The following is a 70695-nucleotide window of genomic DNA, read 5'->3' on the forward strand; positions in this document are numbered from 1 at the left end:
GTATGCTTGCCTAAAATACTATTTTATGGAGAAATCACATATGGCAAGCACTCACGTGGTGATCAGAAGAAGTGATACAAGGACACAGTCTCTCAAGAACTTTGGAATTGTGTCTGAATACAGATTGAAGCATACTTTTTTTTTACTTTATTTTTCTTGATTTTTTTTGTCTTTGTTTTCTTTTATAACATGACGATTATGGATATGTTTTGCATGACTACCCATTTACAGCCTATATTGAATTGCTTGCCTTCTCATTGGGAGAGTGGGAGTGGGGAGGGAGGAAGAGAATTTGGAACTCAAAATTTTAAAAACAAATGTTAAAAATTGTTTTTACCTATAACTGGGGGAAAATAAAATACTAAATAAATGCAAAAAAATCAAAAAGTGAAAAAAAAAAGAACTTTGGAATTGATTGTGTGACATGGGAGACACTGGCACAGGACCGCCAAGCCTGGCATGCCCTCGTCAGAGAAGGTGCTGTGCTCTATGAGCAAAGCAGAATTGAAGTAGCTCAATAGAAACATGAGATGTGCAAATTTAGAAAATCCACCCCAAAATGTTCACACGGACAAAAGTGCCCAACCTGTGGTAGAGCCTCCCGAGCTCATATTGGTCTGATCAGCCACAGTCGGACATGCTGTAACTTGACTCTAACATAGTGATGTCACTTTGGTCCTCTTTGAGAATGAAGGACAACAACCATACATCATGCAATAGTAAAACATTTTAATCAGTATCAAAACTTTGATTATGCCAGGGATGATACATGCCTGTTGCAGCCGACAGCATGGGTCAGTAAGTTCTTCACTGAGTGCTTTAGAATAGTTGAAAATCAAACCCATGTTAGGTATTGTGTCAGACTGTGGGGTTCAGATTTAAATCATCAGCTCTCTTATCATATAGTTGAGCAAAACCCTAAAGAGCCCCACAAGTCAATCTCCCAGATATCACCTACACATTTTCAGAGCTTGAGTAGAGCTCTTCCCTTAGTCCTTCTGAACCTTAGGGTGACCCCTTTTGGGAAGTTTTCCTTTTTACCCCATGGTGATTCCCTCATCACCAAGATTTCCTGTCTGTCTACTGCCAGGGACTCACTCAGACCTTTTGAGACCTTAACCATCTTGTTTCTCAGTCATTTTCTAGTGACCCAGCTCCAGACCAGTCTACTTTGCAGCTAGAACCTGGAAACTTGATCTATTTGAAAAGACACTTGTGCAAGGATGCCCTGCAGCCCATGGAGAAAGGACCCTACCAAGTCCTGCTAACCAATCTGTTGACAGCTAGATACATCTGTTTCATCTGAAGAGGGCCCCAACTCCCGAGTGGACAGCCCAGCCCACTACTAGTGATTTCAAGCTCCATCTGACCGGAAGGCAGTCAACTGCAACAGGAGATGCTCTCAGAAACCAGACAGTTATATGAGAAGTCTGAACTCTAAGATATGATGGGCTGATTAAATGGACAGTAGGAGTGGGTTACCCTTCCCTTTCTCTTCTTTCCCATGTGCTATTGTTCTTTGCAAGGCCTGCTTGCCCCAGTAGCTCCTATCAATGTGCAAGTCAATCTCTTTTCCTCTTCCCCTCACACTATTCCCATCATGGTGAGCCTCATAGTTAAAAATCCTTGCTAATCCCACCACATTGGTGGACATTTTCTCATTGGCTTACTTCCAGCCTTGCGAATGTCTACCCTCTTTTTCAGGGACTACTGGCTCTCCTCATCTGTACCTTACTCCTTTTTAGAGGCAGGGAAGTGTTGCCCATACTTGCCTTCTCATATTGGGGTCCGTGTTACTGATACTGTCATGCTACAGCAGCTCATAGAACTGCTTAATGCCTCCCTTGGTAATTGACAGAATTAGTCCTGACCAAGAAGGGGGAATGTTGAATAGATATGACTATGAACTGACCTTGACTGATCCCAGAGCTTTAAATTGCCTGAGGGCAATCAAAACCAGTTAAAAAAAAAAAAGGAACCCCTGTTACCACTCCCCAGACTCCCCCAGCTTTCTCTATGGATTTTCTGTTGTTATGTAAAACAACAGCTTCCCAAGGCCGTGGTCCCATGAGACCCTCCCTCCCTGTTGAAATGTATTTAACCCTGTCGCTCCTCTGGCCCTCTTGGGCATTCCAGTAATCTGGTGCTGTGTGGTGGCCCTGAATTGCAATTTCCTCACCTCTGTTAAAGATCCTAGCTTTTTGCTACTTTGGTAGCATTCTTTATTTCAGGTTGACAAGTGACTTTCCATTTCCTTCTGTAGCTCATTTTACAGATGAGGAAACTGAGGCAAACAGGGTTACATGACTTGCCCAGAGCCACACAGCTAGTTGGGCCAGATTGGAACTCAGGAAGATGAATCTTCCTAACTGTAGGCTCAGCGCTCTATGCACTGTGTTACCACCTACAAGCCTGCACCACAGAGTAGTTTGGTCTTTTATCTGTGGCCCACCGTGAGCAGTAAGCAGTGGTCCCATATCTTATTTGACCTTCTTCCTTCCTCCAGTACAGCTAAAAGTACAGGCATTCTTTCAGAATCCTCAGCATTCCTTGACATTAGTTCATTCTGAGCTTTAGCATCCCTTTAGGACACCTCAACACTTCCTGGCTCTTTCCAAACTCTGCTGCCTTCAAGCTAGCCTAATCTCCTCCCCCTTTCCTCCTCTCCAACTCTAGTTTCCCTTTATGTATTGCCTTGCCTTATTAGATTATAAGCTCCTTGAGGACAAGCACTGTCTTGCTTGTTTGTATTTGCTGTCCTCTGTGTTTAGCACAGTGACAAGTACATAGTAAATGATTAATAGATGTCTTTTTCATTTGTTCATCCATTCAAGAACTCAGAGGAGTCGCAGGAGCACACACAGTTCTGCTGAGTGGCCTGAGAAAGAATAAGAATGTGAGATTGTGTGTTGGGCACATCGCCACTGCCACTGCCCAGGGGTGAGACTCTGGGAAAAGACCATAACTGAGCCTACCAGCTCGGGGAACTCCACCTGAACTGTAACATTGATACATATAGCTTCCCCAAAACAGAGAAGAGACCAAGTGCCTCTATGAAGTCTAGATTCTAAACCATTCTAAAGAGAATGAGCCAACAATTTTTCTGGGGGGAGGAGGCTTGGTAAGTGAGTGGGAGTCAACCAGATCTAAGCAAGCATCCTCAGGCAATTTTCCTTCCATCATCTCTTCTGAGGCAGATTTAATGAAGTCCATTCCCAGAGGAAGCCCGTACAGTTGTTGACCAAGGAGAAAAGTCTAGTCCACTGGGAAGGACCAGGAAAGAGTGGCTCCACTCAAGTGAGGGTGAGGAGGAGAGAGGGGATGGGGGGGAGAAGAAAGAAGAGAGAGAGGAGAGAGAGGCTGCTCCCCGTTCTCAGTCAAACACCTCCAACCCCCTACAAGAATCAGAAATTCAGGCCAGAAGCAAACTTTTGTTCTTTGTAGGAGCTCTTAACCATAGTTTCTTAGAAGTCCTACTAAGGCCATGAAGAGCAGGCTCTTACCTCTATAAGAACAAGTCCAAAGTTGGACACAGAATCACCCAATTCCTCTCCCCATTTCTCTTTCTCCCTCCTTTTTCCTTTGTCCTAAAAATAGATTTTAGAGCAGAGGCAACAGATAACATCTTGTTTTTCCTCCAGTAATCACCCTGGAGGCCCTGAAGAGCTGGAGAGCATTCCTAACACAAATCACAGATGGGACTTTTCCCTTTGCAAATGAAGGGTCGAAAGCCATCTTTGGAGCTAGTCCATCGTGTTTCCAATCTGAATGCAGACTTGGAAGACCAATACATCCTTCCCATATCTGGTGAGTTGTAAAAAAATAAAAATAAATAAATTTCATTTGGACACACATGCCTTAGGCATGGCTTTTCTCCTTTACCCCTCCCTAGTAGACATTGGTTTATCACATAATCACTCAGAGAGGCCTTTGCTACCAAATATAAAAACTGAAAAAGGTAGGAGAAACTGATTGAGTTTCTTCATTTTCAACTCCTTCAACTCACACAAATAAACCGCATTCAAATTGCTACAGTGATACAACAAGGCAAATCAAAAGAACAAAATATGCAAAATAAGATATACAAAGAGTGTTGCAAAATTACAAAGAACTCGTTTGGGTTCCCAAAAGGATCATGTGAGAAAAAACTTCCCACTCTTTTGCAGTAATGGGGGTCAATGGGTGTGGAACATTGCATTTAATGTTGCGATTTGTTTTTTTTCCAATATGTTGACCAACTTTGCTGTGTTTTTTTATCCTCTTCTTTTTCCTTTTAAAAATTCTTTGTTAAAAGAGATATCTCACAAGTTCACTAGGAACCCTGCCTACTTCTATTGGCGTTACAATAAACCTTGTCATTTGACTAGGAAAAAAAAAAAGAAGAGATATCTCTCTAAGAGAGAAGAGGAAGGGATACGGGGAAAATTTAAGAGATGTAAAAAGTAAAAGATTAATAAAAATGTATTATTAAAATGTTGTAGCAAATGGCTCTAATTTAGGTGCTAGTTCCCTGTTAGTTGATTTCACTGTCTTTTCTAGTCCAAAGGCCATTGTCCTTGACAGAAGAGAAGTAAAATAAGATTTGAACAGTTCTGTCTTCTGTCTGTGGTGCACCCTGAGCAGTGGGCAATGGTTCTAGACCTACCCCTTTCCTCCAAGATAATGCAGAGAACCTTTTTTGTCCTTAGCATCCTTTGCCAGCGTCAGCTCATTCTTAGCCTTAACGCTGCTGACGCTGTTCTGAAATAACCGGGGTATGCTTCTGTCTTCATGCTCTATTACCAAACCCTGATTCTGTCTTCTATGCTTCGGGAGAAAAAAATTAGGTTGGTTGATGAGTTACCTGTAAGTCTGTACTGGTCTATTTCAACAACTCAACCACTTTGCTTCAAGAAGTTAGCAATAATGTTTCTCTTTTCATTCTCAGAATTTCCTTCCTCAAAGTTCCCTATTCCTCCTGGACTGAATTCTCTATTTCATGCTCTCTTAATTTACTTATGGTATCACTTTTTATGTGTAAATCATGTACCCACTTTGATTTTATCTTGGCATACAGTGTGAGATATACCTAGTTTCTGCCATACTGTTTTCTATGTGGCCATTTCTAGTTTTCCCAGCAGTTTTTGTCAAATAATGAGTATTTGTTTCAAAAGCTTGGATCTCTGGGTTTATTATATACTAGATTATGATGGGTCATTTACTATAAGGTAATTTATACCTAATCTATTCCACTGATACACCACTCAATTTCTTGGCTAGTTTTGATAATTACCACATTATAATATAGTTTGAGATCTGGTACTGCTAGACCACCTTCTTTCATATTTTTTTCATCGATTCCATTGATATCCTTGAGCTTCTGTTCTCCAGATGAATTTTGTTATTATTTTTTCTAGCTCTATAAAATATTTTCGATAGTTTGATTGATATGGCACTGAATAAATAAATTAATTAGGTAGAATTGCCATTTTTATTATAATGGCTCACCCTACCCATGAGCAATTGATATTTTTGTTTAGATCTGACTTTATTTGTATGCAAAGCGTTTTGTAATTGTGTTCATATAGTTTCTGGGTTTGTCTTGGCAGGTAGACTCCCAAGTATTTCATATAGTCTACACTTACTCTGAATGGAATTTTTCTTTCTATTTCTTGCTGCTGGACTTTGTTGGTAACTTACAGAAATGCTGATGATATATGTGGGTTTATTTTGTATCCTGCAACTTTGCTAAAGATGCTAATAATTTCAAACAGTTTTTTAGTTGATTCTCTAGGATTCTCTAAGTATACCATCATATCATCTGCAAAGAGTAATAGTTTTGTTTCCTCATCACCTACTCTAATTCCTTCAATGTCTTTTTCTTCTCTTATTTCTGTAGCTGACATTTCTAATACAATATTGCATAATAGTCGTGATAATGGGAATCCTTGTTTCACCTCTGATCTCATGGGGAATGCTTCTAGATTGTCTCCATTACAGATGATGCTTCCAGATGATTTTAGATAGATAGTACTTATCATTTTAAGGTAAGCTCCATTTATCCTGAGGTTCTCTAGTGTTTTTAATAGGAATAGCCCTGTATTTTTTCAGAGGCTTTTTCTGCATCTATTGAGATAATCATATAATTTCTATTGGTTTTGTTATTGACATGGTCAATCATGCTGATAGTTTTCCTCATATTGAACCAGCCCTACATTCCTGGTATAAATCCCACCTAGTCATAGTATATGATCCTTGTGATATATTGTTGTAATCTCTTTGCTATTATTTTATTTTTAAAAATTTGCATCAATATTAAGTAGGGAAATTGGTCTGTAATTTTCTTACTCTGTTTTGACTCTTCCTGGTTTAGGTATTAGGTTTAGGTAACATATTTGTGTTGTAAAAGGAATTTGGTAGGACCCCTTCACCTATTTTTTTCAGATAATTTATATAGTATTAGGATTAAGTGTTCTTTAAATGTTTGGCATAATTCTCTTGTGAATCCATCTGGTCCAGGGGATTTTTTCTTCGGAATTTCACTGATGGCTTGTTTAGTTTCTTTTTATAAGATTGGGCTATTTAAGTATTTTATTTCTCCTTCTGTCAATCTGGGTAATTTATATTTTTGTAGATATTCATCCATTTCATTTAATTGTCAAATTTATTGGCATATAATTAGGCAAAATAGCTCTTAACAATTGTCTTAATTTCCTCTTCACTGGTGGTGAATTTACTCCTTTCATTTTTGATACTAGTAACTGGTTTTCTTCTTTCTTTTTTGCAATCAAATTAACCCATGGTTTGTCTATTTTATTGTTGTTGTTTTCATAAAACCAGCTTCTAGTTTTTTTTCTTAGTTCAATGGTTTTCTTACTTTCAATTCTATTAATCTCTTCATTGATTTTCAGGATTTCCAATTTGGTGTTTAATTGGGGATTTTTAATTTGTTCTTTTTCTAGTTTTTTTTTTTAGTTATATACCCAATTCATTGATCTGCTTTTTCTATATTTTCCTGATGTAAGCAATTAGAGATACAAATTTTCCCCTAACTACTGTTTTGGCTGCATCCTATAATTTCAGTATGTTTTCTTGTTGTTGTCATTTTCTTTAATGAAATTATCAATTGTTTCTATGATTTGTTCTTTGACTTACTTATTTTTTAGGATTGTATTATTTAATTTCCAATTAATTTTTAATCTCTCTTTCTATTGTTCATTATTTAATGTAATATTTATTGCATTATGATATGAGAAGGATGCATTTACTGTTTCTGCTTTTCTGCATTTGGTTGTGAGGTTTTTATGTCCCAATATATGGTCAGTTTTTGTGTAGGAGCCATGTACTTACTGCTGAGAAAAAAAGGTATGTTCCTTTCTATTCCCATTCAATTTTCTCCAAAGATCAATCATACCTAACTTTTCCAGAATTTTATTCACCACCTTATCTTCTTTCTTGTTTATTTTTTGGTTAGATTTATCTAACTCTGAGAGAGGAACATTGAGGTCCCCCACTAGTATAGTTTTATTATCTATTTCCTCTTGTTAACTCATTCAACTTTTCCTTCAAAAATTTAGATGCTCTCCCATTTGGTGCATATATGTTTAGTATTGATACGATTTCATTGTCATGGTACCTTTCACCAAGATATAATTTCCTTTCTTATCTCTTTTACTTAGATCTATTTTTGCTTTTCCTTTGTCTGAGATCACAATTGCTACCCCTGCTTTCTTTGCTTCAGTCTTGTGTAACCTAGGTCCCTTTATCTCATCAATCTTCTTATTCCTTACTCTTTAACCTTGTACTCTTCGATGCAATGACACCAGTCTCCTCTCTATTCTATGAAGCAGACATTCCAGACCTCAGCTCCAGGCATTTTCTCCGGCTGTCCTTCATGCCTGAAATGCTCTCCTTCCTACCCTCCACCTACTGACCTCTCTGGCTAAGTCCCAAGGAAAACCTCATTATTTTATAGGAAGCCTTCCTCAACTCCATATAGCTTGCTTTGTATGTATTTGTTTACATGTTCTCTCCCCCATTAGATTGAAAGTTCCTTGAGGGCAGGGGCTGACTTTTGCCTCTTTTTGTATCCCTAGTGCCTACCACAGTGCCTGGCACCTAGTAGACCCTTAACAAACTTATTTATTGACTGATTCTCACAAGACTATGTCTTCTTAGTGTACAATCCTACTTATTATCCCCTTCTAACTAGTCTATTCTTTTCAAAGAAAATAAACCTTTTTAGAGCTGTATTCCATTCAGGGGTCCCATCCCAAATCTTAGAAAACCCAGTGAGATCCAATTTGCTTCCTTGTACAAGGATTTTCTAGTTCAGAGCTGTCAAACAGGAAATCCTCAGGTCCCCAACATCTCCCAGTGCCCCCTAGTGCTCAGGAACTAGATTAAAATGTAACCAGGAAATATTTAACAAAACTAAATGAAATACAATAAAACATAAATAATGTTATATTTTTAAATTAAGTCACTATGTAGCCCACAGGAATGCTCATGTACAGATAAGTTGTTTTAGTTTTAGTTCACCTCCTTATTACTCAGACTTAGTGCATTTAGTATAAATAGCTGAGGCCATGGGTTTTATTGCAGACTCCTTGAATATTGTCTTCTGTGGATTTTAGGGTGTCTCTACTTTATTCTTACATTGTGGCTAGTGACTTTCTATGGTAACTAGCTTGGTGGACACATGTAAGCAGTTTTTTCCTCTTCCTCTTCTTTTTCAGTTTAAAGTAAGACTCCAGGAAAACACATCTTTACTAGCTCTTGTTGGGTGTTCTCCATTCCTGGCCAAAAACTTATTATTCTTATTTTCCTTTCAGCCATGCTCAGGAGATCCCAGTCCTCTTCTCAGACACCTTTTGCTTCACTGGATCTTCCCTTTCCAATTTTGCCCTTTTCTTTTTAACTCCTAGATTTAAATCACTAGCAGTGATTAAAATACAGATTGCCAAATTCTTTCAGAAGACAATTTTCTTTCCTCTTTTTTGGTGTCTCTTTTACCAAGCTATTAATTGTCTCTTTTATAATTTTCTTGCACTGCTTTCACTTCTTTTCCCAATTTTTCTTCTACCACTGTTATTTGATTTTTTAAAATCTTTTTTACCCCCTCTTTCTTTAACTTCTTTTAGGAATTCTTGCTGGGCTTGTTCCAATTTGGATTTTTCTTTGAGACTTTGCTTGTAGATGTTTTCACATCATTGTCCTCTTCTGAATTTGTGTCTTGTTCTTCCCTGTTACCATAGTGCCTTTTTATGGTGAAGTACTTTTTTTGTTGTTATTTGCTCATTTTTACAATCTATTTCTTGATTTTGAACTTCATGTTAAAGTTGAGCTCTGCTCACCCTGGGGGTGGGGGTGGGGGTGGGGGATTGGGACACTGATCTAAGCTTCAGACTTTCTCCATCTCTTTCTCCCTTCTCTCCCTTCCCCATGCTGTTTTCACATCTAGTTCTGGGAATCTGTAAGTTTTTGGTATTTTCAAGGTGGTGTGATCTGGGAAGAGGTGTGTTACTGCTGTCCTGGTCTGTACTCTGGTCTTTACCTAAGAAAGGACTCTGATCCCTTGAGGCCAAAAAATGCTATGGCTCCTCAGGGCCCCTGCTCCCTTGTGACTGTAAGCATTCCTTTCCACCCTGCAACTGCATACAGGTAATGTGACCAAACAGCATCTGACCCTGTGCCAGTGCTAGTATGAGGATCCCCTGTAATCTCTTTCTGACCTGCTGTCCAGTCCCCTTGCTTTCTCTGGGCTGAGAGCTCTGGAAGCTGCTGCTGCTGCTGCCACAGCTGCCCCCAAGGCTTATAGCTAATGTTGCTGCCATGTATGCTCCTGGCCAGCCCCCAGTGTCACAGACCTCTCCTTTTGACCTCCTAAACTGTCTTGGATTGGAAAAAGGTTTCAACCCAACCTTTTGCTAGCTGTGCCAGAATTTGATTTGAGATGATATTTTAAAGTTATTTGGAGGGGAATGTTGGGAGAGCTCTGCTATAAAGCTTCCTCTTCTCTGCTGTTTTGGTTCCAACAAGTTTCTTTTCTAAGACTTCTTAATCCTTGGCAATAATTTCTGAATTCCTTCCCCATGTATGATATTCCCTCTCCTACCTCCATGCTTTTACAAAGTAGTCCCCCTTATCTAGAATTCACTACCTCCATTCACCTCTGTCTCACTGTGTTGCTAGCTTCCTTCAATAAATAGTACAGGGCCAAAGTCCTGTAAGATGCTTTTCCTCTTTTTTTTAAATTAAATTTTATTTTATCTTCTGGTACAAATTCTCTCCCACTTCCCCCTGTCACCAATTCAGAAAGCAAGAAAAAGCATGTATAGTCAAGCAAAACAAATTCCTGAGTTGGTCATGTTAAGCCTTAAAAACATTTGTCTCAATCTGCACTCTGAGTCCATGATCTCCCTGTCAGGAGGTAGACAGTGTAAGTATAATTCTCCTCCCCACCCCTAGTAAAATGCAAGTTCTTTGAGGGCAGGGAGAGTTTCCTTTTTGATTTTGTATCTAGCACGGTGTAGGCACTTAATAAATGTTTGCTAAATTAAATCCAATTCAGGCAGTATTATTTGTGTCCCCATGAATCACCAAAAGTGGGTAGTAGTCATCTAGTCTATGAAGTCTTCCTGGGAAGTTCTCTGTTCTGCCCCAGGAAAATGGCAGATCTCTCTCTCCCATTCACATCAGGTGCATTCTGCATTCTAAGATCCCTTCTGTCTCAGACATGTTCTGTTCCATATCCTTCGGTTCCAACAGACTGAGGTTGAAAGGTTTCAAAATCCATGTGTGTAAAGCCCCAAAGTGGGAGGGATGGATGGAGCGGGGATGACAGATGAGTTCTACAGATTCTGGAACTCAGACAGGATCCGATGGTAGGACAATGATCCTGGCATCCTGGTTCCTCCAGAAGGATCCGGCATGGGAGCAGAACCAGGCCACTGGAGGATCAGAGAAGTCCCTAGGAAGGTGAGACTCTCCCTCAGGGTAGATGTTGGGTCCCACCTGGCCTAGGAAGGAGCATGCCTCTCATTCTCAGCTACTTCTGGGGGCTGCCAAGGACAGAGTCCTGGGCTGAGCAGTAGCGGACAGACTCAGGAGCCATTTCTGACTTCAATTTAAGGCTAAACTTTAGCTTAAGTCTTTTGATTGCTGGATTCCCTCCCCATTTGGCACTAAATTACTTGATTGTGCTAATCCAGCCTATGGAGCTTCCTGATCGTACCCCACCCTCCAGTGAAGTCCTTGCCCTTTATATACTAGTCTTTCTAGCTACGCCCATCTCTGAAATCATAGATCCTACCCACTCTTCAAAGTCTCATCTCCTTCCCTCAACAAAATCTCAACCACCTTCCCTCAGCAACTCAGCCCTCATTAGCTAACAATAATAGCAAATACTTAAATTATACTTACTTTGTGCCAAGCGCTGAGCTGAGTGCTTTACAATTAGCACCTCATTTGATCCTCATAGCTACTCTAGGAGATAGGTGCTATTATATCCCCATTTTACAGATGAGGAAACTGAGACAAAGTTTTTGTGATTTGCCCAGGGTCACACAATTGGTAAGTGTCTGAGATCAAATTTGAACTCAGGTGTTCTTCACTCCAGTCCTGTTGCTCTCTCCACTGTACTACCTAGCTATCAGAATTCTCCCTGCTCAGCTCCTCTAGCCCAATCTGACTCAATGACCCTGCACAGACCACAACTGGCCTTGGGACAGCTTTTGCTCTCCAACTGTTTTTCAACCAAACTGGCAAGGGCAAGGTTTCTTCTCCTATATCTCCCATGGAGACTTCTCCATGGTTAATAGCCGATCACAGAACTCATCAATTCCAACCCTCTGATCTTATGGATGAAGAAAGGGAGGCCCAAAGAAGTTAAGTGCTTTGTCCAGAGTAGCTACTACATGTCCAAGGCAGGGTTGGAACACAGGTATCCTGATTCCAGGTCAGGTACTCTATCCAATCCTTTCACCAGCTCTGCTCCCAGCCTGGACCCTTGTGGAAAACTAGGATGCTAGGGACACACAATCTAGGATACACAGGGATGTACTGATATGCAAGGATCAGCACACAGATACTTGAAGAGACAGACAAGGACACACACACAGACATACTGAAATACTGACACCTGGAAACACAACATGGTCTTAGAAGATTCTATGTTCTAAGTCATTCTTCCAGCTTAAATGTTCTCAGTTCTATGTCCCTTCAGGTGCAGCTGAAGGTGATGACCTTAGCACCTTATTTGATACTCATAGCAACCCTAGGAGATAGGTGCTATTATCATCCTCATTTTACAGATGAGGAAACTGAGACCTCCAGACTGAGGTGATGACAATAATGATAATAAAAACAGTTGGCATTTATATAGCTCTTAATGTTTACAAAGGCTTCCCATGCATGATCTCATTTGATTCTCATGACAACCCTGTGAGATAGGTGTTTTTATTATCCCCACTTTACAGATGATAAAACTGAGGTTGAGAGTGACTCAGTGACTTGCCCGTGGTCATACAACTAATAAGTGTCTGAGGCCAGAGTAGAACTCAGGTCTTCCTGACTCCAACTCTAACATCTTATCCACTCCAGTTCAGACTATATAGTTTATATGTAAAACTCTTAAAAGGAAGGGGTAGGTAGAGCAGGGATTTGTCTTCTAAATAATGGCTCTTGTGGTAGAAGTCCATGTGTATCTCCCTCAGTGTCTGAGAGTGTCTCTCTTGGAGTGTCCATATGTATATTTGTGTATGACCATGCATTCCTGTGTGTGCCCTTGAGCATGACTCCATTTTGCACCAGGAGAGTGACCTTGGCATCCTTGCCTTAAGAAAGGTTCTAACAGAAGCAGACCACTGAGCACAGGAGAGGCAGGGACAACAACTATCCTTTGATTTGACTTTATGAAACTCTTGAAATTCAGGAAATTGGGGTAAAAGACAGGCTTTTATCAGGGTCTCTATTACACTCCCCACCCCTATAATCAGGCTCCAACCTATTCCCTGAAGCAATTCTCAGATCTAAGGTAATTTCCATCTGATGTGGGCAAGCTCCTACTCCAGCAGGATTTGGGTCTGAGGGGCCCAGAAGATCAAGAGAGGTTGTGGTTGAGATCTGAGGAGTGGGGGGTGGCGGAGACAGGGGTGAGGGTAGCGGGGGAAGATTGGGAGGAAGAGTCTGTTGGATATTTGATATTCTATGGGAAGCTGCTGAGATCAGGTGTCAGGAAAGAACCCAGCTACCCAGCCAGCCTCAGGCAGAGAGGGGAAAAGGAATGAACCAAAAGGGAGGGATATTTAGAATATCAGACATCTTGAATGTCTCCAGTTTTTTCCTTCCTCTGTACTCACATCTGCTGGTCCCTGTGAAGACCAGAATACCTAGCTTCCACTTCTGACACTCCCACTGACCTGGGGGAGGCCACTTGCCCTTTTTGCACCTCAGTTTTCTCATTACTAGGTGGCCCCTCCCATCTCCAACATTTTACGTTCTAAGATACATCCCAGCTCTGACATTGTGTTGCCTATGTTCTGAGTTTCCTTCTAGCTCTGACTATATTTTAAGGTCCAATCATGGTCAAGTTTCACCCCCTCAGTTCCATGGTACCCAAGCTTCTCTCCCTTTCTAATTTCCAAAGTCGTCTCTGGACCAGTCATATCTTATCTTCACCACACCATCTAGGAGGGAAGAAGGAGGAGCAGGAATGATTATTTCCATATATTATTATGATAATAAGCAGGGGCATTAGTTTTAATGCCCCAAACATAACAAGCATATTGCTCCTCAGTTGATTCATTATTAATAGGTTAGAGCTGAGTCATGGTCCTAACTCTGCTCACTGAGTGACCTTTAGCAAATTCCTATGATTTTCTGTTGCATTAAGAGAGGAATCATGCCCAGGACTGGAGCAGGAGAATGAAGGCTAGATGTGGAGTCAGAGGTCCTGGATTTGGATCCCAGCCTTGCCACTCATTGCCTGTGTTACCTTGGGCAAGTCATATGATTTTTCTGGACTTCATTTTCCTAGCCTGTAAAATGAGAAAGTAGGATTAAATGATCCCTAAGGGCTCTTCCAGCTCAGAATCTATGATCCTAAAATAGGTGGGAGAAGGGCAGTATTCTCTCATATCTGGACGTTAGGGTTCAATTCTGGGCACTGCATTTTAGGAAGGACATTCAAAAGCTGGAATCCCAGAGGATGCCAACCAGGCTAGTGAAAGGCCATGTAAGACATATGAACATCAGCTGAGGAACTGGGGAATAGTCTGGAGAAGACTTAGAAGGAACATAATAGCTGCCTTCAAGTATTCCAAGGTCAGTCTCATTGAAGAGGTTGCATTTGCACCCACAAAATAACACTAAGAACGACTAACAACATTGCAAGTTGAAGAGAGGAAGATTCAAGATGGAAGGGGAGGGGGCAAAGGATATAGCATTTATTTAGCACCTGCTATACAAGTATTATCTTATTTGATCCTCAAAATATCCCTGAGAGATGCTATTATCATCCCTGTTTTACAGATGAGGAAACTGAGACAGATGGAGGTGTAGTGACTTGCCCAGGATCACACAGCTAGCGGCTGGATCAGAACGCAGCTAGTGTTGCTAAGGCTGAGAGGTTGTTCAGTTCAGGAAGCAGTGTGTTTCCCCTACTTTAGGGCTTCAAATAGGGGCAGAGCAAGTTGGGAATACTGTAAAAAATGGAATCTTGATCAATTACTGGTTAGACTGGATGATCTGAGATTCCTTCCAGCCCTGAGAGATTCGACTTTGACTTCTGACTCTCAGGTTCTCTTTCCCTTGGTAAGCACAGGGTCGTGGACGTGGGACGTGGAGATCCTATTCGATTTGCGCAGCGTAGTTTCAGGTTTTAAAAAATACAATCTCTGCTAGGGGTATTGAGTTAGGGATCAAGTTCTTAACAAATGCTTATAGATTGGTTGATTGTAAGACCAGAAACAACACGATTACGGAGGTAATTCATTTATTTCCAGGGTCCTTATCGAACTGGCCTTTCTTTTCCTAATTATTTTCCCTCCCAGAAATAATCTCCCATCTCTAGTCCCCACCCTCGCCCGGAGCTTCGGCCCCACACTCCTTTCTAGGTCAGTCACCATTCCTAAAGAGAGAGGGAGAGGTTTAAAGATGCCAGGTTCAACTGCACTAGGTTAACAATTTAAGCGCCTACTGGGATCCCCGCGTCCTGCTGGTGCTAGGAGTACAAAGATATAGTGTGAGTGTCCTGCGTGGGGTGGTGGGGGTGCGTTGCACAAAGCCAGTGCTTGTTGGAGAGCGTTTAATAAATACATGGCTGTAGAGTGAATGCATTTGTTTGTTTCTGTGTCTCGGCGCGTTTCCACGTTCTTCGTAGCGGCGATCTGTCTGCTCCAGGGTCTTCTGAGGCTGACCCTGTCTCCTCCTGTCCTTGGGCGTCCGTCCACGCATCCCTTCGAGTACGTGAGAAGCTGTGCTTTCCAGAGGGCGACCTCTGGGGAGGAGGGAGAGGGGAGGAAGGGGGGAGAGAAAGGACTAGAAGGAGGAGGAGGGGAGGGGGAGAGAGAGGACAGAGAGGGGGGAACGGGAGAAGGAGGGGAGGTAGGGGAAAGGGGAGAGGGACGAAGGGGAGGGTGGAGAGAGCGGTGAGAAGCCGAGTGCGGTCTGCACCGCTGATGCCCGGGGCCCTGGAAAAGTAGGGGAGCCTGGAGAGGCGCCAGCCAACCGCGCGGTCCCAGTAAACCAGCCGGGCGCTAGCCTGGGCGTGGCTGAGTCAGGACGGCAGGGGGGGTGGGGATCCCTCCTCCTTCCGCCGCTCCACAGCCCCGGACGGGGGATGGCCTCTCCAGCTACAGCGCCAGCCAAAGCCAACCCACCGCGACCGCAGCAACGCAGGGTTCTGGGACCAGCTGGGACCGGGGAGGAGACTGGGGCAGGGCTAACCTCAGGTCCCGCCCCCTAACCTCCTGTGCGGCTGGCCGGGTCCCGGCTCCCGGCGCCTATTGGCCAAGGCGCCCGCCAATCGTTGGGAATGCCCCTGTGCTCCTGGAGCCCCTGGCCCGGCATAGTTCAGCCGCTGGGACCCGGGTACAGGCTGCTGCGGGTGGGATCGGCGAGGAAGCCGGCACCGACTCCGAGCTCGCAGAAGGGGCTTCTCCGTGCGGGCCGGGGTGGAGGCGAGCTCGGCAGGCTGGGTGTAGCCGAGGATCTCCCACGCGTGTCCGCGGAAGGCAAGGATCCCCTTCAGGGCAGCCAGCCCGCCCCCGGGAAGGAGCACAGCGCCCAGCCGGTCCCGCCCTGGGGCGAGTGACGGGGGCCGTGTGAGCCGCGAGGTCCATTCGTGGACTGACAGTCCCCGAAGTGACCAGTTCGGAGTGGGGCCGGTCCGGAGAGACCCGTTCGGAGAGTGACCAGTCCAAAGCAAGGCCGGGCGAGAGTGATCAGTCCGGGCAAGGGGCGGCCCTGCTGAGGGACTCCCGGACGGACGGCGGTGGGCAGAGCGGGCGGGCCGAGCCAGGTGGCGGCCGGGCGGGCCGGGCCCATGGCGGAGCCGGCGCTGCCGCTGGTGACTCGGCTCAGCTATGCCGTGGGCCACTTCCTGAACGACCTGTGCGCTTCCATGTGGTTCACTTACCTGCTGCTGTACCTGCACTCGGTGCAGGGCTACAGCTCGTGGGGAGCCGGCGTCCTGTTGCTGCTGGGCCAGCTGGCCGACGGCGTGTGCACGCCCCTCGTGGGCTACGAGGCAGACCACTCCGGGGGCTGCTGGGGGAGCTACGGGCCCCGAAAGTCCTGGCACCTGGTCGGTAAGGACCCGCACCCCTTGCTCCGCCCCTGTATTCCCCGAGTGTCCCCTAGTCTTTCCCGATTCCCCCTTTTCTAGGGAGGAGGGCACATGGGTAGCTGCATTCACCTCCCCCACCTCCCCTCACTAGTGGCCCTGCCCGGGGTTTGCTTCTCTCCTTCCAGCTTAGCGTGTGCCTCACTTCTGTCTTTCCCCCGCTTCCCCATCAGTAGTTTTCTACATTTTTCCAAGACTGAAAGATCTCCAAAAGGCATTAACGACGGGAGAGTCCCAGAGTGATGGGGATGTGAGGAAGCCAGCCTCAACTTCGCAGGCCAATCTAGGATCCAAGCTAGCTGACACCTGTCTGTCTGTTTAGTGTTTCTGCTTTGGAAGGAGTGACTGGCAGACTCCATGTGAGTGTGTGTGTGTGGTCAGCCCACGAGTCTTCCTGATTCTAGGACAGAGATGACACTCCTAAGTCAGAGTTGTGAAAATCACTATCCGGTGACTTCAGAGAGGTCATCCCAGTTGAAAGAGCATTGGGAGTCACGGGAGCTGTGATGATGCCTACTACCTCCTTTTGTCATTTCTTCTATTTGGGGAGGAGGGATATCTTTCCTAGCCTACTGTCATGAAGGACGTTCAGCCTTTGACTGAGGTGGGAGGAGGAGGAGAAGGAGGAGGGGTAGTTGGGTCCTGTTTCAGGAAGCTTGGCAAGAGGCCAGATTGCTGGGGTTGGGGGAGAGGCAAAAGTTCAAAGAACCAAGAGGAACCTAAGAGTATAGTGTGGCTACTGACTGTAAGAAGGTGGTGATCCTCCTTCTGGTTGGCTCCCTGCCTTGACTTTGAATGCTAAGGGGATGTGCTGATAAGACCCTGCTCCACCCATTTGAAATTTTCTCTCCTCGCCCCAGATCTTAGGGGCAGCAATGTAGAATGATGTTATTTATTCTCCTCTGTTCTCTCTCCAGTGTGGGGAGAGAGCTCTCCAGCTCTTTCTTGAATCTTTGTAATATTCTGTAATGGTGAGGATCTTGTACAATTCAGGCTGACGGTTTATGGAATCCAGACACTGTTCTAGAATTTGGGTGGCATTCTGATAATTGGGTAGGTTCCTAGAAGTCAGGTGGTGTACCTTCTTGCCCTACAGGGCAAGGACCAAAGGGAAGGGGTTTAGTTAGGATTGTTTTGTAAGAGTCAGAAAGGGAAGATCCCTGCTGGGGCCTCCTATGGTCTCCTCCACCCAACCTTCTATCCCACCCCACCCACTTCTACCTTCTAGTCCTATACTACAGTTTCAATGAGTGTTGGGAAAGGCTGATTGCTGTCCAAGGGTTAGATTAGTGTCTCTGAGGACAGGGTGGGGTTAATTCTTCCTTGCTGACCAGGTATCTGCCAAGATTCTGTAATGCTATACAGAAACCCGTGCTGGTCCCGGAGTCAGGAAACCAGGTTCATAGCCTTATTCTCCAGTTTACTAGCTGGGTGACTGAAATGCTCTTCCTCCTCTCCAGAAGGATGACTATAATCCTTGCAGTGAAATGATCTTCCTTTCACACCCAGTCAGGGAGCCAAGGACCAGGGACCAGGTCATCAGGAGGAAGTTCAGATCACCTCTATTTCTCTCCTTCCTTCTCCTAAGTTTGTAGGAAAAGCCAACTCTGTCAGTTAATAGCATAAGTTCATTTCTGAAGTCACAGACTGGTTATTTCAAACATTTTCTCCTAAATATCTTTCCATCCCTTTTCTCTCATTTGACTTTCTCCACCTCCCTTGCTGATTATTTTCCCTTTGACAGATAGGAAAACCAAGAATCCAATCAGGGGACATGACTTGTACAAATAAGCAACTGAACCTGAAATTGAAGCTATGTGTTTGGTTTTGGGTGCCATATTTTAGAAGGGTATCAATAAACTGGAGAGTCTTAAGGATGATACAGAAAGGCCTTGAATTAGAGCATAGAGTTAAAAGAACTGGCCACATTTAGCCTAGATGAAGGAAGACTCCAGCAAGATTGGGTTCAAGAGTTTGAGAGGCTGTGAGTAGAAAAGAGCTCAGACCTGTTCTATTTGGCTGCAGAGGAAGCAACTAGGAGCCGTGGCTGGAACTTGCAGACAAATTCAGGCTTGATGTAAGGAAAGCCTTCCTAACAGTTGGAGTTATTCAAAAGAGGGACTAGCTAGCCTTAGAAAGTGAAGGTGGGTCCCCTTCCCTGGAGCTCCTGAAGCCAAGGGTTGGATGGCCACTTTTTGTCAGCTAAGCTACAGAGGAGATACTCATGCAGAACCTCCTTTGAGGTTCCTAGCTCCATTATGAGGTAAACCCAGAGGGCCTCCTGGAAAGGGGGAGTTGGTGACCTAGGAAAGGATAGGTTTGCACGACCAGGGAGAGGAAGTCCAGGGGCAGACTGGTTCTCAAGAATTTTGGGGGGGGTAACGTATGGTTGTCTTGGGTCTTGCCCTCAGCATAGCCAGTGCCCAGTGCAAGAAGTGGCTGGTACCCAAGAGCTGAGCAGATCTCCTTGACTTCCGGAGATAAACTTTACAACTGATTTGGTTGCTATCTAGTGTCTGGGTCAACTCTTCCTTCCCTTTCATTCTTAGCACACATCCACACACTTCTTCCCTCCTCAGCTCATTTCATTTCCCTCTTCCCCAGACTCTGGCTGAGTGGGGTGTGCTCTACATTTGGACACTTCATTCTTTCATGAGCCACTTTATTGATTCATTTAACAATGTGATTGACTCATTCATTCGACAAACATTTATGTGCTGAACTCTGTACTAGGTGCTGGAACCATGCCTAATTGAGTTTTAGCTGTCTAGGAATCCACAAAAGACCCCAACACAAATGTCATATAAAATGATGCATTATGGTTAAGTATATTAAAGAGGGGAAGAACAAGGTGCTGTTTGAAGTCCAGAAGGGACTGTGGGAAGTCAGGGGAGCTTTAAAAATGGGAAGGAATACCACCAAAAAAGGCAAAGGAACTGAGGTGTGATTGGTAAGTACCCATTATAGCTTTGTTCCCAGGATAATGAAATTTAGGAGGCCCTGACAGTGCTGGAATTACGTTTATTGTGTGGAAACAACTGCATTTTGCACCTAGTTGGCCAGATAAGTTACAGGAAGCTATGCCAGGTTTCCTCCTTAGCTGCTACAATCCAGAGGAACTCCTTAAAATCCTGCCTCCACCAGTCAAGTTACTGCTTTCTCTCTCCTCTCCTAACTGAATTGCCTCAAGTAACATGATACATTATCTAGCTAAGTATGGGAAGGAGGATATTCCGCTTCCAAGACCAGGCATTTAAGTTGGCTGGGTAGAGGTGCGGATGGCGATACCCAGAGATTTGTTGCAGCACAGAAGGTGTCAAGGGAAGTAATTTGAGAGAACTATGGAGAGTGAAGGGTCTTGAATGCTAGGCACAGGACCAACTTTATTCTAGATGCAATGGGGAACCACTGAAAGAAAGATCTTTTAAAATATTATTGCCACAGGCAGGGTAGTAATAAGGGAGCTGATAAGATTGACCGCAGTGGGAATAATGATAACAGCACTTTATTAAATTTTAACAAACTTTATTAAAAGGGTTAGAGTTTTCTTATAACCCAGTTCTCCCCATATTTAAACAACTCCTTAAGGTTTACAGAACACTCTTTACCCTTGTCTCACTAATAACCCGAAGTGGGAAACAGATAGGATTTGGGGCTGGATGTTGGGGAATTTGACAGGGACAGGATCTAGAATTTAGAGCTGAGAAGAGGCTTGGAAATCTAATCCAGGGGCAGCCAGGCGGCACAGTGGATAAAGCACCGGCCCTGAAGTCAGGAGGACCTGAATTCAAATCTGGCCTCAGACCAAACACTTGACACTTACTAGCTGTGTGACCCTGGGCAAGTCACTTAACCCCAATTGCCTAAAAAAAAAAAAAAGAAACCCTCAATTTACTAAAGAGGTAGTGAAGAGCAAAGCCAGGCTGGGAACCCAGGTCTGTTGACTTCAAATCCAGCTCTCATTTTCCCCTGATATCACAGTGCTCCAGTAAGAAAGGCCCAGACTAGAGAGAGAGCATTGAAGACCATGCCAAGGGGGCAAACATGAAAGATCTGCCAGAGACCTGAGGAGGGAGGTCAGGAGGACTTACAGCTCTAGGGGAAAAGATGATGAGCTTGCTTTCAGTCACACTGAGTTTGAAGTACTGGTGGGGGACACTCAGGTAGCGATGTCCTTGGCCAAGGCCATCTCGTGGCCACACTCTTCCCTGATTCCTTGGCTCTGGGTGCTTGTTGAAACCTGAGGTATTTCCCAGGAAAAGTGACTAATTCCTCCCCACAACACTCACTCTCTCTCCTCTCTCTTGTTCTCTCTCTCTCTCTCTTCTCCTTGCCCCTCCCCTTCTCTCTTCGCTTCTCTCTTCCTTCCCTCTTTCCTCCCTCCCTCTCTCTCTCCCTTTCTCTCTCCCTCTCTTTCCTCCTGCTCTCCTGTCTCTCTCCTCTTCCCTGTCTCCTTTTTGTCTCTTTCTCTCACTTTCTTCTCTCTGTTTCTCTGTTTCTGTCTTGCCCTCTTTCCTCCCTCTCTTCTGTCTCTGTTTCTCCTCTTTGTTTCTGTCTCTCTCCTCCCTCTCTCTGTCTCTCCTCCTTCGCTCCTCCCTGTTTATCTCTATCTCTGTCTGTCTCTCTTGTTCTCTCTCCTGTTTCTGTCTCTCTCTCACCCTCCCTTCCTCTCTCTCCCCTCTCTGTCTCTCTGCCCCTCTCCCATCCTGTACCGTAAAGCTGTGTTCGGAAGCCCCACACTGAGCTGTCCTAGCTGTTGTGTATAGGGGACAAAGAGCAAGTCTTCTGCCCCTTGAAGGTGCCTTTGCCAAGGGCATGAAATCCAGGCCCTGGTGTGTCTGTCTCCTTCCCCTTACTGAGCCCTTGGAGGGGAGAAGCCCTTCTCTTTGAAGCCTCTTCCCGATAGGGAATATAGGAGTCCCTACAGGAGGTGAACACTGAGTGTCCCTGGAGGCTGCCTACCCAGGGTCCCTTAACCTCAATTGCTTCTTTTTCCTTGGGAAAACTTCTCCTCACCCCAACCTCCCTGGGAATCATTAACCCTGGCAGGGGGAGAGAGGGAAGGAGCAGAGCTGGCAATTCTGCAGGGGTCCATCTGTTTACAGTCCAACGGCTGGGGCTTCATGAATTCTGGCACAGAAGGCCCTTGAGGACGTGTTAAGGCAGAAAGGGATCATAGAATTTCATTTAGAGCTGGAAGAGACCTTGAAAGTACAACTGCCTTGTTTTACAGAAACTCAGCCACAGAAGGAAAGTGGCTTGCCCCTAAGGAAGCGGATCAGAAAATCTTGAGCTCCTTCCATTCTTGGGTCCTTTGACTCCAGTGAATTCCAGAGAAACCCAAGACAGTTAGTTTTCTTTTCACTTCCCAAATCTGAAGTTAGGAAGGGGAAGGAAGGAAGGTCACTTGGAGATGAGACAGATTATATCACAGAGTAGAGCAGCCTGATAGGTACCTGGCTGCCCTGAAGCTCTGGCACAGGACCTGTTCCTGCGCCAGCTGGGTGGTGGACTCTCCCTTTAAGGAGGGAAAGGAATCACTTTCCCCAGAGGTAGGGGCTTGAATCATTGAATGTCAGGGTTGGAAAGGACCTTAGGGACTTCCTCCCCACACACCCATTTTGTAGACGAGGAGTGGGCCATAGTCACACAAGAGTCATTGACTGATCTGGATTTAGAAACCCAGGAAGCCCTAGCCTGGAGGGTGAAAGGGTTTGGGGTTTCCTTATCACCTAGTCACCCCTCCATCTCTCTCTCTCTCTCTTTCTCCCTCCCCCCTCCTCTTCCTCAGTCTCTCTCTTCCTCTCTTTGCCTCCCCTTCCCTCAGGGCCAACTGGGTCCCATGCCAACCAAAGTGAGAGTCAGCTGTGGTGCTGTGGACAGAATTCTGAGCTAGAAGTAAGGAGATCTGGGTTCTAGTTTTGGTTTTACCACTGAGTTGATGTGTGACTTCATTCATCTGTGGACCTCATTTGGCCTGCCTATAAAATAAGGTTGTTAGATTAGATAATCTCTAAAGACCCTCCCAATTCTGACCTTCTGTGTCCTAAGGGCCCTCCCAGCTCTGACACTGGATCACTGAAATCCATCTGTTGGTCCGGTCTGGTTCATTATTCCTGGGATTGTCATTTAGCATTACCTCCCATTTTTCTAATCATTTATGCTTTACAAAATCTCTTATCCAAAACCTAATTCTCCCAGTGGGATCTGAGGTTAGAGTGGGTCGGAGCTGGGCCCAGGATTTTAACATTAGGCCCTGTCAAGCTGGAGTGAAAGAACCTGGCCTGGAAAATCATAAGACTTGTTCTAGTTCCAGTTCAGTGCAGTTCAGCAAACATTAAGTGTATTGTGTACAAAGTAAATTTTAAAAGGTGCTTCCCTTCCCTTCTATGGGGGGCTGGGAGCAGTGCACAAGTAAGGACCATAGCAAAGGAGGGAATGAGGGAATGGGAAATGATGAGGATGGGAGCTAGACCCCAGAAAGGAAAAACACTGGACTTTACCATGTGGCCAAATCTCTGGTTTTCGCCTAAGGCTATAATCCCATCAATTGGCCTTTCATTGTGGCTACACCCAGTCTCTTCTCCATCGTCTTACCTCCCTATGGCCCCTGGCCATTTCCTACACTTAATCCTAGGTAGGCTTCATTGTCCAGGCCCCAGGAGTTCTGTTCACCCCGTTTACTGGCCACTTCCATCCAGATCTCCTTAGACCCCTCCTCCAGTCACCCCAAACTACTTGGCCACTCCTAGATCCCTCCCACAGTCCATCTTGTATATAAAGTCCATCTTGTCTCCATTAAGATGCTCAGATTCTTATAATCTAGCCACTGCTTAGATTCTTAAAATCTAGCCACTGGTCAGATTCTTACAATCTAGCCAATAGTTTACTAATGTTCAGACTCCTTAAGAGTCTGTCCAATATGATGGATGTTCTAATAAACCTTGTCTTTGGCTGAAAGAAGGCTTAGGTCGAATTCTTTTGGGCAGGACCCACGTGTTGTGATATTGGGGTCCCTGAACCCCTAAACTGCATCAGAAGGAAGAGACATAGACCAAGTGTTCTGAGAGACCCCTTTTAGCTGGGGAATCAGAGAAAGCTTCACAGGGAAGGTAGCCACTGAGCTAAAGCTCAAAGCAAAGACTTTGAAAGGCAAAGATGAGGTAGAAGAGTATTCCAGGCATAGGGGGATGGCATGAATGCCCAGAAGGAAGAAAACAAGCTTCTATTGGGTGCCTACTATGTGCCACACACTGTTCTAAGTGCTTTACAAATATCTCATTTGATCTTCAAAATAGTTATCAATAACATCAAAATAGTTATTAGTGTTATCCCCATTTTGTAGTTGAAGAAACTGAGACAGACAAGTTAAACGACTTGCTCAGGGTCACACAGCCAGTGTCTGAGGTCAGATTTGACCTTGAGTCTTCCTGACTTTGTCCACTGTGGCTCCCAGCTGCCAGGAGGCGAGATATCAGGTCAGTCTCAAAGAATGACTAGTTGGGCAGTTTGGCCTCAGTCAAATGTGTCATTTGAAGTAAGTAAGGTGGGAAAGATAAACTGAATCCAGATTGTAGAGGGCCTTCCATGCCAGGCTAAGGAGTTTGTCTTTTGTCTATCCTAGAGGTAGTAGGTGTTGAGGTTTAGGAGTTAAGGGGTGGTGGGACCCCAAAATCACAATATGCGGGTCCTGCCTGAAAGAATTTGACCCAAACCTTCTTTCAGCCAAAGACAAGGTTTATTAGAACATCTGTCATATTGGGCAGACTCTTAAGGAGTCTGAACATTAGTAAACTACTGGCTAGATTATAAGACTCTAAGCAATGGCTAGATTATAAGAATCCCAGCCTCTTAATGGAGACAGACAGGATGGACCTTATATACAGAAAGCCTGTGGGAGGGATCTAGGAGTGGCCAAGTAGTTTGGGATGATGGGAGGAGGGACCTAAGGAGATCTGGATGAGAGGAGAAATGGCCAGGGGCCATAGGAAGGTAAGACAATGGAGGGGAGATTGGGTGTAGCCAATGAAAGGCCAGCTGATGGGATTATAGCCTTAGGCGAAAACCAGAGATTTGGCCACATGGTAAAGTCCAGGGTTTTCCTGGATGCCCAGATCCCAACCCCATCATTCCCCCCTCAAACAAATGAGACTCAAATTCTTTTGGAGTAAGGGACGAAGGTCTCAGCTTCTGAAACTGTTAACTACTGGCAAGGGGCGTAGAGCTGTCCCTGCCTCAAGGGGGTCCCAAAGAGGAGGTTGACTGGAACCAAGCACAGGGAACAATGGGGGGACATTGGCTGGTACCTGCTGTTTGCCTTTCTGGGGCCCAGATCCCAACTCCATCAGCTAGATTATAAGAATCTGAGCATTTTAGTGGAGACAAGATGGACCTTATATATGTAAAGACTGTGGGAGGGATCTAGGAGTGGCCAAGTAGTCTGTGAGGTAATAGAACTCCAGGGACCTGGACCATGTGGCCAAGGGAGAATGGAGCCTAGATAGGATTAAGGGTGGGAAGCTGCCTGGGGCCATAGGAAGGTAAGACAATGGAGGGCTAGGCTAGGTTGAGGGTAACAGAATTGGGAAATTGGGTGTAGCCACAATGAAAGGCCAGTTGATGGGATTATAGCCTCAGGCAAACTCCAGAGATTTGGCCATGTGGGAAAGTCCAGGGTTTTTCCTTTTTGGGGTCTACCTCCCATCCTCATCAGTAGGGAACCACTGAAGGTGTTTGAGCAAGGGGGAGGGAATGACATGGACAGATCCAATCCCAGGAGGTTATTTTGGCAGTCATATAAAGGAAGAACCATAGGACAATTCCAGGGAGCTCAGAGATCACCAGGTCCAACCTCCTCATTCTGCAGATGAGGAAACTGAGGCTCGGAAAGGCTGAGTCACTTGCTCAGGTCAGAGCAAGGATTCAAGCCAGTGTCTTCTGATTCCAAAGCCAGAGTTCTTTCCAGTCCAGAGGACTGCCATGCCTCTTTTCTTCTGGAGAAAGGGAGAAAGGCTGGAGGCCAGCAAAGATACCAATCAGGGAGGTCTATGGGGGAAAGGTGAAGAAAGCCTGAATGAACCGGGGTATAGTTTCCGTGTGAATGGAGAAGGGGTGCTGCTGGGAAAGATGACATGTAGGTTGACTCTCCTGGACTTGGTGACTCCTGGCTCAAGGGTGGGGTGAAGGAAGAGGAGTAATCCCTGATTTTTAATGGAAATAGGGGAATTGGCCTGAGAGGGGTAGATTTGGGAGAGGAGGAAGGTTCAGGACCTGTTGAGTTTGAGGTTCCAGTGACAATGTCTGGAGATGTCCAGCATGGTTACGAGGGACTTTCCAGGGTTAAAAAAAAAGGGGGGGGGAAATTTGTTGGCTTTGACTCTGTCAATTCTATCAGTCCCATTAGTTTAATTCCTCTGTATCAGAATGAGGGCAGAGGCACCTACTAGGGTCCTGCTCCAGCCTTGCTGTCAGCCCTGGGGTAGATTTGTCCTTCTGGGGGTGGGGGAGGAGGGAGTCATTTCTAAGGTCCCTCCAGTTCTGATTGTCTAATCTGAGACCCATGCTGCCTTCTCTTTCCCCCGAATAGGCACCATTTGTGTCCTGCTCTCTTTCCCTTTCATCTTTAATCCCTGCCTGGGGTGCACAGCCTCCACGGCAGAGTGGGCTGCCCTCATCTACTATGCACCGTTCATTGTGATCTTCCAGTTTGGCTGGGCAGCCACACAGATCTCCCACCTGTCCCTAATCCCTGAGCTGGTCACCAATGACCACGAGAAGGTAGAGCTCACCGCCTTCAGGTAATTCTGGGCACTTGAGGGGCACCAGATGGGTTAGAGGTAGCACCAGGTTCTCTAGAGCACCCCCCTTACTCCTTCACCCCACCTTTGTTTGCTGCCCTTTTCCACTGCCAGTAAGGAGGTAAAATGTAAAAATAAATGGCACATTCCAGCACTGTGTAAGGTGGGTATCTTGCCAGGCACTGTTGGGCGATACAAAAATGCAGAAGACGTTCTCTCTGCTGTTTGGGATTTCAAGTACCTCTAGGAAAACTAGATCAAAACAAACCCCAAGCTAGGGAATGTTAAAATATTGATATAAAAAATACGTGGCATCAATAGAAAGAGGAAAGCCAACATCTAGTTCTGGCTCTGCCTCTATCACCTCCTGGGGCCTGTTTCTTCAGCTTTAAAATGAAAGTTCAATTCGATGAAAGATTCTTAACCTTTTCTCAGTCAGTCAGTCAACAAGCATTTATTAAATGCCTACTGTGTGCCAGGCACTGTGCCAAGTGCAAAAGCATGGTTCCTGTCCTGAAGGATCTCACAATCTAATGTCATGGAACCCTTTTACAATCAAACATATAAAATGCATAGAATTGCAAAGGAAACCAATTATATTGAAATAAAGATATCGAAATTTTTAAAAAGTTCACAGTCTCCAGATTAAAAATCCTTGGATGATTGGGTGATCTCCAGATCCCTCCTTTCTAGCACTAATGTGCATTGTGGCCTAAGGCTCTTTCTCCCTCTGATATTCTAGGAGTATAAACTTTTGGCTTTGGCTCCAGCCCACAGCCCACTCACTTCCTTTCCCCATATCTACCCAGTTGTGGGGTGTTTCTCTGGGGTTCCATCTGAAGCCCTCTCTTGGTATTAGGTTTCTTCTCACCGACTGCCTCGTCTCCCTACTTAAGGCTGTTGCCTGTGCCAGGGAACAGGGGGTTGGTGAGTTGGGCAACGGTCAGTATTACATAACGCTGGGTATGCTGCGGGGGGCCCCCAAATAAAGGAACAGGCAGGGCCCTGAGGGACAGTTAGCTGCCTCTTTCTCAGCTTTCACCCTTAATTAGAGGGGGCTATTAAGACCTGGGCCTGGATGGGCCTTGGGGGAGCTGTTCCCTGTGGTTTAGGGCGAAGGGAAAGGGATAGCCAGATAGATTTGTCAGTGGCACTTAGGCCTCAGTGTTTGGGTGTGGAAAAGAGGGAAATGAGAGGGCCTTGCCCAGGAGTCTCCCTCCCACCCCAACCTTTGCTGATGCCTGTGTCTTTTCCTCCCTATCATCATTCCAGGTATGCTTTCACTGTAGCAGCCAACATTGCTGTGTATGGGGCTGCCTGGCTGCTTCTCCATTTCCAGGGGTCCCATTCTGAGGCCCCTGATTCAGACACCAGTGACCAGCTAGGCCTACAGGATGTGCCAGTGTTCAGGGTGAGCAGGGGTCCTGCAGGGACTGGGGGAAAGAGAGCTAGGATTAAGGGGAAGGATTGAGGAAGTGGGTGTGAGGAGGTGTAAAGGAGAAGAAGGAGAGGGCTAGGAGAGATTTGGAGGAAGACTGGGAAGGGAGGCAGGGAATTAGGGGGAGGGAGGATGAAGGAGTGGAACAAAGTCTAGGAATCAGAATGGACAGAGGCTAGAAAGGGTGGGGGGGAGAGGAGGCTGGGAGAGGGATGGAGAGCTAAATCCAGGAGCATCCTGGCCTGAGGAATGGGGCGCAGCAGCAGGAGAGGAAGTCAGAGGGTCAGCCCAGGGGCCACAGGTGGGTGCCACCTGCTGATGAAGGAAGAAATTCTCCCAGGGACTGACAGGTGGGGAAGGTCTGCTGGCTCTGGTGACCACATCTGGGCCCTCCACCAGCTGGAGCTAGATAAGGACGGCCAGGTGAGGGATGAAGGTCTGCAGAAGGGGGAGGCAGGCCGAAGGGCATTAGTGCTTAAAGGCTGGGAAGTCCAGGAGGCTCCACTGTGTCCAGCCCTGGCCCAGGCTTCACTAGTTGAGGAACAGGAGGGCAGCAGGGCCGGGCAAGGCAAGGAGAATGGGCAGCTCTAGGTATGCCCTTGAGGAGCTCTCAGCTAGGCTGCAAGGGGCTGGGGTGGAGAGGAATGAGCCAGGATGAAAGCCTGGCCTGCAGGGTGAGGCAACATTAACCCTCCTTCCCGGTGCCCCAGAACCTTTCCCTGATGGTCGTCTGTGTTGGTGCCGTCTTCTCCCTGCTCTTCCACCTGGGCACCAAGGAACGACCTCGGCGGCGGCATGGGCTTGAGGAGCCCAGCGAGCACAGCCCTCTGCTCCCACCCGCCACCCAGCCCATGGTCCTCTGGAAGCACTGGCTTCGGGAGCCGTCCTTTTACCAGGTATGAGCGGCCTGGGCCTTCTCAAACACCACAGACAAAACCGCCAGGGAGCCTCCTCATACCTCCCTCCCCCGCCACTTTGCCTCGAGCTCATGGCACTCCTGTAGCGAAGTCCTGGGTCACCGCCCACCCTGCCAGACCTCACGTCCAAAGCCTGCTCTGCCTTCATCTGCCGTAGCATCCCTTCTACCTCCCCTCTGTGCTGCCCTCCCCCCCTCCCCCCCACACATTGTAGGGCCTTGAGTGTCCATTCCTCTGACCCATCTGTCCATTCCTCAGGTGGGCATTCTGTATATGAGCACACGGCTCATTGTGAATCTGTCACAGACGTATATGGCTATGTATCTGACCTACTCCCTGAACCTGCCCAAGGTGAGGCCCAGGAGAGGCAGGGAATCGAACTGTCCAGAATGGGAAGGAGTCTTAGAGAAATGTGGAATGTCAGGGCTGGGAAGGAGACCTTAGACAGAGCCTAGTATGGCTGGGAAGAATCTCATAGAGTCCAGTGTCCTCATTTTACAGATGAGGAAATTGAGGCCCAGGAAGGGGGAGGGGAAGAGGAAGAAAGTAATTTTTCCAAGGTCGCAGGCTGACGAGACTTAGGGCTGTCGAGGAGATTGGGGTATGGAGGTGGGGAGTGGGAGCTTGGCGGGGTGGACAGCAATGAGCAAACAGGAGAACCCTGTAATCCGCCATACCCCATTAATCCCCTCAACAGAAGTTCATCGCAACCATCCCCCTTGTGATGTACGTCAGCGGCTTCTTCTCCTCTTTCTTCATGAAGCCAGTGAACAAGCGCATTGGTCGAAATGTGAGTGAGATGATGGGGTCGATGGGGAGTCCTTAGACCTTACAGTGTTAGAGATGGGTCCTCCCTTAGACTTACTAGCCAGCCAGAGGCCCAGAGAAGGTAAGGGAATCGTTCCAGGTTCACACGGTAAGCAGCTTCAGGATTAGAAATGCCGAAGGTCCGAGAATCCCAGCCTCCTCTAACCCAGCCCATAGCTGACAGAGAATCCCAGCTAAGAAGGACATTCCTACGAAGCGGTCGGCTAGCCTGTCCTTGAGGATCTCCCAGGAAGGGGGAACCTGCCACCTCGGGAAGCAGCCTATTACACTTTGGGCCAGCTCTCATCATCCATAGGAAGTTTTTTCTGGCTTCCAGCCTCAGTTGGCCTTATTGCAACTTTCTAGCCACTGCTCCTAATTGTGCTCCTGGGGCCAAGTAGATCAAGTCTAATCTCCAAGGCTCTTCTGGGTGCCCCTATTGCCTTCCTCATCATGGAAACAAAGGCTCCCTGGAAGAGGTGGCTAATATTTGGGGGAGCTACAGAAAAGAAAAGAAGGGACGGCCTGTAGAAGACAAACCCTACCACCATGTGGTGTGTGTATGTGTATATACATATACACATGCGTGTCTGTATGTGTGTGTATACATACATACTGTGTACATATATAAACATATATTTTAGCATGTGCGTTTGTCTGTCACATATTCTTTTCTCTCTTCCCCACTCTTGTCCTCTACCAGCTGACATACTTTGCAGGCCTCTTGATCATCCTGGCTTTCGCCTCATGGGTGGCGCTGGGCAACTCGCTAGGGATAGCTGTGTATGGAGCAGCAGTTCTCCTGGGTATTGGCTCAGCCACCATCCTGGTTATGTCCCTGTCCATGACAGCTGACCTCATTGGCAGCCACACGGTAAGGCCTGGGCTGGGCTGGGAAGAGCTTGCGGGGGTCTCCTCTGCCTGCCCACCCGGCAGTGTCCAGTACAAGGGGATATGCTGACGGACCTCTTCTCCCTTCCAGAACAGCGGGGCCTTTGTGTATGGAGCCATGAGCTTCACCGACAAGGTAGCCAACGGGCTGGCTGTGATGGCCATCCAGAGCCTATACCCTTGCTTGTGAGTCTGAGGAGGCTATCTTGTTGTCTAAGGGAGGGGGCATTTCTGGGCCTGGGGGATGGTGGTGTACCTGAGTGGAGAAGGGGTGCTATGTCGGGTTGGAGTGTGGGTGGCTGTATAATGGTGATGGTACCTCTGGGTTTGGGGCCCCCGGTCTGTCTCAGCTCTTTGTCTGGGGCAGGAAGGTTGGTGGACAGGGGAAACTCACAGGCTGGCATCTCTCTAGCTCAGAACTGTGCTGTGCAGCCTGCATGGGCTTCTACCATTGGGTGATGGTGGCCGTGACGGGAGGCGTGGGCGTGGCCGCTGCCCTCTGTCTCTGTAGCATCTTTCTCTGGCCCATCCAAGTTCGATTCTGTGAGTTGCTCCTAGCCCCTCCTATTCCTTACCCCGTCTCTTCTCCTCTGGATCAAAGGCAGGGTCATTTTGCCCCAGATAGGGTAAGGGGGTAGGGGGTAGGGAATGGAGCTGGGGGGAGGCCTTTCCCTTCTGCTGAAGTAGCTATCTTCCTTCCTCCCCTTCTCTTTCAGAAGATGATGAAGATCAGCCTTAAATCAGGCTAGCAGGGAGAGTGGGGCAGGGCTCCATGCCCAGGCTCCACGGGAGGATGGAACTGGCTATGCCTTCCCAAGCCCATAAAATATATGCAAATCTATGTAAATTTGAACCTGAAACCTTGTCTACAAGCCTCAAAATAGAGCTTTTCCCTATATCCTTTGCCTATTCTCCCCCCACCCCACCCCAATTCTTTTCCCCAGAGGCCTCCTTGGAGGATGAGAATCCTGATGTGGACCCCATTTGTGGGTGAAAGTGAGGCCATGTTAAACTTTATCCTCCTCGTGGCCCTTTTCCATGTCCCTCTACCAGAATGCTTAGGAACTAGGTTTGAGAGGGGTGGAGAGAGGGTGATTCCTTTGCAATGGGATTTTCCCTCCACCCCGACATTCCTGAGGGGTGGGGTTTGTTGGCTGAGGATTGAGGGAGGGCCCACTCCCATTCTCTCCAGTCTCCAGGATCTCCAGGACCTTCCCCGGTGACCTTATAGGGTGAGCCAAGGAGACCTCAGGGATTAGGGGTTCAGAGGGCAGGGGAAGTGGCCCAGAGTTCTGAGCTAATCTCTCTGTTCCCCTTCTGACTCTCCTCCTATCCCTAGATGATACAGCGGTGGCTGGCCCAGCTGAAGGTGCCGCTGGACCAAACTCAGGGGCCTCGCAGGACATTACAGTCAACTGAACACTCAGGATACCTCAGGTGTCTGTGCACACAGACTCTCCTCCTCCCCCTTCCCTGGGTACTGGGACTCACATCCAAGGGTCTCCTGCAATGGACCACCCCCAGCTGGTCTGGGGAATCCTCGTTTGTCTCTCTGGTCCATTTCTCTGACCAGGGATCTCTGGGCTGGGAGCTGTTTACAAAGAATATTGGACTAATGAATAAAAGTCCCACTGTGAGTGTGGGAATTCTGCACTTGGACCCGGTGTGCACTCTTGGAGGGACCGAAAGGTGACTAGGAAAGGGTGATGGAAATTCGAACCTCCTGGATCCCAGTATCTTCTTCTCTCATCTCATCCTTCCCTCTGAGCTTGTGGGGATTATTGGCTTCAGGATGGAGGGGCCCAGAAGGGAAGGAGGAACAAGGTGTCTTGTCCTTTGTCACTCTTCCACGTCTGGAGCACAGCTATGTTAGGGCAGGTGACATTGCAGGTACTAAGGAGATCTCCATCCCCCACTGAAGACTTGGGTCTGTCAGAGGGAGAGGGAAGGGGAACCACTCGGCTCTTCACCTTGACTCACTCTGACCTTAAAAAATAACTTCTTTCTGGGCTTCATTTTTTCCATCTGCAAAAGGGGCATGATCCCCATCTAATTCCCTCATGGGGCTTTTGGAGAGGATTTGTGACCGATGCATGTGCTATGTTTGCCATGCTGTGATTAATACCTTAGGCCCTCCTGAATGCCTCCAGTCTTGGGGAACTCACTACCTTCCTGTAAGCTTTTCTCTCCTCCCCTTCCTGGTCTCCCCTTCCAGCCCCCCCCTCCAATTTTTCCTGTGTCTGCCCCCTGGTGCCAAATACAACAAGTTTTATCCCTCTACTCCATGACACCCCTTGAACAATTTTAAGAAAGCTTTCCTATTCCCCTTCCCCCCAACACTTTCTTTACCACGTGTATGGTATGGTTTTCTTCACTCTCCCCACCCTGGTCACCCTTCTCTGTCCACAATCCAGTCCTGCTTGTCAGTTTTCCTCCTAGATCTGACCTGCAGGACTGAGCATGGGACTCACACTACAACTGTGGTCTGACGCGGGGAGAGCACAGAGGGAGTATGCTCTCTCCCCTCCCCAGACGTTCAATATAACCCAAGATGACTTTGGGCCGGACCCACACCGAGATCTTTTAACCAAGCAATGTTGTCTGGTTACATCTGCCCCCATCCTATGCTTGGGCAACTGATCATATGAACCCAAGCGTCAGACTTCACTTTTATCCCTAATCAATTTTGTTCTCTCAGGTTTAGCCTATTACTTTGGCCTGTCAGAAAGTTACCTAGGACCATTATATGCGTGCACACAGATGTAGAGGTATGTGTGTTTGTGTGGCATATGTATTTATATATGTAGATCAGAGTTGTTTGGTTTTTTAACCATTTTTGTATCATGGACCCCTTTGACAGTCTGGCAAAGTCTAGGGATCCTTTGTTTGTTTCCTACATTTCTATGAAGGAAATGCTAAATTTCAGTTAGATAAGTTAAATTTAAGATGCATTTTTTCCCTACCCAAGTTGAGGCCTTGACATCTATCCCAGTTTAAGAGCCCCTAACGTACATGGATGCCCATGGCAAATGAGATTAGCTAAAGCACTTGGTTTCTTCATCCTGTGTGGATGCAGGTGTCCATGTAATGGCAGATATACATGCCAAGGCAATGTGCAGCCTGGAGTTACTGAAAAGAATGCTAGGCCAGGCTACTCTCTCTACCAAGGCACAGACCTCACCTGACACTGCCATGTGACCAGCCCCTCTCCCATCCCAGATGCGTCCTGGTATTCTTACTGTCCCCTACCACCTCATTCCTACTGTTCCCTTCCTGCCCATATAACCTGTGCCTCTCTATCTGCAAAATGGAGATAACACCGTACTACCTACCTCACACGGTTATAAGGATCAAACGGATATGGAATGCACTTTGCAAACCTTGAAGAACCATAAAATGTCAGCAGTTGTAAATTAGGCATGCGTTTGGCCATTTGGGACTGTGTAGCTAAAGGGGTCCAAATGGGGCTGTATATGAGTCTATGCCTTAGGCTGCCCCACCTTTCCCCTTAGTCCCATCCCACCAGTTGGATGGACTGTGCCCTCGAAGAACCTGTCCTCGAGAGAATGGGGGGAAGGGTGAGTGGGAGGGCTGGCGCTAATTCCTCTCAAAGGCCCTAGGAGAAGTGGTCATCCATAGTGTGACACTTTTATTAGTGTTTGGGTCTATGGACAGGTGGCGGCCGCTGGTTGGTAGATGGGCAGTAGGGCTCTAGATTCCATAGTCGGAAGTTCTGGGTAGTGTAACGTGGCCGATTGGGCACCGAGAGGAAGGGGACATAGTTGGAGCCTTTGCCAGGTGGAGTCCCAAAGCGATTCCGGTTTACAACTGGGGAAAGGTGGGAGTGGGGAGAGGCAATGTCATTGCATGGTCTGAGCAACTTCCCTCTTTCTGAGAGGGGCCTTGGAGACAGATTCACCTGAACCTGGACCAGGACAGGGTTTGGCCTTATCAGATGGGAAGTAGGGCAAAGATCAGCAATGACCCTCTCCGTCTGTGTTAGCCCCTCTCTTTTCCCTCTAGCCAGCCCTCCTACCTTCGGCCCTCTGAACCTAGATGCAACCTTGCCCCCTGCTGTCCCCTACATCCTGTCCATCCTCACACCCTCCCACCCCTGTTCAGCTCCTACTCACCAAACTCCTTCCCTGGGAGGAGCTTGTCCTGCCATAGAAGGTTCCCCCAGCGGGTACTGGGCTCCATGTACTGGGCAGGGAGTATGGGATCATACCAGGAGCTTTCTCGAAGGTGCTGGGTATAGGCTATCAGGGAGGAAGATGTCAGGTTCTGAGTGAAACCCCTTTCTTCCCCAGTCTTTTTTCCTTTCTTGTCCGAAGGATGACCTCCCACTTTGCCCTCTGTCCCCAGAGAGAAAACGAGGGTGGTTCCTGCCACTATGGACCCTCACACAAATTCCCCCTGCAGACACAGCATTAGGGGTAATGGAAAGACTTTTGGAACTAAGAATCAAGAGACTTGGATACTAGTCTCAACTCAGTCCCTAACTTCATGATGTGGTCTTGAGTGAGTCTCACTCATTCTTTGGGCCTCAGTAAAATAGGAGTGGAAGCTAGCTGCCTACCCAGCTCAGCTCAGAATGTCCAAGTGGAGAGAGGGCCCTGGACTTACCAGGGGCAAAGGTCTGCTCCCTCTGGGAATAGGCTCGGTGCCATCGGGTGTAGGCTGGGCGGCTGATAGGATTGGTTATGTTGTACCAGACATTTGGGTTGTTGTTTCTCAAGCCTGTGTACCACCACTGTCCTATGGCATCATGTCCCATAGGAGTGAACTTCCATCGCACACCCTGCCTGATGATGGGTGCCCATCTAGGGCCCGGAAGAGTTAAGTACTCATCACTACGAGGAAGGAGAGAAGGGTCAGTAGGGCTGGGCTGGGAGTACAGGGAGCCCTCAGCTTTTTCCAGGGGTATATTGAGGCTTCAGGGGGCTTTAGTGGGAGGCGAAGGAGGTGGTCTATGAACTCAGAATAATGTTTTTAAATGCATAAAATACAAAGGAAACAGATTATATTGAAAGATAGTTGTTAAAAAAATTTTTGTTTTTTAAGTTCGTGGACTCCAAGTTAAGAATACCTGCTTTTGGGTTAGGAGAGCAGGGAAAGGGGAGAGGAGAGGGACATTGGGTTTGCAAGTTTTTTCCGAAGTCAGGTTAGCTATGAAGGGATGGGAAGGCTCTGAAAAAAATCTGGGGCCAGGATCCCTGTTGATTCATTAGGGGACTGGGGTGGAGGAGACGTGGCTTTGTGTGTTTGTATAACCACATCAGGTATTAAGGTGCCAACTCTCCTATTTAGAAGGCAGAGGGGACAGTCTAATTCCTCTTGGCAATTCTAAGAAACCCACTGGGCCAGGAGAGAGGAAGAGGGACAAAGAGAACTCCCTCTAGTTGGGGGTGACATTGCAGCAGCTGGTGACTGCCAGGACCATTGAGAACCCACTGGGCGATTGGAGTCCTGGGTTCTGCCCCCAGTTTTCTTCCTGAATCTTTGTGTACCCTTCACCAAACCCCACTGCCTTGCCCTCCACCTCCATTTCTTCATCTTTGGTAAACGTTAAAGCAGTACGTAATGTGAGATTGTTGCTACCTGGAGAAAGAGAATAATTCTTGAATTCCTTACTCCACAGGGTAGTTATTCTGAGGATCACAGGAGCTAAAAAGGCTTCATAATCATAAAGAACTATAAAGGTAATCACAATAATGACAATGCCAATAATGATGATTAGAAACCCTCTGCAGGGGGTTGGTTATTCTATTGCTCCAAAAGACTGGGAGAAATTTCCATTTAAACATTTCTGTGTCTTGTAAAACAGTCAGCCACCTTTTATTGGTAATGCATACTATGTGCCAGGCACTGTGCTATAAGCACTGGGGATACAAAGAAAGGCAAAAATAATTCCTGCCCTCAAGGAACTTAGAGCCTAATGGAGTTAGATAATATCCAATGCAAATAACTCAAGAAACCTGGGTGGCTCTGTAGGTAATGTTGGGCCTGGAGTCAGAAGACCAGAGTCAAAATCCAGCCCCAGACTAGCTATGTGACCCTGGGCAAATCACTTTACCCTTATTTGCCTCAGTTTCCTCAACTGTAAAATGGGAATACCAATAGCACCTACTTCTCAGGATTGTTCTGATGACCAAATGAGATATTCCTAAATTGATTAGCACTCTGTAGGTGCTAAATAAAGGCTTGGTAACACATTGTAGGCACTATATAAATGCTTGTTAACACATTGTAGGTGCTATATAAATGCTTGTTCCCCTTTTATTGCTGTTGAGTCCTTTCAGTCTGCCCAACTCTTTGTGGCCCCATTTGGGGTTTTCTTAGCAGAGATACTAGAATGGTTTGCCATTCTTCTTCTGTTCATTTTACCGATGAGGAAACTGAGGCAAACAGGTTGAAGTGACTTGCTCAATGTCACACAGCCAGTAAGTGTCTGTGGCCAGATTTGAACCCAGGAAGATCAATCTTTCTGACTCCAGGCCTGGTACTGAATCCCCTTTCCCTTCCCCATACGTGCATAGTTATTTAGATGTCGTCTTCTCCATTAGAATGTAAGTTCCCTGAAGGCCTGGACAGTGTTTTTACTTTTTCAAAGCTTTTTATCACTAGTGATTGTTTAGACAGGAGATGGATTCTGAGTGGAGGAAAAGTGATCTAAGAAGTGGAAGCACTCATGGTGGCAAAGAAGAGGGGAGCCAGGAGCAAGGGCTGTGCAGAAGTTGGGATTTGAACTGAGCCTTGACAGAAGATGTGGTTTGAGGGCTCAGATGAGAGGGAAATCTATGAAGACTGCAAAGGGAGGAAAGTGACCAAGCTGAGAAGAGCCTGAAGGTGAGAAGGTGAGGGCTTGATAGCCATTCCTCATGTGAAACTAGAAATCGGAAGTGCGAATGGGACTCTGTGACATGTAAGGGCCCTTCTCAGTTCTAGTAGTCTCTGTTCTGTTCTATGATTCTGTTTTCTATGTTCTAAGGTACATTTTTAGTTCTGATAGATTATGTTCTAAGGTCCTTTCCTTGCTCTGCTCTTCAGTGTTCTAAGGTCCCTTCTGGCATCAGCTGTTTGGGAGGCTGGAATCAAACAGCTCCCCATTTTCCCAATCCAAACCCACTCCAGCTCCATGAGACTTCTGATGTCTCCAGCCTTGAGCTGGACAGAGATGGTAGGGGTGAAGGGGGGTGCGGTGCCCATCCTTCATCCTAGAGACTCACCTATAGAGAGGTGTGGGGAAGTCAGTTTCCAGAGTCCCCTGAGGGACATAAGGACGATCATGCTCCCACTTAGGACCCCCCATGTTTGCTGGTCAGGCTAGAACCGCTGCCACTGTCCTCTTTGTAGGAGGGGAGGTCTATTGTTGCTAACAACAAAGAGAGGACAAGCAGCAAGGCCCTAGCAACAAATGAAGGTGGGGCCTAGGGGGGCTGGGGTGGGAGCCCTGGGTGCTAACCCTGCTTGACTGGGACTACAGGTAGAGGAATGTGGTCACACATTGGGAGAGTCTGTGTCTGCTTTTGATGGGGGAAATCAGAAGAGCTCTCGTTTCAGTTTGACCCTGAGTCAGCTTCTTGGGGGACCATCTCTGCAGAGTTGAGCTGATCCCATAGGTCTTTTATTGATTGGTTCCATATAAAGTAGATACAGAGTGGATCACAGGTAATCTCAGAGGAGAAAGTCCTAGCCAGGACCAGGGGAAGGCACTAGGAAATGCTTCTTATAGAAAGTGGGATGTGAGCCATCTTGAAGGAGGCCGAGAGCCAGGAGGTAGAGATGAGGAGGGGATGGTATTCTAGGTATGGGGAACAGCCAGGGCAAAGGTAGACAGAAGGGAAACGGAGTGTGGTGGCATAGGAACTACTTTGGCCTCAGAGCTTTTGTCTTTCACTACTTTTACAAAGTGTTTTTGGTGACTCCCACCCTCCTCTTCCTCATCCTGGTAAAACAGTATAGTTAAGGACAAATCAACATAATGGCAGTCCGACAAAGGATGCCTCATTCCAGACATACCCCACCACCCCTCACACAGGAGGCAGGAATAGAATCAGAGTGAGCCCCACCATCTGCCCTCTGACATCACACTGAGCATCTCAGCAATCAGAGTTCTAAAGTGCTTTATTAGTATTCTCCTTTACCCAGTTGCTTTGGCTGCTTTCTAAAAGAACTCAAGTCACTGAATCCCCTGACCTTTCGGTCCCTGAGGCTAGTTGGGCCTTAGTAATTGCATCCAGATAATAGCTAAAACTAATTGCTATTTCCCTTCTCCTGTGACCGCCACCCTAACTAGACAGCTGGGTTTGACATCTGCTCCCTCTTTCTTTCCCCTTTTTCTATCCCCACCCCGCACCCCAGACAATTCAGGCCACAAGAGTGGTTTTCCTCAGCTCATTCATTAATTACTCGACAAATATTTAAGCACCTACTATGTGCCTTCAAACACTGTGATCTGCCTGGAGGATACAAAGATTACCATGAAATCGCCACTTCCCTCATTCTATTGGGGGAGATACAACATGCACATATGTAAGTAAGTTCAAAATACATAAATATGAGGGTTTTTTTTTCCTTTTGAGGGAAGGAGTAGGAAGCATTAGTAGCTAAGGAGATCAAGAAAAAATACATATAAAGCAGTTCATTGCCTGAACATTGACAGAAACCAGGGATTCTAAGAAGGCAGCTAGAGGGCACCAGATCTGGAGTCAGGAAGAACAAAGTTCAAATGTAACCTCAGATACTTACTATCTGTGTGACCCTGGGCAAGTCATTTAACCCTGTTTACCTTAGTTTCCACATCTGCAAAATGAGTTGGAGAAGGAAATGGCAAACCATGCCAGTATCTTTGCTGAGAAAACCCCAAATGGGGTCATGAAGAGACACAACTGAAAAAAAATTGAACAACAAGGAGAGAAAGGTGATTGGGTGATACTTTTCAGAGCACAGGAACAGAATCACAGAATCTCCAAAGTTGGAAGGGATTTCAGGACCACCCCATGAACAGCCTCCCCAACAAGCAGTCATTTGACTTTTGTTCATTCAGACTTCCAGTGAGAAGGAACCCCTTATCACCTCAAAAGCTGTCCATTCCATGTTTGGGGAACTGTGCTTATCAGGTTTTCCTTAAATCCAAGTGAAATCTTCCAGTGCCGACTCCCACCTATTGTGCCTGGTCTGTGGCCAAGGAGAACTCTTGGTAGTGGAGAGCTAGTATTTGTGAAGTTGATTTTTTGGACCGAAGTATGTATTTGCATTTATCCTATTAAATTTCATCTTTTAAAAAGAAAATGAATTTACTTGTGCAAGCATTCATATTTATCTGAACCTGCCTTTATGATGTTGATCCCGTTATCCTGCTCCCTACTAAACAAAGAAAACCTACAAAAAACACCCTCATCATTAACATGCATCATAGTCCAACAAAAAAATTCCCATGTTGATCATGCCTGTTTCCCTCTGCATTTTAAGTTCATCGCCTCTCAGGTAGGAAGTGCTTGATATGGTTTGTCTTGGTTTATCATTGCATTGATCAGAATTTTAAAGTCTTTCAAAATTGTTTTTCTCTACAATGTTGCTGTCATTGTGTAAATTGTGCTCCTAGTTCTGCTCACTTCACTTTGCATCAATTCATAGACATCTTCCCAGTTTCCTTTGAAACTGTCCATTTTGCCATTTCTTATAGCACAATGATATTCCATCCATATACCATAATTTGTTTAGTCATTCCTCAAGAGGATAGCCCCTAGTTTCTAATTTGGAGCTACCACAAAAAGAGCTACTCTATTTTTGTTCAAAGACATCCTTTTCCTCTTTCTTTGATCCCTCTGGGGAATATAGGCCTGGTAGTGGTAACACTGGATCAAAAAGTATGCACAGGTTAGTAACTTTGGTTACTAACAATTTGGTTAGTAACAATTCCAAATTGCTTTGTAGTAGGGCAAATTCATGGCTCCACCAACAGTTCACTAGTGGGCTTGTTTTCCTTAGGCCCCTCCAACACTTGTAATTCTTTTTTTTTTTTTTTTTTTTTGGTGAGGCAATTGGGGTTAAGTGACTTGCCCAGGGTCACACAGCTAGTAAGTGTCAAGTGTCTGATGTCACATTTGAACTGAGGTCCTCCTGACTCCAGGGCTGCTGCTGTATCCACTGTGCCATCTAGCTGCCCCCCAACTGCTCTTAATCCTAACGCCTTCCCTCTGTTAATTATTTCCTATTTATCCTGTATAAGTGTGTTTTGTATATATTTGTCTGCAGGTTATCTCTCCCATTAGATTATAAGCTGTTTGAGGGCAGGGACTATCTTTTGCCTCTTTTTGTATCCTCAGAACTTGGCACAATGCTTTGCACATAGTAGTACTTAATAAATGTTTATTGATTGCTTAATACCATACCAAAGGGAAGCCTACAGTTCTTTTGTTTCTTTTGCTTTTTTGAAGGCAATTGGGGTCAAGTGTTTGATCTGAGGCTGGATTTGAACTCAGGTCCTCCTGACTTCAGGGCCAGTACCTTGGCCACTGCGTCACCTAGCTGCCCTGGAGCTTACAGTTCTGTAATTGTGAATCAGCAGAACTTTCCAGCTGGCTTATAGTGGCTTAGTCCAGCAGCAAGTTTACTAGAACTTCAAATGAGGCACAGGTGTGTTGTGCCCACAGGTGTGTTGCTCAGACCCAAATCCAGGTCAGGAATTTGCAAAGCTCAGATGTGGGGGCAGTAAGCAGACTTTGCTCTAAATCAGAGCACTTCAGGAGGACTGAAAACTTATAGGTCCCCAACCTGAGCTATCCCTGGAATTACACCCTAATCAATACCCTAATCAAGCAGTAACAGAATTAGTCTAGACATTTCCTCCAGAAGTGCACAGAACCAGAACTCAGAGGACCTGAGTTCAAATCTGGCCTCAGACACATAACACTTACTAGCTGTGTGACTCTGGGCAAGTCACTTAACCCCAATTGCCTTGCCAAAAGAAAAAAAAAAAGAACCTACTGGTCACCTCCTGAAAGAAACTATAATAAAAACTCCTAAGAATATTATAGCCATAATCCAGAGTTCCCACATCAAAGACAAAATACTGTAAAGAATCAGAAAGAAAGAACTCAAGCGCTGAGGAGCCACTACTATAAGAGAGCAGAATGCTTGTAATAAGATATTCCAGAAGGCAAAGGATATAGGTTGGACCTTTAATTAAACAGAAAACTTTCAAGCATTCCTGATGAAAAGACCAGACCAGAAAATATGAAGTGCAAACACAGGAGTTAAGAGAAACATAAAAAAGAAAAACAAGTGAACAATCATAAGGGACTAAACACAGATAAACTATATTCTAATATAGGGAGATGATACATGCATTCCCTTGGAAGGTTACTATCATCAGGGGTCAGCTAGGTGGTGCAGTGGATAGAGTGCCATGCCTGAAGTCAGGAAGACTCAACTACCTGAGTTCAAATATAGCCCCAGATACTTACCAGCTTTGTGATCCTGGGACAGTCACTTAATCCTCTTTGCCTCAGTTCCTTCACCTTTAAAATGAGCTGGAGAAGGAAATGGCAAATTACAAAGACACTTCTTTGCCAAGAAAACCCCAAATGGGGTCATGAAGAGTCAGACATGACTGAAATAGATGAACATCATCATCATCTTCAGGGGTCATAGAGGTAGTTTGGTAAGTAAGATAGAAGTAAGTGAGAGTAGTTCTGTAACATCTTAATTATCTTAAAAGAAGATGGGAAAGGGAAAGGAAGAGGAATACACTGGGGAGAGAGAGAGGGGAAGGAAGGTTAGGGAGGATTATTTTACCTAATCAAGGTACCCAAGTAAAGGTCTATACAAAGGAGGAGAAAAGGGTGGGAGGAACAGCTGACAGTTGAATCTCATTCTCATTTGAACTGGTCAAAAGAAGGAAGAATATCTATATACACAGTTTGGTACAAGGAAAAAGAAGGGAGAGAGAGGAATAAGAGAGATGTTGGATTAAGGAAGGGATTAGTTCCAAGCAAAACAAATTCTAACTAAAGATGTGCAAAAATATTTATAGCCACTCTTTTTTTTCAGTGGCAAAGAATTGGACACTAAAGTGGTGCTGTCCAATTGGGAAATGACTGAGTAAGTTATGGTATATACATGTTATGGAATGCAATACAATTGTGCTGTGAGAAATGAAGGGGATGTTTTCAGAGAAACCTGAAAAGACTTGTAAGAACTGATGTAGAGTGAAGTGAGCAGAATCAGGAGAACAATTTATACAATGACAACACTATTATAAAGACAAACAACTTTGAAAGACTTAGGAATTCTGATCAACATAATGACCAACTATGATTTCAGAGGACTCATGATGAAACATGCTACCCACCTCTTGATAGGTGAAAGATTCAAAATACAGAATGAGAAATAATTTTTTGGAAATGGCCGATGGGGAAATTTGTTTTGCTTGACTATACATATTTGTAATAGTTTTGTTTTTCTTTTTCATTTGGAAGAGAAGGATGGGTGGAAAGGAGACGGTGGATTTTTTCTAACTGAAAATAAAATTTAAATTTAACAAATAAAAATAATGTAAAAATTGGGAATGGTGATAATTGGCATCCTTGCTTTATTTCCTGATATTATTGGAAAATCTTCTCAGTTTTCTGCATTACATATGTTTGTTCTTATATTTATATAGATTTTATTTACTATATTAGTGAAAGATCCATTTATTCCCATGTTTTCTAGAGTTTTTAATAGAAACGTATGCTGGATATTGTCAGAAGCCTTTTCAGCATCGATTGATATGATAATATGGTGTTTATTATTTATATTTATTAACATTATTATATTGATAGTGTTTCTTATGTTGAACCAATCCTGCCTTTCTGGTATAAACTCAACCTGGTCATAGTATATGATGGTCCTTCTAATATGTTTTAGCAACCTGCTGGCTAATATTTTATTAAATTTTTTGTTTCAATGTTCATTAGGCATATTGGTTTGCAGTTTTCTTTATGTTTTGTCTCTCTTGCTGGTACATAGTATCAAGACCATATTTGTAACCTAAAGAGATTAGAGTGGTACCTACTTTTCTTATGGTAAAAAGGTTATTGTTCTTTGAATGTTTAATAAAAATTGACATGTAAAGCCATCTGGTCCCTGGACTTTTTCTTTGGAAGGTCATTTATGGTTGTTCAATTTATTTTTTCTGATACTGAATTATTTAAGTCATCTATTTCTTCTTGTGTTAATATGGATATTTTATATTTTTGTGAGTATTCATCCTTTCCTCTAAGTTAATCTGTTTTATTGCTATTTGGGCAAAGTAGTTTCTGATTACTTCTTTTCCAGTTGAGAGCTCTCCTTTTTAATTTTTGATATGAACAATTCAGTTTTCCTTTATCTTTAAAAAAATCAAGTTAACTAACTTTTTATCTATTTTATTAGTTTTTTCATAAAACCAGTTTCTAGTTTTTCAAAATCAATGATCTTTTTGCTGTCAATTTTACTAATCTTTTAATTTTCAAAATTTCTACTTTGTTGGGAGAATTTTTTTATTGTTCAAGTTTTTTTTTAGTATGAACTTTTATTAAGCACCTACTAATTGCCAGGCACTATGCTAAAATGCTGGAAGAAAAAAAGCATTCAGAGATATAAAATTTTCCCTTAGAAATAGCTGCATCCCACAAGTTTTGGAATGTTGTCTCATACTTGTTACTTTCTTTTATGAAATTCCCTACTGTTTCTGCAATTTGTTTTTTTCATCCACCAGCTCTTTAGAATTGTTATTTAGTCTCCAATTATTTTTTATTATTTTAAAGGCCTTTTATTGAATATAATTTCTATTGCATTGTGATTGTATTTTTTGTATTTTTGTATTTTGCTGTATTTTTGAGAGGTATTTATGCCTTAATATATGATCATTTCTTATAAAGGTACCTTCTAGGGTGCAGTGGTGGTGCAGTGGATAGAGCATTGACCCTGGAGTCAGGAGGACCTGAGTTCAAATTTGGCCTCAGATACATAACACTCACTGTCTGAGTGACTCTGGGCAAGTCACTTAACCCCCAATTGCCTCACTAAAAAAAAAAAAATAAAGGTAATGTGTACAGCTCTTTTCTATTCCTATTCAATAAGGGCCAGAGCTCTATCACTGCTAATTTTGTAAAGTTCTATTCAGGTCCTTATTTCTTGATTATTTTTTGGTTAGAAGTGTCTATATGTGAAAGGGATACATTAAGGTCCCCCACTATTATGGTTTTTACTTCTCCTAATTCAATTAACTTTTTCTTTAAGCATTTAGATGCTATGCTATTATTTGTGGTATCTTAAGCACAAGAGATACAAGAGATAAATGCAATTTTACTTCTCTCTTATCTCATTTATTAGTTTATCACATCTGTATTTACTGTAGCCTTATCTCAAATCATGATTGCAATGGCTGCTTTTTTCAGTTCAGCTGAAGCACAACGGATTTTGCTCCAGTCCCTCATTTTAATTCTATATGTTTAAAGTATTTCTTGTTAAGTGACACGTCGTCAGATTTGATTTTCTGTTTCATTCTGCTATTCTCTTCTGTTTTATGGGTGAATTCATTCAAGTCATCAACAATCAACAAGCATTTAATAATGTCCTATTATGTTCCAGATACTGTACAAAGCACTGGTGAAAACAAAAAAAACAACCAAAGCATAAAATTCCTACTCTCAAAACGTTCACTGTCTAGTGGGGAAAGACAACATGCAAATATTGCAAACAAATAGGATATGAGCAGGATAAACAGGAGCTCATCTTAGAGGGAAGGCACTAACTTGAAGGGGGACTGGCAAAAGACTTCTTTTTTTTAGCATTTGTTTTTATTTTAATTTTTACTGATACATTTTTTATTAATTTATTTTGAATTATCAACAATCACTTCCATAAGCTTTTGAGTTTTAAATTTTTCTCCCCTTCCCTCCCCTCCCCAAGACGGCACACAATCTGATACAGGCTAGACATATACATTCCTATTAAACATATTTTCACATTAGTGATGTTGTAAGTAGGAATTAGAACCAATAGGAGGAACCCCCAGAAAGAGGAAACAAAACACAACAGAAGAAAAAAAATAGCACAGAGTATGCTTCGATCTGCATTCAGATTCCATAGTTCTTTCTTTGGATGTGGATAGCGTTTTCCATCACGAGGCCTTTGGAGATGTCTTAAATCCTTGTATTGCTGAGAAGGGTTAAGTCTATCAATATTAGTCATCACACAATGTAGTTTTTTTGTGTACAATGTTCTCCTGGTTCTGGCAAAAGACTTCTTGCAGAAGCTATTTTACCTGGAACCTAAAGGAATCCAAGAGGTAACTAGGTGGCGCCATAGTGCACAGAGTAATGTGCCTGGAGTTCAAATACGGCCTCAGCCACTAGCTGGGTGACCCTGGGCAAATCACTTAACCCTGTTTGCCTCATTTTTTGTTCATCTGTAAAATGAGTTGGAGAAGGAAATGGCAAACCACTCCAGGATCTTTGCCAAGAAAACCCTTACTGGGGTCATGAAGAGTCAGACATGACTGAAGAACAAAAGGAAATCCAAGGAAGACAGGAGATGGAGATAAGGAGAGAGAGAATTCCAGGCACATGGGACAGCCAGTGAAAACGTCCACAGTCAGGAGATGCAGTGACACATGTGAGGAATAGTCAGGAGGCCAGTGTCACTGGATCTAAGAATAATGAGGAGGGGAGTGAGGTATAAAAGGACTGGGAAGGCGATGGTAAGAGAGGTTATGATGCACTTTGAAGGATTTTGTTTGATCCTAATCACTCTCTCCATCTGTCCTCCTGTCCTTTTTCCTCTCTTTGCTTCCACCTCTCTGTTTATGAATGAGAAGGTGGTAGAAAAGAGGGAGTTTGCCTAACATGATCTAAAAACATAAAGGCTTGTTTCCTCTCTCTTGCAGCTTTTCTCTTCCCCTTCTCCTGTCCCTGATCCTAAGTGTTTCCTCTTTCTTCCTTCCCTTTTAATTCTCCTTCATGTTCCTCTTTCCAACATTTGAGTCTGTTTTACTCATGACTATTTCCTGACCTATCCCGCTCATGAGGGCAAATCAAGCCCTTTTCAGGGCTGTTCATCCATCTTTGCAGTCCACCTTCATCCAACTCTCAACCGTGGCCCCAGGAAGCCACAGCACGTGCAGCAGGGAACACACCTCAGTAAAATCCTCTTGGCAGACAGGCTAAGCCAGGCTGAGGGTAACCAATAGGCCTCAAACCCTTCAGTGAGTTAGATGTGAAGATTTCCTCTGGTGGAAGGGGTGGATGAGAACAATTTGTTCCAATGGTCATGAAGGCGGCTGAAGCAGGTGCTATGGAGCATTAGTCTTGGTCAGACATCAAAGATGCCAAGGTCATACACTGCATGCCGGGTCACCCCCGGTTGTCCTGTTTTGTCTTGCTACTGCACTTCAATGACTCCGGGAGGGAGACTGACAACTTTGTGCAACTCTGCCTCGCTTAAATGCAATTCACTCGAGTCAAGACGTCACCCTGTGATGTCATTGGTCCCACTGGTGGGTTTCCTCCACCCTTGTCCTTGTTGATTCCTTTATTTCTTTTGAATTTAATGTATTTCTGTCAAAAATCTTTATGGGTAGTCTGTGTGTGGTAATAATCATGTTCACTCTTATCTAGTTCGGATGAAAAGGGGGTTCATGGGATAACATTCCATTCCCATATCCCTTCTCTTCTTATTATATATTCTTAATTTTAGACACTTTTGCTTTGTGATAGTGATTTCCCTCCCCTTCTTTCTTGCTTCCCCAGTATGCATCCCATTGCATCCCATTTATGCCTTTCTCCTTGGACCGTCAAAACAAACAAAATCACTAAAAGGTCTGTTATTTTTACTATACTCTATGACCCTTAAAAGATATTAGGGTTTTGAGAAGAATTTATTTCTTATTCCCCTATTATGTTTTTTTTTTTTTACTTATTTTATTTTATTTTTTAGGCAATTGGGGTTAAGTTACTTGCCCAGGGTCACACAGCTAGTTAAGTGTCAAGTGTTTGGTCTGAGGCCAGATTTGAACTCAGGTCCTCCTGACTTCAGGACCAGTGCTCTATCCACTGCGCCACCTAGCTGCCCCTCTCCTACTATGTTAAACAATTTATCCACACACATTCTCTTCTAATTGCAACATCAATATGTGTGCCTTTCTATGCTTCTCCTGGTGCCTATATTTTCATTTTAAAATGTGTATTCATTTCAGGCTTTTTCATTAGGAATGCTTAGAAATCCTCTATTCTATTAACAATCCATTCCCCCCTCTCACCCTCCACTCCCCATCCTCTCCCCAACTAGGATTACACTTACTTTTGCTGGATAGGTTATTTTTGGTTATAAGACTTTCTTTTGCCTTGTGGAATATTATATTCCAAGCTCCCCTTCTTTATGGTGGCAGCTGCCAAGTCATGTGTGATTCTCAGCTGAGAATCTTGCCTCATATTTTGAAGCCTTTCACCAAAACCTATCTCTTCTCTCGTTGTCCTCATCTCATACAGACATGCCTTCTGTCACTTCAATCTCTCCCTATCTACTGGTTCCTTCCCTATTGCCTAAAAATATACCCATATTTCCCCCATCCTCAAAAAAAACTTCATTTGATCCTTCTATCCTACATCTCTTATACCCTTTGTGACTAAACTTGAGAAGGCCGTCTACAATGCATGCCTCCACTTCCTCTCCTCCTGCTCTCTTCTTAACTGTCCGCAGTCTTCTGGCTTTCAACCTTAACATTCCACCAAAACTGCTCTCTCCAAAGTTACACCAATGATCTCCTAATTGTGAAATCCAATGACCTTTTCTTAATTCTCATTCCCCTTGACCTCTCTGAAACCTTTGGCACTATTGATCACTCTCCTCTTTATACTCTTTTCTCTCTAGATTTTTGGGACACCACTCTTTCCTAGTTCTCCTCCTACCTATCCAACCATTCCTCTGAGTTTCCTTTACTGGAACCTCATTAAGGCCATACCCATTAACTATGGGTGTTGCGAAGGGCTCTATCCTAGGGCCTCTTCTTTCTCCCTTTACACTACTTCATTTGTTTGACGCAGCCGCTGCAGTGGTGAGCATGAGACCAGCTCAATACTCTTAACCCGGAGGCACATTGATGAGGCAGGAGACAGCAAGATGGCAGGAGCTCCGTTTATTAAGTGCTAGTAGCTTTCTTTTATATCCCTAGTAACACCTGATCAAAGCATGATCTCCACGTGATAGCCAATCACCAAGTCTGCTGGACACCTGCAGCCCTTGTATCAGGGGTATGAGTAGGACTCTTCTCCCAATGAGAGGAGAGCTGAGCCAACTGTGGGAGCTGCGTGTCAGCAAAGGAGAGGTCTTGTGAGACTTCCTTGTTTTTGCCACGCAACAGGCTGTGACCCTCAGCTTCTGCTGAGAGAAGCTAGAACTTCCATGAGAAAATTACCCTAACATTTGTTGATCTCATTAGCTCTTAAGGATCTCTATGCTAATGATTCTCAAATCTACTTATCTAGCCCTAACCTCTCTTCTGATTAGGCATTTCCAATAGTCTATCAGATAACTCAAATTGGATGTCCAGAAGACAACTTAAACTCAACATGCCAAAACAGAACTCATTGTCTTTCTCCCTAAACCTCCCCCCACCTTCCAAACTTCCTTGTTACTGGTGAGGGTATCATCATTCTTCCTGTCACCCAGGCTCATAACCTTGACATCATTCTCACTATGTGACATTCCCCTCTCATATCCAAACTGTTGCCAAAGCCTATTGATTTCACCCTTGCAACAATCATATATGTCCCCTTCTCTCTGACAGTGCCACCACCCTAGTTCAGGCCCTCATCACCTCATGGCTGGACTGTTCTGTTTTTTGGCAATGGGGTTAAGTGACTTGCCCAGGGTCACACAATTAGTAAGTGTCAAGTGTTTGGTCTGAAGCTGGATTTGAACTCAGATCCTCCTGACTTCAGAGCCAGTGCTCTATCCACTGTACCATCTAGCTGCCCCATGGCTGGGCTGTTCTAATAGCCTGCTGGTGGATCTGTCTGCTACAAGTCTCTCTCCACTTCAGGCCATCCTCCATTCAACCACCAAAGCGATTTTCCTACAGAATAGGTCTGACCACATCACCCTCCTACTTAAACTCCAATGGCTCCCTATCACCTCCAAGAGCAAATAGAATCTTATATTTCACATTCAAAACTCTTCGTAACCTAGCCCCACTCCTTCTCCCTTACCTTTCTAGTCTTCTTACGCCCCTACCACGTACTCTTAATACACTGGCTTCCTTCTTTGCTGTTCCTGCAACAAGACACTCCACTTCTGGGCTCTGAGCATTTTCTTTGGTTGTCCCCAAGTCTGGAAGGGTCACACTGCTCATGTCTGTCTACTGGCTTCCCTGGCTTCCTTCACACAGCAGCTAAAATCCCATCTTCTACAGGAAGCCTTCCCAATCCCTCTTAATTCTAGTACCTTCCCTATGTCAATTATTTCTTATTTATTCTGTGTATAGCTTGTTTATGTATATATATATTTATTTGCTTGTGGTCTCCTGTGACTGTGAGCTCCGTGAGGGCAAGGAATGTCTTTTGCCTTTCTTTGTAACCTAGCAAAGGCGTTTAGGGATGACTATCACAGCACCTCTGGTGTGAGGGCTTGCCGAGCTCTTTTCAGGGCTCTTCATCCACCTGTGATGTCCACCTTTAACCACTTCTCACCAGTGGCTCCAAGAAGTCGTAGCATGCACAGCAGCAGCCACACCCTGATAAAACTGTCTAGACAGCCAGGCTAAACCAGGCTGAGGAGCACCAAGAGGCCTCAAACCTGTCAGCGAGATAGAGGGATTTCTACCACAAGCACTGAAGATTCCCTCCAGCAGAATGGGTGGATGAGAACAATTTGTTCCAATGGCCATAAAAGCGGCTGCAGCAGGAGCTGGGGAACGCTTAGAGCTTGGTCATAAGTTGAAGATGCCTGCATCCCAGGCCATCCCCAGTCATTCTGATTTTACCTTGCCATTGGACTTTGATGACTCTGGAAGAGTGAGGCTAAGGACTTGGTGCAACTCTGACTCACTTACATCCAATTCATGTGCAAATCAAGACATCACCCTCTGATGTCATTGGCCCTCTTCAAAAATGATGAAAAACAACAATTCCAGCACTTAGCACTGTGCCTTGAACCTAGTAAGTTCTTAATAAAATGTTTATTGACCATCTATACCCTATTATCCTCAGTCAATCAGGAAGTTTCCAGGTCACCAGATGGTTTTAGCATGTACTGTTCCCACTCTTACCCTAATAATCAACTCCCCTCTCCAGTACCAACGGAAAGACCAGGAACTCAAGATGCACCTTCCCCATCACTTGGAGTAAACACCATTCCCATATAATGAACTTATGGTTATCTGTGGCCTCATCTATATGGAGACTCCTTTCCACTGGTACCTAGGTAACAAACCTTACAAGCTTTCCCATTTTGTGTAATGGTCACCGTATCTTTCTGTAAATCCTCCAAAGATGATTCAATCAACATGCTCTTCCTTGAGCTGTTCCACTAGTCTTACAAGCTTAGCATACTGACGGTTTTGGCCAATCTCTATGACTTCATTAAGGGTAGGGAATTCCCAAAGAGTCAACTCTTTACTCCAAGGTAGCTGTTCAGTCATTTCAGTTGTATCTGACTATTCACTTGGGGTTTTCTTGGCAAAGATACTGGTTTGCCATTTCCTTCTCCAGCTCATTTTATAGATGAGGAAAGGTAGGCAAACATGAATTGTCGGAGGTAGGATTGGAACTCAGGAAGATAAATTTTCTAGACTCCAGGCCCGCTGCTCTAACCACTTCACCACCTGGCTGCTCCAAGGTAGACCTTCAATTATTTTGCAATTAATTGTCTTTCAGAGTTCCCTTGGAGGCACAGAAAGTTTAGTGACTTGCTTTTAGGTCATAAACCCAGTAGGACTTAGAAGTTAAGCCTTCCTCTCTCCAAAGCTCCAATTCTTATCAAGCAGAATCTCTTTGCACATACTTAGTACTTAACTGAATGAGATGGAGGTCCCCCAGGTGCTCCAAAGCCCCAAAACACAAGCTCTGGGAAGACGTACCACGCTAGGTAGCTTTGGGTATGGTTTTGAGCTAGACTGCATCTACTATCTGAGGGTTTGCCTAGCTAAGAGTGAAGTTTCTCACTACAGGGTTATCCACTTGGGAAAGAGGCCTAATAAGAGGATTAATTTGACAATAGATATCTAATAATCATAAAAATGATAACCATGTTCATTCCTGTCCCTAAATATTTCTTTCCGTTGTCCCCCCTGCCTAGAATGCCCTCCTCCTATCCCCTGGACCTAAGTCTCAATTCTTCAAGGCCCAGTTTTTCAATAGTTACTAAGTATCTGGTACATGCGGAAACTTCTGCTTAGTGCTGGGGGCCAGGTTCTCGCCCTCAGTCACATTCTAGTAGAGAGATGATAGTCATAGTTATTTATACATAATAAAACATGAAAAAGGGATGAGGTTGACAAATAAGCAGTTAGGGTTGGTCCTGGGGGACTGGTCATTACTGGCTGTGATGATCAGGCAAGGCTTTCTGGAAGAGGTTATATTTGATCTGGGCTTTAAAGAATGGGTGTCAAAGGACAGATGTGATGGTTATGGTATTCCACAAGCAGGAAAGAGCCAACAAAGGTACAGAGGCAGAAGAATATAAACCACGTGTAGAAATCAAACAGTAAGTTTGGGTGAGCCATCATGGGTAAAGGGATTATCACGGAATAAGCCTGAAAAGATAGAGGTGGTTGTGGAAGGACTTAAAAACCAGCCCATAAGATTCTTTGCTCCTGCTGGTTCCTACAGTTTTGAACTCATTCAGTGTGCTGAAGCAAGCTGATCCAAATACAACCCAGAGCCCTAAAGAATATCTTTGAAAGGAAAAGAAATTGATAGGTATTCCAGAAAAATGGGTGTGTGCATGGTGCATGGGTGTGTGGCACCCCAATACTGGGACCAACCAATACATATTTTCATCTTAAATTTTTGCTTAACTCATAAAATAACTAGCCTCCTCCCACCAATGCCACCTTCTTCAGGAAGCCTTCCTTGGTAATTCCCTCTCTTGGTAATAACCATCCCATTCAGCTTTTGCACAGTACTTTGTTCTGTACCTCTCTAATTCACTTACGTGATACTGTGTATCAGTCACTAAACATGCATTAAGCACCTACTATGTGCAGGCACTGTGCTAAATGCTTAATTTTGTCCCTTTATGAGACGTTTTATTGTAACTTTCTCACCCATTAAGTGGTAATGAGCTTTGCACATAGTTGGTGCTTAATGTTTGTTGAATTTTAAACTCAAAAGCCTTGAATGTCCCCTTCTCAATTACTAGATTCTTTTAATCTTCCTTCCCTTATTCTAAAAACAAGCGTCTCCATCCCCAGGTGGTGGGCGATCCTTAACTGAATCTAGAGGAGGGAGAGAGGGAAATGTCCTATCTTCTTCCTTTGCTGATCTAATAGAATTCTCCTATGACCAATGCAAGAACACTGAAGTTGGAGACAGAGAATCTGGTTTTGAATATCGCTTGTGCCACTTACTACCTGTCTGCAAGTCACTTTATGGGCCCATGTTTCTTTCTCCATAAAATGAGGGCATTTGACTAGATAATTAGGTGGCATTTAAATGTGAGGCAACTTGGCACAGTGGATAAGACTGCTGGGCTTGACATCAGGAAGTTCCTGATGTGTACTGGCTGTGTGACCATGGGCCAAGTCATTTAACCTCAGGCCCTAAGTCACTCTAAGACTGACCTACATTGGCAGTTTCTCTACCTGGTGATTCTCTATAAAGATGTAATCACAGGCCCAGGCAGATACATGCAATTTGTAAAGCACTTTACATTTCATCTCATGAAGACAAGGGCGTTGACTTTGGAGCTGGAGAGACCAAGGTCTAAATCCCACCTTTAACACTGTGTCAACATGGTAGCCAGGGAGGAGGTTGTTGGAGATAAAGCAGTGAAGCAAAGCATGACCTGGGTTTTTTGGGTGGAAGTGCCTAAAGAAACTGCCTTCCTTCCGGTGAAGGCAATGGAGCTGCTGCGGAAATGTGGCATTTACCAATGTTTGCACCTGGCACACAGTAGGAGGTAAATGTTTGTTGATTAATCATACCATCCTCTGAAATTTAGTTTTTGCTCTAGTTAAAAAATAACTGGTTAGATGGAAGATTTTCCTTCAGTGATATCTATAACAGCTTTTCTTGTTGTGAAAGACAGTGAGGAAAAAAACCCCATGATTTGATCAGACTTGGGTCATCTGTCTCTGCCCCCTTGGATAAAATCAACTCCTGGCTCTACTATTTGGGCAGTCATTTACCTTCTCTGAGCCTTAGTCTTTCTTATCTCTGAAATGGGTAGAATGTTTCTGATACCAATTTCACTGAGATACTGTGAGATAACTGCTTTGTCAATCCATTAAGTGCTGCTGCCACCAGATAAACTCCCTCACAGAGGCTCAAACACAAACTTGTCATCTTTAACTCTTTCTTCACCATCTAAGCTTCCACCTGGCTCCGATCTGCTTTTCCAAGAATGCACTTCTTCCTTACCGCTGCCTCTCAGGAGCCCTACTTTCCCTCACAGTCCAGTCCAATAATTCTTACAACTGCCTCCCCAACCCCAATTATCTTTTAATTGGCATGTGTTTTGAATATACTTATATTAGCACACTTCAAAAGATGATGAATTTTCTGAGGCCAGAAATAGTTTCCTGTGCAGTGCCTGGCACCCAGTGCTTGCTCAATAAATAACTGGATTAAAAAGGACAGATTTCCCCTAGAAATGTCTGAGCTAAAGTGGGTATAGCTTTGCTGGGAGACAAGAGCTAGATTAGATGACCTCTGATGGTCAGAGATGAAGGAGTTAGGAACCCAGGGCACACTACCGGAGGGGCCACAGTACTGGCTTTGCATTAAGGTTGCCAGCCCATCTCATAAAAGGCCAGTGCACCCATCTATCCAACTGCTGGGAGCCATCCAGAAATGAGGAAGGTTGGGGAGGAGTCAGTGTCATGGAAGTGTCAGGGTGATAGGACTCGCGTGTCAAGCTTTTGACAAAGAGACAGGGGTCAAGCTTAAAGTTACAACTTGTTTAATGCCAGTTACATTGCTTTACATGAAAAACTTACTGTTCTCTCAATATATACTCTCCACCTTTTGATGCAATTTGTGGGACAAGCCTCCTGCTCTGTGGACTGGCCTGTAATAAATTCTGGGGGAAGAAATTCCCCACTCTTCCCCAAACCACCTCAAAACTGTACAACTTAGTAATGTCACAGATCATACATGGAAAATACAATATTTCACTTTTTTGTTGTCTCATTTACAAGTTGAATTCAGCAGACACTGGACAGCCAATTGTTTCGCACAATCAATGACACAAGATTCTATGCACAGATCTAGGCATGCATACGGCTCCCCCTCCCGCCCCCGAACACAAACCAGTGAGATACCTTCTCTGAGGGCAGTTCCCTGAACTTGTTGAATTCCTTTGGCAACTGCACAGGGCAGGGGACGGGGACAAGGCGGGAGTTGGTTTTATCATTGAAAAACAAAACAAAAATAAAAACTAAAAAATATATATATATGTACATGTACACACACACACACACACACACACACACATACTCTCTCTCTCTCTCTCTCTCTCTCTCACTCTCTTCTTCTCCCAGCAAAGTCTCTTTGGTACCCCTGGGCAGTCAGATAAACGTCCCTAAGGATTCTTGACCATGAATGACAACTGGGCCTAGAAAAGAACTCACAGGCTTCAATGGCCTTTTTACCCAGGGCTGTGAGGCTTGGGTGAGGGATTAATTCCATTGGGAAGATGCTCTTTCTGCCTCTAGTTAGGTGTGGGATGAAATTCTGTTTCTCAGCTGTCCAGTTTAATCACGTTTGATTTTAAAAATAAAAATTTTAAGAGGCATGAAAATAATGTGCACATTCACTGGCCATTAAAAAAAGCAACAACCTGATAAACTCTGGAGACTTGGCTGGTTATTCCCCTTTACTATCCTCATGCTTTTCTGAGGCTGGGTTTTATGAAAATCATGAGCTGATTTTCAACACATGAAACAAACAAAAAAAACCCCACCACAAACAAATACATATATACACACACAGACATACATATGGGAGGGCTCAAGGAAAGTCACAGAGCAAAGGAAACATTATTTCAAAAAGCAGAGTTTTCCAATAAATCCAAATAAAATTCTCACCGATGCTTTGAATATTCTCTTTTTAGCTTAGAAAAAGCTACACAGTATAGACCTAAGAGAAAGGTGAGGCCTGGTTGGGCATTTCAACTGTAACCTAAGGCATTGGGGATTGGCTTTCAAGTCAGGAAGCCAAGAAAACCTTGGCTTGTTGGCAAGACTCCTCTTTTTCTCTGCCTCAGTCTTGTCTCCTACCAGCTCACTGCTCTACTTCATAAAGAATGTTCACAGTTGCCCTGTCACAGTCTTTCCAATGGCATGGCTGGGTAGCGGACCATCTGGACTCCCAAGGAATGGGTGGCTTTCTTGTTTCATCTTTTTCAACCTGGGGTTTTCAAAGTACCCTGCAATTCAGGATGGGCGTGGGGATGTTCCTCACACATATACGTGACCAGCACGAAAGGCACTGAGTCTCTCCTGGAACTTCAATCAGTTGCCTTTCCCCAATATTTTCCCACCCAGGCTCAGTGCTCTTTCCTACTCCAAGAACAGGCCCTCACTGGCTTAAACCTCTGAGGTAGGAACTGCTGTGACAGGCTGCTAATTTCTACATGAGTCACAGAAGCCTATACCATGTCATTCCAGCTTAAAAGGTAGATAAGAGAGGGCATGGAAGAGGAAGGCAAAAGACTGAAAGGCTCAAATGGTAGTTTGGCTTCAACAGCTCTTATAGGCTACAATAGGCACACCTAGGTTGGCCAAAGAACTGTCAAAAGGGTCAAGGGTGGAGGAAGAGCCAGGCACTGGGTTTCAAAGATCTCCTTGCCTAAAGCTCTATGGAACACACATTAACTACAATTTGTCAGGTTAAAATTGTCCAATTCTTTTTTAAGGAGACTGCTCTTCAATGGGGTCATTACGCAGGAGTTGTTAATCCCTGACTGACCTCTCTACTCAGAACTCACATGTTCCACATGGTAGAGTAGAATACTACTGAAAGGAAAAACCAAAACAAGGAAAATAAGAGACAGAACAGACTGACATCCAGTTACAGTGTGGAAAGGGAACAGGGATGAAGGCAAAATGTACAGCAGGATTGAAGATTAGCACAGAGACAGGAGTAAAGGACTGCAGGGAGTGGAAACAATGTTTTCTTTAAGCAAAAAGCCACATAAACTGCCCTTCCAATCTTCCCTACACTGTATCACTCAAAGCACCAAGAACCCCACTTGTCCAGTAGGAAACAAAAGAATTAAGACTTCACTCTGAAAAGTAAAAATGCTTTTCTGAAAAGCTTTGATCTAATAAAGATTACAAAAAAAGCTGGTGTCCAGATTCATAAACACATGATGCCCTCTTTCTTTTTCCATTCAAAAGAATGACAATTTGAAATAACTTGTTTTCTTTGATAGCAAATCCAACCCAATATTACCTCATCCTTAAAAAAAAAAAAAAACCAAAAAACAAAACCAACCAACCCCCCACCCTTTTCTATGACCCATGTGGTGCTATAACCTACGTGGCAGTAGATATGGTCGCCCAAACATTCCTTGGTTCTGCTAGAACTTTCACACACTGGTCATTTCTTATTTATCAATAACGCTAATACAGAGAGATGAGTTTTGAATGGGTCACATTCTCAATGATATTGTTTCCTTAAAAAGTCATTTTAATTGAGCTGCAATGAAATCCTTTTTCTGCTGTCTCCATGGAGGCCTTCGTGGTTGTTAAATGCTAAACAATTTAAGTGCTGGATGTTTTAAGCTGGGTGGTTCAATCTGCCAGTATAAGCTATCCCACCTACACAAATCATCATACTGAAGTACAGTAGAACTGTTTGGCCTTACAGTTAAGAGTGTGTGGCATGCACTGGAGAACACATAGTACGGCATTTCACTCTTTTTCTGGATGGTCACTCCTAGCTTTGGCACCTTCTGGGGGCTGGAAATCCCAAATCCCAGCTGTGAATCCCTTGAAAGGTTACTGTTTCTTAATTCCCGTCCCATTATACATGAGAAAGTTTGGCTCCAAAGGGCCTTGGCTTCTAAAGCAGCCCATTTAAACAGAGGGGTATGGGGCTGCCATGACTCTAAGGTCACATGCAGCCTGACTTTTCCCCTGACCCCCAGTCCCCATTTCCCCCAGACTACACCAATGACAAAAAAGGAAGTTTGTTTGTCTCTTCCCAGAGATGACGGAGCTGAAGAGTAACTTTGTTCTCAAGCTGAGCTGGTCCTGGCCACACCAATTCTGTCTGGTGTGTGGAATGGAGATGCTGCCCATTTTGGTTCTCTTCTGTTTTGCCCTTTGTGAAGAATGGGCTCCTCTTCGAATCTGAGTGGTTCCCCCCCAATCTTGTCCCCTTCCCAAATACTGTTCAACAGAGTTCACAATCAGGTATTTAATAAGAATCTTGAAGGTTTCTCCAGGTCCACCTACCCGCCTTACCCCGTTTATCTTTCAGGTGATAATTGGGGTTCCATGCACGTTGATTAGTGGTTTTTCCCTGTACAACGTAGTGTGGTCCTGGTGTGTGGGCTTGGGGAGTTACCGGATTCTAGTGAAGAGATTTAGGACAGATACAGATTCCTAAAAATAAAGAAGAAAAAAGAATGTTGAACAAGCAAGAATTGGCATCTGTTAAGCATCAATTAAACACATTTGGGCTTAAGGTAAGCAGGAACTTGCAGACAACTGGAGTTGTCCAACAATGAAAAGACTGCTTTAAATAGTAGTCCAAGGTCTTCAAGCAGAGATTAGATTGAGATTCCTATACTGAGGAAAGGGGGTTGAGGATGAGAGAAGAATATAAGAAAGAGATTAGATGACCTCTGAAGTCCTCTCCAGGGCAGGAATTCAAGGATTTTATATACAGTGCTTGCTACTTTTCTAGGCAGTTTCATATTCACAAATAAATAATTTCCTTTAGACCTTACAATCCTACGTACATCTGAACAGTGCTTTCTAGTTTGTATGGCCTGAAACACCCATTATATCTCACATCACTTCCAGGAAAGTGGCAAAGCAGACATACTTTGTCCTCATTTCACAAATAAGGAAATACAGCCCCTGGAGAGGTGAAGTGATTTACAGTTATTAAATCCAAGATCACACAGCTAGTTACTGATAGATCTGCAACTGAATTCAAGAATGTTAAGAGGTGGATAGGACTTTAGAGGTTACTTAGACCATCCAATTAATGTCTAGGTTTCTTTTTTTTATTTTTATATTAATTTATTTTGATTTATCAATAATCACTTCCATATGCATTTGAGTTTAAAATTTTTCTGCCCCTTCCTCCCCATCACCCTCCCAAAGACAGCGTACAATCTGATATAGGCTATACATTTATATTCATATTAAACATATTTTCACATTAGTGATGTTATAAGTAAAAATTAAAACCAATAGGAGGAACCAGTGGAAAGAGGAAACAAAACTCAACAGGAGGAAAAAAAACAGCAATTCAACTTCCATAGTTCTTTCTTTGGATGTGGATAGCACTTTCCATCACAAGGCCTCTTACATCCTTGTACTGCCAGGAAGGGTTAAGTTTATCAATATTAGTCATCATACAATGTGGCTGTGTACAATGTTCTCTTGGTTCTGCTCACTTCACTCAGCATCAGACCACACAAGTCTTTTCAGGTTTTTCTGAAGTCAGCCTGTTCATCATTTCTTATAGCACAATAGTATTCCATCACATTCATATACCACAACTTGCTCAGCCATTCCCCAATTGATGGGCATCCTCTCATTTTCCAATTCTTTGCCACCACAAAAAGAACTGCTATGAATATTTTTGTACATGTGGGTCCTTTTCCCATTTGTATGATTTCTTTGGGATACAGCCCTAGAAGTGCTATTGCTGAGTCAAAAGGTATGCACATTTTTATAGCTCTTTGGGCATAGTTCCAAATTGCTCTCCAAAATGGTTGGATCATTTCACAACTCCACCAACAATGCATTAGTGTTCCAATTTTCCCACATCTTCTCCAACATTTATCATTTTCCTGTTTTGTCATGCTGGCCAATCTGATAGGTGTGATGTGGTACAATGTCTAGGTCTCTTAATTCAATCTCTTTTCACACCAAACCTTACCCTCCTTAATTCCAGACAGTAACCCTATCTTTATTTTTTACTTTCCCAGACAGTAACTCAGTAACTTAATAATAGAGCAATCAATTTATTCAACTGTAGCCGTAACTTTTTCATTAGAGAAGATTTTTAGGTGGGGGAAAAGTGTAAAAAAGTAGAATGCTAGAACTTCGAAGTTGGAAAGGACCTCATGAAACCATGTGACTCACCAGGTGAATGTATAATAAGGGATTAGCTAGAGCAAAGAGGATAATTTTGAAGGACATGTACCCTTATTAATCCAATCAACCACTAAGCAGTAGCTTAGAGTAGGATAGAAGCAGTAGGACAGAAGACAGAACACTGGACCTAAAGTCAGAAGACCTGAATATGAATTCCATCTCTGCCACTTAATAGTTTTGTGTCCTTGGGCAAGTAAACTCAGGATATGCCTCAGTTTGTTCTTTTATAAAATGAAGGTTGGATTAGATGAACTCTAGACTTCTTTCAAGCTAACAATCTATTCTTCTATGAATGGTAGCCACACTCTGATTCTAGAGTGTGACAGGCAGAGATCAGCAGCCTAAAATCTAGGGCTTAAGGGGAAAAAGATTGACATTCTTAACTACAGAGACAAACCTTACAGGATATAGAAGGGGTAGAGTTTCCTTACTGTTGTCTGCCCTTGGGGTTCCACCTTCCCAAAACCACTCAAAAGACTCAAAGAGTTGAAAAAAAAAAATCAGTTCTCCAGCAAAGTTGCTAACAAAATTGACAAAGACTAAAAGCTCTCACTTTCAGTTCATATGAGTCAGAGAGAATTGTGCTGTGATCTACACGGTGTGCAATGTTTGCATTTCTGCCACATCAAGGTCTAAGTGTAGGCTGCTCTCCACCAAGAAGAAAGGTAAAGGAGCTTGAGGACACTGCGCTCCACTGCCCAGCCTCGCAAGAAGAATGAAGAGTTCCTTTAAAAAATGAAAGGGCTTCAATGTGAAAATAAAGAAGTAGATCCTTACTTATGTGAGAAGATGCGAGGGTAGAAGAATGTTACAGAGAGAAAGGGAAGCACGAAAGCCTAACATTTGGAATCAAGAAACAGATACAAGATTTTTCAGAAAGAACTGGGAGCTTGGAAGAAGCAATTAACCTGTCATCCAGTGAATAATGTGTATTTGTAGGTGCTATCAGGTGAAAAATCATCCAGTGACAGTAAGAAGTAGAAAAAAGCAATGGGGTAAAGGTGGCATTTTGCTAAAGGATAAACTAAAGCAGGTATTTGTTGACCTGGATAACAACAGATCTACTTTTGGGCAAAGTATATATTCAAGACTTGACAGAGAAAGTCCTAAGAACTGTCAAACCAGAGGACTATGATTCACTTCTGGTGATTCTCATGGGCAAAAATAACACTGCTAGGAGAATCTAAAAAGTATTGTTGATGATTATAAAGCCTTGGACAATCAAATGAAGACCTTCAGGGTACAAGTGAAGTTTTCATCACTGCTGTCCACCGAAGACAAGGAATTCAAAAGAGAAAGATATATTTGAAAGGTGAAGAGCTAGCTAAGAAAATGGTGCCGGGGAATGGGATTTGGTTTTCTGGACTATATCTTAAAGTACAGTCAAGAGAGGTTTGTGGCCAGCATAGAGATACCTGTAAGTTCACAGAAGACAAAATTCAGGTCAGGAGCCAGCAATGAAAGTCACAGCTTCAGTTGTCTATAAACAAATGCACCAAGTACGGATAAGAAACAAGATGAAGTAGTGATCCAGCTGTGAGGAGGAAAATTTTATGTGATAATTACTGGTAAGATCTGATTGAACATCGAGATCCAGGATTATGGTAGGATGTGATTTTAAAAAAAAAAGGATAGGTAAAGAGGTGTGGGTGCTTATGCTTAAGTGGAATAACACTATTAGACATTAAGAATTTATACTCATGGGGCAGTTAGGTAGTGCAGTAGATAAAGCAATGGCCCTGGAATCAGGAGGACCTGAGTTCAAATCCAGTCTCAGATCAGACACTTGACACTTACTAGCTGTGTGATGCTGGGGTGACAACCCCAATGGCCTCACAAAAAAACAAACCAAACCAACCCCCCCCCCCAAAAGAAGATATACTCATGTGAGGAAACTGAGGAATCAGAATGGGGAAGCATGGTAAAAAACATCTGGGTGAAGATGAAGGCAAGCAGAAACAGCAGCAACACTCTCAATGGAGAACACTATAGACAACCCAGACAGGAGGAAGAAATATAAATGAGGAGTTTGGGAAATGGATTACAAGTCTGTCAGAGGCATGATGTCATAGTGTGGGAGGGTTTAAATTATCTAGACATCTGCTAAGTTCTTAACAAAAACAGAGAGGTAATAATTTCTTGACTTGTCTTATTGCTAATTTCATCCTTCAAAAGGTAGACGAAGAAACAAGGGGGAATTCGATTCTGAATCTGATTCTTACCAACAAAAAAGAACTAGTTGCTGAGGTAAGAAATGATGGGAACCATGGGAGGCAGTGATCACCCCATCTGGGAGTCTGAGAGGTATAATCCCAAGGACTAAGAAACAGGTGAAAAATCAGTCCAGGAAAGACGTGAAAGCTCTCAAGAATGAAATTCTGAAAACAGAGAGAAACAATGATGAAGAAAAAGTTTAAGTTGAAAAGAAACAAAAATGAAACTACAGATAATTCAACATCAACTTAGATTTTAGAAGAATATGTACAGAAGATAGAGGCAAGAGCAGGTAAAAGATGACGAATATAAAAACCATAGCATGATAATATAAGAATAATGTCAGGAGTGTTAAAGGTAGGAATAGATTGAGGTTCTCAAGAAAAACTAAGGAAAATAAATAGAGAAAAGAGAAGCAGCAAGAATGAGATAGCACTACTCCTTGGAGAAGACTGGGTGATAAAGGATGACAACAGATACAGTTTCTCAATGTTCATTTTGCTTGTTTCTCCCCACCCAAGAAGAATGAACTTCACTGCAAAGTATTAAACAACAACAGCTAACAGAGAATTAATACTCAGATAACTAAGGAGACTGTAAGAGAGCACCAAGTAGACCTTGGTGAATGTAAGCCAACAGGCCCAGAGGAACCATCTCCTTAGATACTGAAAGAACTGGAAGATGTGACTGATGATGTTACTGTCAGTAACCTCTGAAAGACTATGGAAGACTGGGAGAGGTACTTGAAATGTTAGAAAAGAGAAGAAAATAGTCTTGAAATGAGGAAGACCTCCTTTCAAAGTGTGTCCTGCCTCTGACATACTAGCTCTGCAACCCTGGCAAGTACATTAATCTCTGGGAGATTAACTCTTTAAGACTCTACAAAGTACAGGGAAGGTGCTGACCTATGTTGGTAGTGGGGTTTTTGTCACTCAGGAGAGTTCCCTGGCAAAATTCTAGAATATATTATTAAAGGTCTAGACTTGAGATTTTATTAGTATAAGGGAACTCCTGGGTGACAAAAATCCCACTACCAACATAGGTCAGCACATTCTCTATACCTTACAGAGTCTTGAGAGCTGCCGAGCATCATGAAAGATTAACTTACTTGCCCAGGGTTGTAGAGCTAGTATGTCAGATGCAGGACACACTCTGAAAGGTCTTCTTTGTTTGAAAGTTGGCTCTCTGTCTCTTACATTATGCTCTCTCATTAAGAGATGCTTGGTATTTAGTGTACACTAGTTAGACTATATATGGAGTATTCTATTCCATTCTAGGTACTACATTTTAGAAAAAAAGACATAAAGTAGCTCATATTGCAGAGGATCATTTGAAAGAACTGGGATTATTTAGCCTGGAGAATAAAAGATTTGGTAGGTGTTTTCACGTACCTAAAGGGCTAATATTATCCATAAGAAATATTAGATTTGTTCTGTTTGTCCCCAGAGATTAGAAGTAGGAGAAATAAATGAAACATGAAAAAAGGGAATGCCTACATTGTACATAACAGGAAATTAAGGCTCAAAGAGAAGGAACCACAGAACCCAAAATATAAATGTACGAGGGCCAGAAAAGGTCAACTAAATAAATTCCCTCATTTCACAGAAGGGAAAATTAAAGACCAGTTTTTCATAACATCTCCGCTTATTCCTAAACTTCTGAATCCTTATGTTCTCTAAAAATGAAGGTTTTTTTGGTTTCTATTTTTGTTTTTTAACAATCCTTCCCTTTCCTTGTCCAGTATTTCCATCTACCAGGGTGACTCAGAAAGGGTCAAGTTCATTTTCTATGTCTATCTTCTTTTGACAAACATCAGTATATCTCCATCCTAATTTTTAACTGTATACTCTCAATCTACTACATAGGCATATTTAATCATACACACTTCAAAGTGTAGTAATACATATATGTAGGTGATAGAGCATACACAATATGTTTACGTATACAAAGGCAGGGGTAGTGTCTTATTTATCCTTCTATCTCCTCCAGTCCTTTCACTTAATAAATGTTTGTAGAATAAGTAGTATACACATAATTTATTCACTCAAAAATTGCTGATTAAGTATCCACAATGCACTGTTAGGCACTTACGAAAAATAATTAGTAAATAATAATTACTGTGCTTATAAATACATAAATAAATACATGCTTTTGTGACTTATAAAATTCTTCACAAATACCCTTTGAGGCATGTGTGTGCAGGTACTATTATCCCTACTTTACAAATGAAGAAACTGAGGCTAAGAAAGACTAAGTGATCTATGGCAGCACCAAACCTTGTAGCTCCAAGGCCAGCAATTTTCCCACTGCACCATATCCTTAGAGAGAGCACTGCCTAATACAGGATACACCCACACACCCATTCACACACACTGCAGCAAGAAGACAAAGTATGTAAAAGTCATAAAAAGTTGACAGTATATACATTCAGACTACATGAAGAGGGACCTAGGCAAGCCCAGATACAGCTTTCCTTAGCTGGATACATCATGGCTCTTGGACACCTTAAGGAGCTCAAGAGCCTCACAATGAGAACACCCAGACCATTCTATCATTCATAATATACTTTACCTTTGTTGAACGTGTTTTGCTAAAAACATTCCAGAATCTCAGAGTCTCATCTCCAGCACCTGTAACTATGGCCTCTCCATCAGGAGACATTGCCTGAGAGAGGAAAGGAAAACACACTGGTATCAATTTATTCTTATTAATTACTCTATTTCTGTCAACTGTTAGATGTGGGTAAGAATTCCACCCAAACAAATCTCTTCCTTGGGGCTAGGCTTAAATACTGAGATATCAAAGGGGAATTAACTCATAATACTATAGCTATAATTTTCTCTTCCTGTATCTTAATACTGAGACCTCAAGGGAGAATTATCATTCCATCTACAATAACTATGTAGCTATAACTCTTCCTCCTCCCACCCCTGCATTATGTCTAAATCTCCCATAGAGAAGAAATGTATAGCATTCTAGAAGCCCAGCTGCAGAGGATCTCCTCATATGGTCCCACCTTCAAAGCAGGTGAACTTCTAAACTAGGGATGAAAGACTGCAGATGAAAAATTGTTATTTCAAGTGTTGCTCAAGGCAGCAGTTGAATTCTAAAACTGTTCAATGTCAAACAAATCTGAAGGCAAAAAGAAGCATGGTCCTGTTCCCCAGTCTCCCAAACATGGCACATCCCTTCAATATCCACATGAATTATTCACACAGGACAGGAGGGAGTTGAGGGGGAGAAGGCAGAAGACAGAGAAGATCGTCTGGTGTCTTAGTTTAACACTTTCCACCCAATCTCTTTCAAGGAACCTTGACATTCCATGCAGTGTGAGCTCTGTGAGAAAATGTTGATGCAATATTCCCTGCCTTAAACTTACTAAACAGAGGCAGTATGGAAGAGTGGGCACAGTGTTGGGATTCAGAAAGATCTGAGTTCAAACCCAATCTCTAACACTACTGGATGTGCTGGAGGAAATTCCCACTCTCCCATGAAACCAGATCCTCTTCATATTTGCATAAATTTGCATGTATGACATCTACCTTAAAAATACTTAAAGAAACACCATGGCACAGTGGATAGAGAGTTGGCCTTGGAACTAGTATCCCCAGGGTTTAAATCTTGCCTGTGACACTGACAAGTTACTTAACTTCTCCATTCTCTAGGCAACTCTCAAAGACTATTAGCTGCAGAGAGTGATGTTGTAGGGAGCTCCTACAAGGTGCTCCCTAGGAACTCCCTATACTAAAGAAATCCCAAGTCTAGTGTCCATCCCTGCCCCTATTTAAAAAAACATATGAGGAGAGATTTTTTTTTTCCCAATATGAAAAAAGGCCTTGTTTACTCAATTTTGTGTCAAGATTTCTTTGGCCCTCATAGTCACAGAATCATAAAATCTTAAGAGCTGTAAGAGACCTAAAAAGGTCCCCTAGTCCAACGTGCCTGAAGCATGAAATGCCTCTTCTGCAATGCTTCATAACTCAATTGATATGGAGGACCTGCCAAATATCTGCATGTATGTGTTTTTTTCTACCTGACCCAGCCTGGGTGTGGTGATTCAAGGGTCAGGAAAAAGGGAGCCAGAATGGGAGGAGTCGGACATAGGCAAGAGGAGAAGGGCTATCAATTTTCTAAAAAGTAATATCCTTTGGTAGCCAAAGTTCTGAAGCCCAGAAACAATTTGCTGTGAAATAGTAGCTGGGAAAGACTATTACACAACACATCTAACAAGTGGTTATCCCACTTTTGTTTGTAAGGACTTCTAGAAGCGGTGATTCATTACCACCCAAGGCAGGCTATTCCTTTGTTGGATGGGGAGGAAGAAAGGAAACAAGCTTTTATTAAGTGCCTACTATGTGCCAGCCATTGTAGTAAGTGCTTTATAAATACTATCTCACAATGTGACCCTCATAATAACTCTGGGAGTTAGGTGCTATTATTATCCCCATTTTACCATTAAGGAAACTGAGACAGATAGAAATTAAGTGACTCACCCAGGGTCACAAAGCTAAGTGTCTGAGAACAGATTTAATTTGATATCTCCCTGACTTCAGGCCCAATGCTCTATCCACTGTGCCACTTTGCTGCTTCTAACAGTCCTGGTTCTTGGAAGTTTTCCTTACACTGCCCTTCTATCCAATTTCCCTCACTGGTCTGAGTTTTGCCTTCTGGTATTAAGCAAAGGAAGTCGAGTCCTTCTTCCACATGACAGCTATTCAGAAATCTAAAGACAAGCCCTCAACTCCTGTCCATGGAACAGCCTCCTATGTGGTGTCTCTCCCTCTAGGCACTTTGCCTTTTAATCCATCCTGCCTAAAGCTGCTAAAATCATCTTTCTGTGGACCAGGTCTGACCACGTTTCACACCGCTGCTCCAAGACCTTTAATTACACCTCCCAAACACCCTTGCCTTTAAGGTAAAATAGATAGGGGATAAAGTGCGGGACCTGGAGTCAAGAAGATCTGAGTTCAAATTGTGCCTTAGAAACTTACTTCTTGCTTAGTTACACTTATTTAAGTGACTTACCTGGACAAGTCACTTAAGTGCTGTCTACCTCAGTTTCCCCATCTGTTAAATGGAGATAATAATAGCACCTACCTCCCAGGGTTGTTACTATTATTATTATCATTAAAATTAAAATTCCTTAGCCTGGAATTCCTTAAATTCAAGACCCTTGACAATTAGGCTTTATTCTACCTTTTTCTGGCCCTTATTTCACCTTACCCTTTTCAAATACTCCAGCCAAATCCATTCCGGAATTCTTCATCTTGCATCTCTAAGCATTCACACAAACCATTCCTTCCACCTGCTATTCATTCCTTATCGTGCCTCTTGGAATCTTTGTCTCTTCCTCCTTCAAGGCTCACTTAAGCTAACCCTCCCAATTTGTTAGTATTCTTTCTCTCCTCAAATTTTCCTTCAGTGTCATGTCTTCTGTCTCTCTTGCTCCCCTCCTTTACTTCCTAACTTGTACTATCCTTACTTACATCTGTGTTCTGATCACCCATTCCCCTCCTTGTAAGCTCCTTGACTAGAGAGAATGTTCATTACAATTTTGCTTTTATATGCTTAATGCCTAGCACACAGTAGACACTTAATGTTTCTTCAACAGAACTAAATCTATTTCAAGCCCCAAAGCACTTTGCAGCCAAATACGTTTGGAAAACTCTGCTATTCAGTGACTTACCAGATATAAAACTCGGTATGAATGTCCTGTCAGTTTGGCTACTTGTGTCAAGGAAGGGTATTTCCAGACGAGGATCTGGTTTTGTGAGTATCCATGTGTGCTCACCTGAGAGGGAGGAGGAACACAAGAAATTTCAAAACAAGAGCAGGAGGTCTAAGGATAATTGCTCTCCTGGGGTATGACTAGCACCCAGTTCCTGGATACATCTGAGTGTGGGAGGTACTGTTCTGGGTGGAATCTAAAGTCTACCACCTGATTTAATATTTCAGGGAACAGTTTAATAATTCATGTGTATTACTGATTTAAAGGCATCTGAATTATACTTTTTTGCTATCTTTCATAGTGCTGAGCACATCATAAACCAGGGGTTGACAATCCTTCTCAAGTGGCATGCAAGATCTTAAATGATTCATTCCCTTGAGAGCAGGAGGTGGAGAAAGAAGGTATGTGCCAGAACACATGTACTCAGGGAAAGTCCACAGGCATATGATTCAAGGGGATAGATGCAAAGAAATGAAGAGTTAGAAAGGCACCTCAGAGAGTACCTAGTCCAACCTGTACTTTAACAGGAAAACTACAACATTCCCAACAAATGGTCAGCCAGCTTCTGCCTACAAACCCTTCAGTGATGGGAAACCCACTATCTTTGGGCTCTACTTTTGAAGAATTCCAACTGTTAAGAGAGCTTTTGCTTACATCAAGGCCAAATCTCCTTCTACAACTTTTCTAAGTGTTGCCTCAAACTGCACCACACCGCGGCCTCCTCCCACCCCACAACTTACTGAACTCCAAGTTCCTGGAATTCATATGTCCCAGGAATCAGGGAGTGATGACACGTGTCCAGGAGGAGGGCAAGGATAACAGAGGTTTTCCTCTCCTCTCCAGTCTTGTCCTCCCAAATATACTCAGATCCTTCTGCAACCACCACCAAAACACCAATAAGAAATATCCCATGTGAATCTCTTTGGCACACACCCTACAGTTACCAAACCATGTGACAGTTGTTCAAAAGACACTAGATAGCTTTCTGGCTCTTACTAGTTCATTGGCGTGTTTGGACCAGGCCAGGTTGCACACTTGAGAACCAGTATCAATACACTGCAGAGGCTGTCCTGTAAGTGTGTTCCAGAAGCGGATGCAGCGATCAGCTGTTCCGCCACCTGATGCCAATAAGCCATGCTGGTGGGGAGACCAGGCGATTGCTTTCACAGCTGCCAGATGCTCGGTGTATTGTTGGACAGGACTTAAACTGGAGTGGTTCCAGACCAGAAGCTGAGGAAATAAGACAGAAGAGATGAAATCAACCTGTCAATCTAGGTTTTCTGGCCCATGAGGCTGGTAATTTCAAAACAATAAAGTAAATGATTCCTGAACCCCAACAGCTAGATCAGTCTTTGGTGGTCATCTCCTCTTTTACATATAGAGGAACTGAGGTCCAGCAGGGGAAATGACTTACCTAAGGTCATAAAGGAGTAACATTAGTGGACTGTGACTAGAACCATAGGTTCACAGGACTTGAGAGAGAAAAGGGGTTTTACAGATGATCTGGTCTAACCATCTCATTTGGCAGACGAGAAAATTCAAATCTATAGAGGTCAGGTTACATGCCCAAGGTCACACACATAGTAGGGAGCAGAGGCCAGATTCACTCCAAGGTCCTCTGACTCCAAATCCATTCAGACCATGTTATCTTTTCACAGATTCCTAGTCCCCTTAAACAAATGCCTTACAAGGCTGTGTGCCTGATTCTGTCAGAGAAGTCAGATTTCACATGTAAAAAAAAGACTGCAGGGAAAGGGAAATATTTAACTCAAGAGAAATAAACATTAACGGTAGAATTTCAGGTGTTGGTGAGAAAAGCAGATGTTGGGAAGGAGGGTAGCCAAAAATCACAACATCTAAAATCACCTATAAATCAATCAATCAATCAACAAGTATTTAGTTTAGCATTCAAAATGTATCAGGGACATATTGGGGCAGCTAGGTGGCACAGCGCATAGAGCTCTGGCCTTGGAGTCAGGAGGACTTGAGTTCAAATCCGGCCTCGACACATAACACTAGCAGTGTGACTGTGGGCAAGTCACTTAACTCCAACTGCTTCACACACAAAAAATATACATCAGGGGCTAGGGATTAAAAAAAAAAATGAAGCTGGCCCTGCCCTCAAGAAACTTACATTTTATCTGCAAGGCAAATGTATACATATAAATAGTATATATGAAATAAATACAAGGCAACTTAGAGAGAATGACATTAAATGCCAAACAGAAGAGTCTCTATTTGACACCAGAAGAAATAGGAAGCTACTAGAGCTTACTGAATAGGAAAATAACTGCATTAAACACCTGTGCTTTTGGTTGTTGTGTAGGTGTCAAGGATGGATTAGAGAAGGGAGAGACTAGATATTAGGAGGCTACTGCGATAGTTCAGGAAAGAGGTGACAAGGGCTTGAACTAAGGCTGTATCAGTAGAGAGATGGGGATGGATGTAAGAGATACTGTGCAGGTAGAATTTATAAGACTTGACATCCTCCTCCTCCTCATAGCTAACATTTATAAAGCACTGATTAAGTGTCAGGGACTTTACA

General features: G+C 43.9%; 3 protein-coding genes across 6 annotated transcripts in view; 1 reads left to right on the forward strand and 2 right to left on the reverse strand.

Moving 5' to 3' along the window:
- Window positions 1–16510: 16510 nt before the first annotated feature.
- On the forward strand, window positions 16511–32328 carry MFSD12 (major facilitator superfamily domain containing 12). Of its 3 annotated transcripts, XM_027851338.1 has the most exons (11): window positions 16511–16790; window positions 26412–26622; window positions 27895–28033; window positions 28771–28956; window positions 29236–29328; window positions 29675–29767; window positions 30488–30658; window positions 30767–30861; window positions 31088–31218; window positions 31868–31907; window positions 32015–32328. In XM_027851338.1, exons 1-11 carry the CDS (start codon window positions 16526–16528, stop codon window positions 32016–32018), a joined length of 1428 nt encoding a protein of 475 aa, XP_027707139.1. In that variant the 5' UTR covers window positions 16511–16525; the 3' UTR covers window positions 32019–32328. The 3 variants fall into 3 exon arrangements, with proteins under 3 accessions (XP_027707139.1, XP_027707138.1, XP_027707140.1); XM_027851337.1 differs by lacking the exon at window positions 31868–31907; XM_027851339.1 differs by lacking the exons at window positions 31088–31218; window positions 31868–31907 and having other exon boundaries at window positions 32015–32103.
- Window positions 32329–33584: 1256 nt separating this feature from the next.
- Window positions 33585–37987, reverse strand: CUNH19orf71 (chromosome unknown C19orf71 homolog). Its single transcript, XM_027851310.1, has 4 exons — window positions 37905–37987; window positions 35248–35609; window positions 34809–35078; window positions 33585–34503 (listed from the first exon to the last, which is right to left on the reverse strand). Exons 1-4 carry the CDS (start codon window positions 37985–37987, stop codon window positions 34328–34330), a joined length of 891 nt encoding a protein of 296 aa, XP_027707111.1. The 3' UTR covers window positions 33585–34327.
- A 16821-nt stretch (window positions 37988–54808) lies between these two features.
- FZR1 (fizzy and cell division cycle 20 related 1) overlaps window positions 54809–70695 on the reverse strand; it is a 100614-nt gene continuing 84727 nt past the window's right edge. For both annotated transcript variants that reach the window (XM_027851104.1, XM_027851103.1), the window contains exons 11-14: window positions 69147–69380; window positions 68109–68213; window positions 64994–65086; window positions 54809–58477 (exon numbers count right to left, since the gene is read on the reverse strand). In XM_027851104.1, the coding sequence (XP_027706905.1) occupies window positions 58436–58477; window positions 64994–65086; window positions 68109–68213; window positions 69147–69380 (474 nt within the window). In that variant the 3' untranslated portion in view covers window positions 54809–58435. The remainder of the gene's footprint in view (window positions 58478–64993; window positions 65087–68108; window positions 68214–69146; window positions 69381–70695) is intronic.

The sequence above is a fragment of the Vombatus ursinus genome, unplaced genomic scaffold, assembly GCF_900497805.2.
Source record: "Vombatus ursinus unplaced genomic scaffold, bare-nosed wombat genome assembly UNPS02009173.1, whole genome shotgun sequence".
Classification (NCBI taxonomy): Eukaryota; Metazoa; Chordata; class Mammalia; order Diprotodontia; family Vombatidae; genus Vombatus; species Vombatus ursinus.

What these genes read in the sequence shown, in the direction of transcription:
- MFSD12 (XM_027851337.1), top strand. Translation starts at nt 16,526, where the DNA reads ATGGCGGAGCCGGCGCTGCCGCTGGTGACTCGGCTCAGCTATGCCGTG. An exon ending in AAAGTCCTGGCACCTGGTCG is followed by an intron (nt 16,791 to 26,411) that starts GTAAGGACCCGC and finishes TCCCCCGAATAG; the next exon opens with GCACCATTTGTGTCCTGCTC. An exon ending in GCCCATCCAAGTTCGATTCT is followed by an intron (nt 31,219 to 32,014) that starts GTGAGTTGCTCC and finishes TCCTATCCCTAG; the next exon opens with ATGATACAGCGGTGGCTGGC.
- CUNH19orf71 (XM_027851310.1), bottom strand. Translation starts at nt 37,987, where the DNA reads ATGGGGGGTCCTAAGTGGGAGCATGATCGTCCTTATGTCCCTCAGGGG. An exon ending in TTCCCCACACCTCTCTATAG is followed by an intron (nt 35,610 to 37,904) that starts GTGAGTCTCTAG and finishes AGCCCCCTGAAG; the next exon opens with CCTCAATATACCCCTGGAAA. An exon ending in CCTCCCAGGGAAGGAGTTTG is followed by an intron (nt 34,504 to 34,808) that starts GTGAGTAGGAGC and finishes ACCTTTCCCCAG; the next exon opens with TTGTAAACCGGAATCGCTTT.